General features: G+C 42.1%; 3 protein-coding genes across 5 annotated transcripts in view; all 3 read left to right on the forward strand.

Moving 5' to 3' along the window:
- The window catches only part of FAM227A (family with sequence similarity 227 member A), a 46,982-nt gene extending 45,307 nt beyond the window's left edge, over positions 1 to 1,675 (forward strand). For all 3 annotated transcript variants that reach the window (XM_029955285.1, XM_029955286.1, XM_029955287.1), the window contains one exon: positions 1,423 to 1,675. In XM_029955285.1, coding sequence (XP_029811145.1) covers positions 1,423 to 1,657 — 235 coding nt within the window. In that variant the 3' untranslated portion in view covers positions 1,658 to 1,675. The remainder of the gene's footprint in view (positions 1 to 1,422) is intronic.
- An 8,734-nt stretch (positions 1,676 to 10,409) lies between these two features.
- DMC1 (DNA meiotic recombinase 1) lies at positions 10,410 to 51,580 on the forward strand. Its single transcript, XM_029954448.1, has 14 exons — positions 10,410 to 10,451; positions 11,838 to 11,921; positions 12,676 to 12,720; positions 13,605 to 13,751; positions 16,494 to 16,576; positions 21,437 to 21,489; positions 23,580 to 23,621; positions 24,722 to 24,794; positions 29,511 to 29,602; positions 30,424 to 30,497; positions 30,630 to 30,744; positions 31,096 to 31,156; positions 44,477 to 44,593; positions 51,342 to 51,580. Exons 2-14 carry the CDS (start codon positions 11,871 to 11,873, stop codon positions 51,409 to 51,411), a joined length of 1,023 nt encoding a protein of 340 aa, XP_029810308.1. The 5' UTR covers positions 10,410 to 10,451; positions 11,838 to 11,870; the 3' UTR covers positions 51,412 to 51,580.
- Positions 51,581 to 61,888: 10,308 nt separating this feature from the next.
- Positions 61,889 to 64,902, forward strand: part of DDX17 (DEAD-box helicase 17) — a 29,509-nt gene continuing 26,495 nt past the window's right edge. Inside the window, exon 1 of the mRNA XM_029955411.1 lies at positions 61,889 to 62,071. Within this exon, the coding sequence (XP_029811271.1) occupies positions 61,889 to 62,071 (183 nt within the window). The remainder of the gene's footprint in view (positions 62,072 to 64,902) is intronic.

Below are 64,902 nucleotides of genomic sequence, written 5' to 3' on the forward strand. Positions count from 1 at the left end.
TCCTTTAAAAATTAAATAAAGAAGGGGCGTTTGGGTGGCTCAGTTGGTTAAGCTTCCAACGTCAGCTCAGGTCACGATCTCACAGTTTGTGAGTTCAAGCCCCGCATCGGGCTCTCTGCTGTCAGCACAGAGCCTGCTTCAGATCCTCTGTGCCCCCTCTCTCTCTGCCCTTCCCCTGCTCATGCTCCCTCTCTCAAAACTAAATAATAAACTTATCAAAATCTGTTTTAAAAAAACTAAATAGAGAAGCAGCTCTGGGTTCAGATCATCTGGGTTTTAATCCCAGCTGCCCTTCCTGTTACTAGCCCTGTGACCTTGAGCAATGACTTAACTTCTAACGTCTTGTGTGTCAAGTTTCTTCGCTTGTAAAATGGAGATGATAACAGTATGTGTAGCATAAGGTTGTTATGAGGATTCGGGGTGCCTGGGTGGCTCAGTCGGTTAAGTGTCCGACTCTTAGTTTTGGTTTAGTCATGATCTCCTGGCTTCACGAGTTTCAGCCCCAAGTCAGCCTGCGCCAACAGTGTGGAATCTGTTTGGGATTCTCTGTTTCCCTCTCTCTCTGCCTCTCCCCCACTCGTGCTGTCTTTCTCTCTCAAAATAAATACATAAACTTAAAAAAAATGTGGTTATGAGGATCCAATTGGTTAACATTTATAAAGCACTGAGAACAGTGCCTCATGCAAGGTAACATATAAGTGCCTATTAAATTAACTAACAATGGAAAGCATACTGTAAGTGCTAATTAACTACAGAATAGTTCTGTAAAGCTTGTTACAAAAAATCGCATTCCTCCGGACCCCCTTTCCATTCCAGCAACACATTTTCCACTTTCTTAACTGATTGTTTTGGTACTTGTTATCCTTCTAATGTCTAAATACCGTGGTGCTCTGGCTCCTTGATTTTCAGAGTTAGACATTATCTGTTGGGTTCCTACCAGGAAAGGTAAGGCCTGGGCTCTCTCTCATATGCGCACACTTCCTGTCTCTCATTCTCCCAGTGCGTTTCTGTTGTGATTTGGTTTGGATCACTAATCAGAATTACGCCATCAACACAAGTGCCGTGAGCCTAAGCCACAGAGGGTACTGTGGTATTTTTTGTTGTCTTGTAAAACTTGTTGCTATCCCTGGAGCTAAGTCTCTCTCTTTAATCTGCTTGTTTTCTTGTTTGTTTGTTTGTTTTCATTGTGTACTTATCACAATCTATCTCCAGATTCCTCCTTGGTTATATAAATCTCCCCAGAGGACATTCAGAAACTTCATAGTCTATCAATTTCCCCTTCATTTTCCAGCCTTCTGACCAGTTTCATTCTAGGTAGTTTCACTCTAGGCTGTTGATATAATAATCCTGGGAATTTAGTTCTACATTCTCTTTAGCACATCATGTTTTTTATCTGTTTGTGTCTTTATGATTCATCCACAGGAGGACACGCAAGGAGTCAAAACCAACTCGGAAAAAGGAAGTCAACTTCCTTAACGCCTCACCTTCTAACACACCTGGAGGAATCCTTGTCCAAGAATTGGGAGAACGTTTGGCTGAAGCCTGTGCATGTTACAGGGTTTCATCTAAAACAGAAACAACAAAACAAACAAACAAACAAACAAATAATACTGTAACACATTTAGCCACTCCCAGTCCATGGGGCAAAGAATATTAAAGTTCACTTCTACCCTGAGCCAAAGTCAGGATTTCTTTTTTTTTTTTTAATGTTATTTATTATTGAGAGACAGAGCATGAGTGGGGGAGGAGCAGACACAGAGAGGGAGACACAGAATCCGAAGCAGGCTCCAGGCTCTGAGCTGTCAGCACAGAGCCCGACACGGGGCTCAAACTCATGAACCGCGAGATCATGACCTGAGCCGAAGTCGGTTGCTCAACCAACTAAGCCACCCGGGCGCCCCTGAACTTGTTCTCTTGAATGCAGAAAGGGAATGCCTGCCCAGCAGTAGATCATCAAGTGAGATAATTTATGCAATGTTCCTGGCACGGGGTATTTCACTTGGTAATTGTGACCAGCTACTGTTGTCATTGCTGTTAAAAAGTATACTCTTCTCCTGAGAACCAGGACATTTGGGCACTTGCCACGCACAAGGCAGGAAATGAGATAATCAGAGCTTTCTCATGCCTCCCCTGCCCACTCACCCAAATTACAGTCAGCTCTTTATTTGCAGTTTCTCTAAGGCCCACCTCTCTCCTATTTCTGGGCCTTTTGCCTGTCGCTGCTTTTGTACCTGCCAATCCCTTCTCCCTCTTCCCTATTAAGTCCCACCATCATTCACTGCTGCTCCTGCATCAAGACCCCATGTAGACATCGTCTTCTCCAGGAAGGCTTCCCTGATACACCACCAGCAAAGTTGGCACGTGTACCCCTCCTGTGTGCCTTTCGTGCACCTCCTTTATGGTAGCAGTTACCATAGCAGATGTACCTGCCTGTCTACCTACCTGTCTGACTGGCCCCCATGCAGAAAGAAGGTCTTCTGGTTTTCTGGAACCAGGGAAAACCGCATTGCTATCTCTCAGGACAATCCTTTGCCCAGTTGGAGGCCACGATCATCTCTGCACAGATGACTTCCAGAAATTATTGAGGTCTCATAACCATAAGCCTCTAGGGAAGTTCAAGATGAACAGACCTGGGGCACCTGGGTGGCTTAGTCAGTTAAGCATCCGGCTTTGGCTCAGGTCATGATCTCGCAGTTCGTGGGTTCGAGCCCCGCATCGGGCTCTGTGCGGACAGCTCAGAGCCTGGAGCCTGCTTCAGATTCTGTGTCTCCGTCTCTCTCTGACCCTCCCCTGCTCGCGCTGTCTCTGTCTCTCAAAAATAAATTTAAAAAACATTAAAAAAAAAAAAAGATGAAAAGACCTGTCTCTCTTTTTTATAAATATTAGAAGGAAAAATTATGGTGAGGAATTCTTTGCCCTTTATAAGGGGGAGGGGGTAAGCATTGGAGGGAACTGACATTTAAGAAGCGTTTACTGTAATGAATGAGTGATTGTGTAATACCCCAGTTCTGCCAGTCACGGTGTTGCTGAGGATCCGGTATTCTCAGCGTCGGAGAAAGGGAATTCAGATGGTAACTAGAAGAGATGAAGTCAAAATCCTACAGTCCTGATGTTGAAGTATGAATCGAGGAAGTATATTATGTTTAAAAACAAACCATTGCCTGAGTTGATTGAGGGGAGTGATGGTCAAAGAGGGGAGGGGAGGAAAGATGGACAGGATTACGAAGAAGCCTGAAGAAATTTTGGGGGTGATGGGTGTGTTCACTCTCTTCATGGTGGTGAAGCAGTCACAGGTACGGACCCATTTTAAATATGTGCACTTTCTTGTAGTCCCTTTCACCTCAATGAAGCTATTTAAAACAGAAACAAAAAACCCACTTCGTAACATTACCCACTGAAATGACCTGGAAATAAAAATTGCAGTAGCAGCAACCCAGACTGTGGTCTTGAAATACTGTTTGCACTGAAAAGATCCAGGGATCCTTGAAGAAATGTCTGGTTTCCGGTCTAGGAAAGGGCAATCATGAGATGAACACATAACATCTTGTCACACTAGACAATAAAGAAGCTACCAAAGATGAGAGTCTTTTCAGAAACAGTGAGAAGCCAGCTCAGAGAGGATCTCATTAGCTAAGGGTGGGACAGTTTAAGCATCTGTAATTATAATCATTGCCATGGGCCAGCGCATCAGACACATTTTCACATATAATCGTAATGTTACTTCAGAAAGATCAATGGCTAAGTAGGGACGGGCCTGGTTAGTACTTGGGTGGGAGAAAGATCAATTGGTAACCACTGAAGGATTCTAAAGAACCAATTCATTATTCTGAAAACCAATACATAGAGGGAAAAGTATTAGAATTTATTTTTAAAAAATTTTAATGTTTATTTAGTTTTGAGAAAGAGAGGCAGAACATGAGCAGGGGAGGGGCAGAGAGAGAGGGAGACAGAATCCGAAGCAGGCTCCAGACTCTGAGTTGTCAGCACAGAACCTGAAGTGGGGCTCGAACTCACAAACCCAGAAATCATGACCTGAGCCAAAGTTGGACGCTTAACCAACTGAGGCACCCAGGAGCCCCAAGGATCAGCATTTATCATGCTATTCCCGTACAAACTGTATGACCAGCCAACCAATTGTAGATGGAAAGTCCTTCTTTTAGAAATATTCCACTGAAGGCTAACAGACACATGAAAAGACACTCAACATCACTCATCATCAGGGAAATACAAATCAAAACACAATGCAATACCACCGCACACCTGCCAGAATGGCTAAAATTAACAACTCAGGAAACAACAGATGTTGGCGAGGATGCAGAGAAAGGGGAACCCTTTCGCGCTGCTGATGGGAATGCAAACTGGTGCAGCCACTTTAGAAAACAGTATGGAGGTTCCTCAAAAAATGAGAAATTTTAATTAAAATTTAAAAATTAAACTACCCTATGACCCAGCAATTGCACTACTAGGTATTTATCCAAAGGATATGAAAATGTTGATTCAAAGGGGTACATCCACCCCAATATTTACAGCAGTGGAATCGACAATAGCCTAATTATGGAAAGAGTCCAAATGTCCATTGATGGATAAAGAAGATATATGTATGTATATATCCATACATATATATCCATACAATGGAATATTACTTGGTGATCCAAAACAATGAAATCTTGCCATTTGCAACAACGTGGATGGAACTAAACTATATTCTGCTAAGTGAAATAAGTCAGAGAAAGACAAATATATGATTTGACTCATATGTGGAATTTAAGAAACAAAACAGATGAATATAGGGGAAGGAAAGCAAAAATAAGATAAAAACAGAGAGGGAGGCGAACCATAAAAGACTCTTAAATACAGAGGGTTGCTGGAGGGGTGGGGGGGGATGGGCTAAGAGGATGATGGGCATTAGGGAGGGCACTCGTTGGAAAGAGCACTGGGTGTTATATGTAAATGATTAATCACTAAATTCTACTTCTGAAGTAAATTATTACACTATATGTTAACTAACTTGGATTTAAATTTAAAAAAATATTCCACTTAATTAAAAAAGAGCAATAGAATTAAAATATCACCATTTTGCAACCCCTAACGAATTAATTGACCTAGGTTGATTAACAGCTTGTAACATCTCGAAAAGATAAAAAGCTGTTAAATGCCTCCTAATGATAGACCACCTACAAAATGATTGTTACCAAAAAACCAAACCTCGATCTGGTCTATACATCTAACTACTGTGCTCAGAAATACAGTGGACAGGGAAGCCTGTGACATCAGGGGATGCAATCAGCAAAATCCAGGCTCTGGAAAACTCCATTTTTAAAAATGATTCTGTATTTTGGGGGTCCTGGGTGGCTTGGTCAATTAAGCATCTGACTTCGGCTCAGGTCACGATCTCGTGGTTCTTGAGTTCGAGCCTCATATGGGGCTCTGTGCTGACAGCTCAGAGCCTGGAGCCTGCTTCAGATTCTGTTTCCCTTGCTCTCTGCCCCTCCCCTGCTCACACTTTCTCTCTCTCTCTCTCAAAAATAAACATTAAAAAAATTTTTAATAAAAATGATTCCACTAAAAAAATAAGTCACAAGGGAAAAGAAGGAAATCTATAGAATTACCAAAAAGGAACAAAAGGCATCAATCAGTTGCAACATGTAGAAATTTTTTATCTGAGCTGAAACAACTTTAAACAATATATGACACTAATGAGACAACAATGTTTGCTGCATGTATATTTGATATTAAAAGTTACTATTTTTTAGGTGTGCTAATGGTATTGTGGTTATGTTTTATTTTATTTTAAAAAAATTTTTTTAATGTTTTATTTACTTTTGATACAGAGAGAGATAGAGCATGAGAGGGGAAGGGGCAGAGAGAGAAGGAGACACAGAACTGGAAGCAGGCTCCAGGCTCTGAGCTAGCTGTCAGCACAGAGCCTGACGCGGGGCTCGAACCCACGAACGTGAGATCTGACCTGAGCCGAAGTCGGAGGCTTAACCGACTGAGCCACCCAGGCACCCCGTTGTGGTTATGTTTTAAAAGATACATACTTATCTTTAGAGATACATACTGAAATATTTACAGATGAAATTATATGATATATAAAATTTACTTCAAGATAAGTAGGGATTGAGGCACCTGGGATGGCTCAGTCAGGTAAATGTCCAACTTCGGCTCAGGTCATGACCTCATAGTTGATGAATTTGAGCCTCGCATTTGGGATCTCTGCTGTCAGCATGGGCCCACTTGGGATCCTCGGTCCCCTTCCCTCTCTCTTTCAGGAATAAATAGACATTAAAAATAATAAGATATGAGAGGGAGTAAGTGGATGGAGTTATAAGTGAAATAAGATTGGCCATGTGTTAAAAGTTGTTGAAGCTGGGTGATGGAAATATATTATTTTCCCTTTGTATATATTAGAAATTATCCATAATAAAACAGTTATAGGAATTTACTATGAACTAAATCATTTTTTTGAGATTTTATTTTTAAGTAATTTCTATACCCAATGTGGGGCTCCAACTCACAACACTGAGATCAAGAGTCTCACGCTCTCCCAACTGAACCCATGTGACCCTGAGCTAAACACTTTTAAGCATATTTTCACACATTATTTTATTGTCTTCTCACTCTAGCCGTGTGAGTGAGGCACAATTTTCCCCATCTTCAGGAGGTCTTTCTTGGTGGAAGTCGCCCCCAGCTTTGATGTATACAGTCTTCTCCTAGGTACACATTCTCCTTGCCGCCTCTCTTTCTGTTCACTCCTTCAAGCCATTCTTCACACAGCAGCCCAAATGCTTCAAGTGTATTATTTTTTTAATGTTTTATTTATTTTTGATACAGAGAGAGACAGAGCATGAGAGGGGGAGGGGCAGAGAGAGAAGGAGACACAGAACCGGAAGCAGACTCCAGGCTCTGAGCTAGCTGCCAGCACAGAGCCTGACGCGGGGCTCGAACCCACGAACGTGAGATCTGATCTGAGCCGAAGTCGGAGGCTTAACCGACTGAGCCACCCAGGCGCCCCTCAGGTGTGTTAATTTAATTCTCACAACCCAGTACTATTATCATTGTTGGTTTTCAGATGAGGAAATTGAAGCACAGACGTTAACTTCCCCAAGACTACACTGCTAGTAAATGGCTGAGCTGTCCTATGTTAAGTCTGGCTTAACCATGCTTAAACATGCTCCTATAAATGAAAACAAAATCACATATGAATATACGGGGTCCTCCATATACCGGTTTAGTGTATTGGTTAAGAGCATGGACACGGGGGCCAGGCTTTGAGCCTTGAGCAAGTTCCTTAACCTTGTGATGTCTTGGGGCCCCTGGGTGGCTCAGTCCGTTAAACCTCCGACTTCGGCTCAGGTCAGATCTCACGATCCTGGGTTCGAGCCCCGCGTCAGGCTCTGTGCTGACAGCTAGCTCAGAGCCTGGAGCCTGCTTCCGGTTCTGTGTCTCCTTCTCTCTCTGCCCCTCCCCCTCTCATGCTCGCGCTCTCTCTCTCTCTCTCTCTCTCTCTCTATCAAAAATAAATAAAAACATTAAAACAAACAAACAAAAAAAAACCTTGTGATGTCTCAGTGTCTTCATCTGTCAATAGGGGGAATAATAGTCCCTATCTCATGGTGGCTTTGTGACAAGTGGTTGCATTAATCTGTGGACAGGAGTGAGTGCTAGGAGTGTTGGCCGTTATCAGACATTACCTTTAGCTAAATACTAACCAATCTATAGCCCCCATTAGGGTTTGTATCTTGTTTGTTGTTGAAACCCAACACTTAGCACAGTACAGTGTCTGACAAATAGTAGGGATTCAAGAAACATCTTTTGGATGCAGTATGTTTAAGGGGAGATGTGCCCAGTGAAATTCTTTTTTGGTGCGATGATCTTTCATGTAGTTCTCTGCTAAAGCATTTCTCATATTTGAGCTCTTGAAACGCCAAGAGCATATATTCCACAGGCACCAGTTTGAGGAAACCTAACTGCAGACCGCGGATCATCTGCCTTTATTTGATTACAAGGCAGTTGTCCACACAGGGGCACTAAAGTGTAGTCCTTTAAAATTCAGGTAATCCCACTGCCTGGTTTTTGTTGTTGTTAGAATACCATAAAAATGACACAAATTTTAAAAATTCTGAAAAGAATTTGGGGACTCACTGAGGGACTTGAGACTTTGGGAAAGCTTCTTGACACAATTGCTAATTAGTTACTAATTGATACAAAGGCTCTGGCTTGCCATACTCTGAACCTAAAATAGGAAAGTAGCATTTTGCCATCCAGTATTTTTTTTAATGTAGTCGTTTTTATAAGTCTTTTACGGCTTCTGAGTTTTGTGTTCTATTTAAAAAGAGTTTTCTTATTCTGAGATAATAAAAAAAAGTCTCATTTTCTTCTAGCACTTTTATTATATTCAGATTTAATTTTTTTTTGATCCATCTGGCATTTATCTTGGTATAAGGTGTGAAGTATGGTTCCAATTTTATTTCTCCTCCAGATGGTTACCTAGCTGTTCTAACACCATTCACTGAATTCATCATCTCCCCGCTGATTTGAAATACCACTGTCATCATATTCAAAATTTTTAGATGATATGAAAGGCTATCTTTTTTTCTTGTCCTGATTTGAGTGGAAAAGTCTTAAGCGCACTTTTAAACTGCCCTACGTTTTTGGTTGAAACAATTTGTCTTAAGTTGCACACAACCATCAATATCTATCCAAACATGATTTTTATCCTCATTTCCTGAATTTGTCATTACCAAGCTCATTTCAGTTTCTTTCGTTAAGTGTTCTGCACACAACCTTCAAATATTATGAACATTTCTCTCTCCCAGCTGTCACTACACCAAACCACATATGTTCTATTTCCCTAAATCATCTTGCTGTGCTCTTTGCAGCTCTCCCTTCCACTCGATGTCCTCACCTAACAAGTCGCTCAGAAGTTCCCCAAATTATTTCAGGTGAGGTCGCAGCGTGAAAGCCTATTGTCCCTCTCCAGTTCATCCCCAAATAGGGCATTGATTTCCATTTGCCACCAAGGATAGGCTGCGTTTCTGGAAAATAAGATTCAGGAGAGCTGTGGTAGCTATGTGTTGGCCCTTTAAACAATCCACTCTGGGGGGATGAAATGTCCTACAAAATGCCAACTGCTATTGTGGGGGGAAAAAAAATTTTTTTTCCTATTTATTCCAGCGAGATGATTCAGACGCTGAAGAAAAAAGGTCGCCCTGTACTAGGTCTTGAACTCCAAGAACTGTTTGCACAGCTATTCATCAGAGCCTCCACCTCAACAGATGTTCTTGCGAATGTTTCATGACTCTTGTCAACAGTCAGTCACCATCTAAGGGGAGGAAGAGGACGCCGCCAGAGACGGCTGTGCTGGCAAGAAGGCGGGCCTACGATTTCTATTTAAAAGCTGGACCGAAATATGTCTGGCTGCTGTTGTCTATGTAACATGGCAAGTCAAGTCGCAGAAAACGTCCCCTCCATCCTGAATGGGCCTTGGGGGCCTCACAGACTAGAGAGTGTCGCAGAGGAGAGATTAGGAAGGCAGAGGCATTGGTGAAGACGCCATGTTCGACCTCCCTCCTAACCAAGGGTCCCCAAGAAGATAAGAGTTTTGCTTGGCACCTGTCGCCGCGCGTCAGCCACCTCCGCTGAGCACCCCTCCCCGCCTTGGTTTGCCACCTCATGACCCTTTCCCAGAGGCCTCTCTCCAGCTCAGAACAACCCGCACCTTAGAACCCTTTTTTTTTTTTAATGTTTTATTTATTTTTGAGACAGAGAGAGACAGCGTGAGCAGGGGAGGGTCAGAGAGAGGGAGACACAGAATCCGAAGCAGGCTCCAGGCTCTGAGCTAGCGGTCAGCACAGAGCCTGACGCGGGGCTCGAACCCACGAACCGTGAGATCATGACCTGAGCCGAAGCTGGACGCTCAACCGACTGAGCCACCCAGGCGCCCCTAGAACCCTTTTTCCTGTCAGCAGCCTGTCTTCTCAGCGCCCACCTCAGTGCCCCCTAAATTTCTACGCGTGTCCTCCGTGCCCCCACTTTGGAGGCCTCTCCCTGACTTCGGCATCTCCCTCAGCTCAAGGGAGCCCCTCTCCTCAGCACATTTTCTCCGCCTCAGAAGCTCTCCCTCACCCTAGAGAGCCACCCGGAGAGGCTCCTTTGGTAGTTGCTCGTAGCTCCTCCTCCCTCATGCCTGCCCCGCCCCATTCCCCGCCCACTGTGGGCCTTCCCTCCGCCCCCTCGCTCTCTGCCCCCTGCCTCAGTCCCAGTCTCGTCCGGGGACCCGCCCACCTCGCGCTCCGCCCCGCCTCCCTCCCGGGCCCGCCCCACTGTGGGCCCGCCCCCTCCGTCTCCGCACCGACCCGCCCACGCCGGACCTGCGCCCAAACTGTTGTCGGTTGACGCAGAGCCTCCTGGTCAGCCACGCGCGAGCTGTCTCCGCGTTCGGCTTCCGGGTTAGAATCCCTGAGGACTGGAAGGCCCGGGCGGGGGGCGGAAGGGATTCACCTTGAAAACCTCGGGGAGACTGTGGGTACGAGAGGGGTTTGTGGCAAAAAAAAAAAAAAAAAAGGGTAAGCGTGTGAAGAATCTGAGGGGAAACCCAAGGGTCAGTGTCTTTGGTGGTGCTTGGTGGTCGTCGCTGGGCCCCGGGCTAGTGACTTTGTACGTCCCGTCCCCACCCTGGGAGGTGTCCGGAAAATGCCCGAGGGCAGCGCGGGGTGTGGACCACGCTCCGCTCCCCCGAAATGACGCCAAGACAGTGTCAGGGAGTCCCGCTTTAGCCTCCAGCTCTTCAGCGCATCGTGGCCCCTCGAGAAAGAACTATCTTTTCGTTTTATCGAGGGGACAAGAAACGGACGATTTTGTTTTTCTTCAATGAGGAAAGTCCATGTGAATTTGGGGTAATCGTTTCCATGATTATGTACCCGGGGACAGTATTCCAGAAGATTCCACTTACATTGTGTCCTCTCTGCCTCAGCTATGTTGCTGTCTAGAGGTATGAGGTGACAGCAATCATACGTCCACCTGCGTAGTTCGTTCCCCTTCAGCTGGACCCCACCCGCGACTTTGATTGGAAGCCGGAAGAGGCAATAGACCAAGACAACGGAGTACTTGGACCCCATTGTATTCCAGTCATGCCTTGTAGATCCTGAGATCTTACAAATGCCACAGTGTTAGAGACTCCATTGATCTGCTTATTGGTCCTCATACTATCTTAAGATTGGGTATCCACCATCATTTTAAATCTTAAAAATCATCATGAAACTAGTAAATAGGATAAAACAAAATGTATCCAATGCTTTATGCAAGAAATATGTTGCAAGAGATCCCATTCATAATTAGGAAGCAGGAAGGCATTCATCATGTATGAGAAAAATAAAACCTATTGGTTGAGGGTACACTAAATTCTAGGGGCCCAGGAAGATAGAGGAAGAACGACAGAAGGTCCAAATTCTTAGAGCATCGTTAACACAAACAGAAAGGCTAAGTAGCCGTGTGCAATCCTAATAGCACCCCAAGAAAACCTAAAAGATTTTATCAGACAGTCATGATATCTGTGGTATAGGGAATCAAAAGAAGAGGAAAAAGTTACCAGTTTTGAGGAAAAAGAGAAGGAACAAAGTCCCCCGCCTTTGCATACAGACACCCACAAAAGCAATCATGTCACATGCCCAGCAGAAAGACCGCAGGCCAGCCCAATCGTTCCAAACTAAATGTTTCCCTCATTGCTCCTCTGGTCCTTGGTGACTTTGAAATGAAATCAAGGAGGTCTTTGGCCGCAGACTTTTGTACCGTCTGATCTATGACCACATCTTAAATAATATTCCTTCTTTTGCCAGAACGGATTCTTTTTCTGCTGCTCACCTCTCACTATGAAGGAGGATCAGGTTGTGCTGGAAGAGCCAGGATTCCAAGATGAAGAGGTATATGGCTAGAATGTCGAAACATTGTAGACATTCAGTCATTCCACAAAAATGAAGTTCCTTCTCTGTTAGATATTATTTTTAGCAACCAAGAGTGGAGAGAAAGCATAGTTCTAGGGAGAGGCAATATTACAAATACGTAACAACTTGTCCGGCAAGGGATGCTAAGATTAGCTACTTAGCAGCTAGCAGGAAAGTGTTTTAATACCCAGCAACTGGTATGGCCATCATGCGTGCTGGTACCGAATAGCAGAGGAAGGAGTTCAAGGCCTGATGAGACAAAAAGCTGAAAAGACATATTTTAAAATAGGGTAAATATTGTTCCTCTCCTTTGTGTTAAGTCCTTTCAATGTTGGTGCATCTTTTTTTTTAATTTTTAAAAAATGTTTTGTTTATTCTTAAGGGAGAAAAAGAGCATGAGTGGGTGAAGGGCAGAGCAAGAGAGGGAGACACAGAATCTGAAGCAGTCTCTGAGCTGTCAGCACAGAGCCCGATGCGGGGCTTGAACTCACAAACCGTGAGATAATGACCTAAGCCGAAGTCAGACGCTTAATTGACTGAGCTGGGCAGGCGCCCCTGTTGGTGCATCTTCTAAGCCAACAGCGATGTGTTTGAAAAAAGCATTATTGATCCCACCTCAATCTGTCTAGAGAAGTGAAATTTCAGAATGACTGCTAATACTGAATTAACTCTTGATACAACTGAATATGACGAATCAAAGCTCAATTTTTTTTTTCTGTTCCATCTCCTTCAGGAATCTCTGTTTCAAGACATTGACCTGTTACAAAAACATGGAATTGTAAGTATTTTTTTCAATGCTGCGTGAAATCGTCCAGTTTAGGGTTTCTCAGCTTTGCCCCTATTGGACCTATGGGACTGGGCAGTTCTTTGTTGTGGGGGTTGTCCTGTGCATCATACAGTGTTCCTAGCTCCTGACCACTCACTACATGCCGGTAGCAGCCCTCTAGTTATGACAACCAAAACTGTCACCAGACATTGTCATATGTCCCACGGGGGCAAAATGGACCCCAGCTGAGAAGCCCTGGTCCAACTGGAGGTGTCCAGAGCTATCCACCCCTGTTTTCATCAACGGAAAATTCAGTTCTGTGGCAGGTGATTGGAGAAAATAAATGATGAGGACAGAAATCAGACTTTGAGTAACTAGATGCATTTCAACAGCAGTTCATTGGTAGTACAACTTCTCTGACATTTTCTTTCGAAGCCCTCACATTTCATCTCTTTCAGTTGGATTGAGAAAATAGGAGCAAGAGAGAATCCTGGTCCTTGGGCGATGTAGCTATTTGCATTCCCCAAGGGGAGAGGGAAAAAATTTAATTTTAAAAAGAACATATTCATAATGAAGTTCTCTAGAAGGAAAGAGCCGAACTGAGGGGGCGAACGTGTGATACATTTGCTAGCTTTTCTACCAACAGACTTTTCTTTTGAATTCCTTGTTACATTGCCACGGTCTCACTAACATTCTTGGGAAATCAGGGCACAGCCAGAACATTTGGCAGCATGCTGGGTATGTTCTACTCAGATATTTCCAGAACATTTGGCTACATGGTGGGTGGGTTCCACCTGGCTGCTTGTATATAATTGGCATCGTGGTGGAAGGAGATGGACACAAAGGCACATGACATAGTATTTGCCAATCTGCCGCATCCATTCTTTTATTTACAGAATGTGGCTGACATTAAGAAACTGAAGTCAGTAGGAATCTGCACCGTCAAAGGGATACAAATGACAACAAGAAGAGCGCTGTGCAATGTCAAAGGGCTCTCAGAAGCAAAAGTGGACAAGATTAAAGAGGCAGCCAACAAACTCATTGTAAGCAAACTCAATCCTTTGTTGTTTTAGCTTAGAAGGGCCCTGTGAGGGGCGCCTGGCTCGGTCGCTTAAGTGTCTGATGCTTGATCTCAGTTCCGCTCTTGATCTTAGCTCAGGTCTTCATCTCAGTGTCAAAAGTTCGGGATCAGGTCAGCTGTGAAGCCTACTTAAAAAAAAAAAAAAAAAGGAAGGGCCTGTGACACTGTATAGCCCTTCCCATTAAATGCTGGAAACTTCTGGGGCACCTGAGTGGCTCAGTTGGTTAAGTGTCCGACTTCAGCTCAAGTCGTGGATTTGCATTTTGTGAGTTGGAGCCCCCGTTGTCAGGCTCTGTGCTGACAGCTCAGAGCCTGGAGCCTGCTTCATATTCTTTCTCCCTCTCTCTCTACCCCTCCCATACTCGCAGTCTGTCTCTCTCTTTCTCAAACAGAAATAAAGATTAAAAAAATTTTTTTAAATGCTAGAAACTTCCTGTAGATCACAATCTATTATACTCTTCATGTTAACTTTTTATCACTTCAGTTTCAAAGCAACAAGTAATTTCTGACAGATTGAGACAGGAGTTAAGAGACTTCAATGCTATAAAGGCAGTTATTTTTATTAAAACTTGTTTTTGCTCTCCTTTTATATTAATTTTTTTCCCTTTCTGTTTCTCTGTTTTAACACCTCTTTGTTTCTGCTTAGTCTCCTCTATTTGGTGGGGGCAAAGCACTCAGCACCAAAGAAATTGCTCTCTCCTGGTATAGGCCAGTTGGTAAGAGGGCACTGGGTTAGAGGAAGACTAACAGTGTGGGTTTACGTGGATACCGTTGAGATAAATATGACCCAAAAAACGCTCAGTGAGGCAGATGAGCTAAAGCGAGCTGAACTCGTTCCTTGTAGCCAGCCACCCACAGACCGTGAGAGCCCCATGCAGCTGAGGGGCTCCAGGCAGAAACATATGCCTTTGGCCCAATCTTTTGTGTAGAACTTTTGGGGGCTGACAGAGGCACTTACTCCAGAAACAGGAATGTGCAGGAAGATAGTCACCAAGTCTTGTTTCGGAAGAACAAGGCTCTCCGTGTCTACACGGGTATATAAGGGGCTCATTCCCAGCGAGTCCTAGAAGCTGTCTTCACTGACAGCCATTTGGTCTCTTTCCCTGGGGGCCGTTGAGGCGTTAGAGTGATGATGGTGGCAGTGTGGTCCTGAACTTGGAGAGGACCTAAGTGAACTGCGCTGCACCCAGCTCAGGTGCTCTAACTTCTGAGTGAACTGGGGCGGTATACTCAGGGGTCAATTCCACAGCTGCCCTGGAGCAGTCCCCAGGGTCTGGGAAACCACCACTCCATAGCTCCTAGGCCCTAGTCTTCTTGTGTTTGCAAACCAAACCCCTTATGAAAGGAAAGAACCCCTCTCCTTTTAGGAAGGAGTCCACTGCTGTGGACTGCGGATTCTGTGGACTACCCAGAGTCTGCATCCTTTCTTAACTAAAGCTGTTTATTCTTAGGGATTTGAGAGGTAGAAGGAGAGAGAGAGAGAGAGAGAGAGAGAGAGAGAGAGAGAGAGAGAGAGAGAGGGAAGAAAAATTCATAGTACAGTGGTTCCAGACATTGGTGTGTATCAGAATAACCTGGAATGGCCAATAAAGACATAGGCTTAGACTCATTGAAATAGGATAGGGCCTGGGCTTTTTTACATCCCCCTGAAGTTCTCCAAAGTTTGAGAACCACTGTCATAGTATAAAACATAGAGGAAAATACATCAGACCATGTCCTTAGCGCACATCAGGGCCTATTCTCACTAGTTCTACTGCAGCATCAGCTATTGCTCATTAATTCAGCAGATTAGTAGTATTCCTACCATGTGAAAGATACTGTCTCCTGAATAGTGAAAACTAAAATTTCTGTGCTCCTTGAAATTTGCCAAGCTGGGGGAAAATGATGCCATTCAATGAAATCTGTGGAATCATTTAGTAAAATAGCATTCTGCTTTATGCCATAAATATACTCCATTTAAACTTTCTCTACCCTACTAGAGAGACAGTTTCCTTATCCCAATTTGATCCAAAACAGGAAATTCAAGTATAGTAAGAATAAATAGTTTACTCCAAATCATATACTAGCAAATATTAGAGCCATATTTTGTTTTTCTTAAATTTTTATTTAGTTATTTTGAGAGTTTATTCATTTTGAGAGAGAGAGAGAGAGAGATCAGGGGAGGGGCAGAGAGAGAGAGGGAGAGAGAAAATCCCAAACTAACTCTCAGAATAGTGCCTGATGCAGGGCTTGATCTCACAACTGTGAGATCATACCTGAGCCAAAATCAAGAGTTGAATGCCCAGCTGATGAGCCAACCAGGTGCCTGAGACATATTTTGAACCTAAATAGGGTAGCTCCAGAGTCTGTTCTTTTTTTTTTTTTTTAATTTTTAATTTGAGAGAGAGAGAGTGCTAGTGGGGGTGAGGGGCAGAGAGAGAGAGAGAGAGAGAGAATCTTAAGCAGGTTCCAACACTCAGTGAGGAGCCCCACTCGGGGCTTGATCCACAACCCTGGGATCATGACCTGAGCTGAAATCAAGAGTCAGATGCTCAACCGACTGAGCCACCCAGGGGCCCCCAGAGCCTGTTTTCTTAACTATGGTCTTGTGTTGCCTTCAGAGACAAATGAACTGTAGCTTATATCAAATGATGACTCTGATAATCAAGTGAACCATTTCTGGCAGCGTAGACCCTTTTGAACGTCTCCTTTTGTCTTTCTGTAGGAACCAGGATTCTTGACTGCCTTTGAGTATAGCGAGAAGAGAAAAATGGTTTTCCACATTACCACCGGGAGCCAGGAATTTGAGTGTGTATCTCATATTTTTTACAACTACTAGACACAATCTTTGGAATATTGTATTTCTTGAGTTTGTTAGAAATAGCTTCTTTTTTTGAAGTAGGCTTTTTTCCTCCTGAAAAGCTACTGAAGCAAACAAATTCCAGATGATTTGTAGAAGCAGGATTAAATTTCTTACAAGGAATTCAGGTCCAAATTATTAGTTTTTGAATCAGCTTGTATTTTAAAAAACCACTTTGAAAATCAGTTTAGCTTCTCATTTCCTTTTCTTCTTGTTGATAAAGGAAATTCCATTTCCCTTTTGGTTTTATTTAAAAGTTACACTGATATTTTAGAAGAAATAATCCAGGGTTGTTTTTGTTCTTTAGCATCAGCAGTTTTAACTTCCCCTTTAACTTACTATCTCATGATTCCTGAGATGTAGTCATCATTTTCTTAATGCAAGTTGAGTCGAATGTGTTTTTCCCCCTACCTTACTAGGCAGAATTACTAATTCAAAAATTAGATGAGTGGCCAAGAGTGATTTGAACAAAAGCAGTATTTCCACAAAGTATTCCTCAAAACCCTGGCCTCACAAGATACTCCCAAGAAGAAAGGATTTCATAGTCAAATATTGCATCCAATTGAATGTCTACTAGGCAACTCAGGCTTCACAGATCCAAATCCAATCTTCTGATATCTTCCCTGGATCTATACCTCTGAAAGCCTCCCTCATCTCAGATCTGCCTCTTTTCTGACCCTCAGAACTAAAATCTTGGCGTCATCCTTGGTGCCGTGTATTTTTGCTCTCACACCCTGACTCTTCCTCATTAACAGATCCTGTCTGCTCTGCCTTCAACAAACCACCCAGTTTCTTCAGCAAGTAAATTATGAGGAATCAAAAAAGAGATGAAGTCAGGGAGAAGACCTAGAGATTAAAAGGGATTTAAAAGACCTTTTACCTAATCCCAATATGTGGGTTTTATTTGGTTCCTGATTCAAGCACTCTGTAAAAAATAAGATATGTATGAGATGGTTGGAAAATCTCTTACTAGATAGCTGATATTAAGGAGTTACTACTTTTTTAGGTAATAATGGTACTGTGGTTATGTTAAGAATAAGAGTATTCATCTTATAGAGATCCCTACTGAAATATTTAGGATTAAATGATATGTTGCCTAGTATCTGCTTAAAATAATGTAAAAAGAGAGGGGAGTGGTTGAAGGTTTACATGAAAAAACATTGACCATGAGTTCATAGTTGGTAATAGTTGGAGCTAAGTGATGGGTACATGATGGCTTATTATTATACTGTTTTTGTCTACTTTAGTTTATGTTTGAAACTTTCCATAATAATGTTTATACATTTGTGTGTGTCTGTGTGTCTGTGTGTGTGTGTGTGTGTGTACAGGAAAAAAGAGGAAATATGAATTCTCACTACCTCCTCCACTCTTACCGTACTGGTTTAAACTGCCTGTTAATATCTCCTCTGGAGTATTACAATAACTTCTAACCTCTCTCAGATCATTCAGGAGCCCAAATGATCCCTTTAAAACTTGGGTCAGATCATAACACTTCTCTGCCCAAAACTACTCCAATGACTCCCTATCTCAGAACAAAAGCCAAAATCCTCTCTAATCTCTGATCAAATCTCATCTTTTATTCTTTTTATAGTTTGCAATGCACCAACCACGCTGACTTCTTTGCTATTCCTTGACTATGCCAGAGACTCGCCTGCCTCAGGGCCTTTACACTTACCGTTTTCTCTGCCTGGAACACTTTTTCCTCCTATGTCTACATGGCTTGCTGTCATTGCTGTCAGGTCTTTGCTAAAATGTCCGCTTCTCAATGAGGTCTCTGATCACTTTGTTTAAACATTTAAACTCCATGCCTTCATCCTCTATACTTCTTATCTCCTTTCAGGATCTAATTTTTATCCATACCATTTAATAATATCTGACATACCACATGTTTTAGTTTTGGAAATATTTATTACTATTTATTGTCTGTTCTCCTACAAGGTGGAGAATTTTTGTCTTTTGTTCATTGCTTTACCCCAAGTGTATAAACAATCTCTAGCATAAATTAGGTTCTCAGTAAATATTTATTAAATGACTGAATGAATGAACAAATAGTGAATGAAATAACTTGGTGGAGTATACTATATATTACTGTTTTGGAGATTCACAGTGCACACTAGCCTATTAAAGGATATGAAATCCTACTGTGAAACAGAACACCTCTTTAACCTAGCATTGCCCCAAATTTAAAAAATCGCAGAATCCTTTTTTTCAAGTAACAGCTAAGGAAGAGTCTTTGGTAATTCCTACCCCAAGGGTACTTGGTCAAAATCAGGTTGATCAACATAACTTGACTCAAATAATAACTTGGTATTCTCCAGTTGCTGTATCATATCTTGGTTTAGGCAACATTGGACTAAAGGAATTATTACTGTCATAATGAGTTTTCTGGTATCTTCAGTGTTGAGTTTTGGGCACAGAAAAGATTGCTCAGGAACTAAGTTTTTAAAAATTAATATTTTATTTATTAACATGTTATGCATTTTTCCTTAAGCTACAAGTCCACTTAATAGGTCTAGCAAATTTTAAGGGAGTTTTCATAACATGGTCAGCTATATTGTGTTTGAAACTTTCCTTAAACATTTTAAATTATGTTTGTGAATTTAATATATTATATTTCCTTTAAGGAGTTTATTTGTGTAATTATTAAAATCTTCCAATTACCTGAATGTCTTTGTAAATCTAATAAATTAAACTTATAATATAATGAATCTGCAGCACTTTTAAATGTTCAAATACTATGTATAAACTTAATCAGCTTAGAAACTGCCAGTTTATATCATTTAATCAGAGGCTAAACTGTCCTAATAAAAAGGTCAGATTCTCCTAAACTTTAAAAATTCTCAAACAGAGACATCTGGGTGGCTCAGTTGGTTAAGCTTCCAACTCTTGATCTCAGCTCAGGTCTTGATCTCAGGGTCCTGAGTTCAAGCCCTGCATTGGGCTCCATGCTGGGTATGAAGCCTACTTAAAAAAATAGTAATTACAATAAATAAAAGTTCTCAAATACTAAATATGCAGATTATTCCCAAATTTAATAAGAAAATAGTCATCTGTGGGTGTGAGTTGTGACTCTATTTTTAAATAGCTTTCAAAACACTATTCCTATACTTAATTCTAAATTTTCCTGAGTTTCACAGTGAGCAATTAATGCTATCCAAAATAATTTGGAGTACCCTGTCAGGTAAATTTGGGGTTACCTTTTCACCTGATTAAGATTACATATCAACCAGAAATTTTGTCCTAATATTTTCCAGAGCCACAGTCTTTTAGAATGATTTTTCTCAAGATGAGGAGGGACAGGCAAAGCTCAATTTTCTGGTTTGTAGATTTATAGATCTTCAAGTGCAAGCCTTCCAAGTGGGATGGTCTCTCAACTCATGTTCTTTAGATTCAAGTTATACAAGTAGTACCTAAATTTTTCTTTTTCTCAAATCCATAGTCCTCATTAAATTTGTGGGTAGCTTCTGACATTATTTCAGTTTACACTTAAACTTCTCTCTTTAACTATGTAAATGTAAAGTCTATTGGATTATCTGTATCTATTAATGCTTTGTCTAATCTGTGTTTATGTCCCAAAATTCATACTAGTAGAAACAACACAGGTTTTTTTTTCATGTTTATGTATTTTTGAGAGAGAGAGAGAGAGAGAGAGAGAGAGAGAGAGAGAGAGAGAAAACACAAGCTGGGGAGGGGCAGAAAAAGAGAGAGACACAGAATCTGAAGCAGGCTCCAGGCTCTAAGCTGTCAGCACAGAGCCTGATGCAGGGCTCGAACTCACAAACCTTGAGACCATGACCTGAGCTGAAGTCAGACACCTAACAGACTGAGCCACCCAGGCACCCTGAAACAACAAAGGTTTTTAAAGTGCTCCTTCTGGTCTTTGTACAATTAATATTTGTTGCATTTAATGAATGAATAACATAATGACTTAACGTTAGTTCTTTTCACATCAAGAATATTAAATACACTGAAACACTTTTTTACCAATTAGATGTATGCTGCCAAAATCTGACTGTTTTTCTTCTAACTGCTAGCATTACCTGTAGCACCTTTGAATATTTCCTATCCTGACATGTTCTTCACAGTTTGGTTTGTGTGAAATAAACCAATCATGGTGACAATCAGTGGATTTTTTAAATATCTATTTAACATATATTTCTCCTTAAACACTGAATAGTCCCAAGCACAATATGAACAATTCAGTTAATAACTAAGACCATTCATTCAAGCTTCAATTCAGTACTGAATAATGAGATTTAAGGGGCCCTGGGTGGCTCAGTCTGACTTTGGCTCAGGTCATGATCTCGTGGTTCGTGAGTTCGAGCTCTTGATCCGGACTCACTACTGTCAGCACGGAGCCCTCCTTGGAGCCTGTCTCCCTCTCTCTCTGCCCCTCCCTGCTTGTGCACACTCTCTCTCACTCTTGCTCTGTCTGTCTGTCTCTCTCTCAAAAATAAAATAAACGTTAAAAAAAAGAAAGAAAAAGAATGAGACCTAAAGCCCATATAGACCATTTCCCATTGGTACCCAGAAGTAAGAACAAGAACAGCAGGGCTTATACATTGTTTTGTTGATCTACCCTGGCCACATGCAGCAGAACCTGCGGTCTAAAGAGGAAGAGTGCCATCCATTCTGCCAAGAATTCTTGTTCGTATTAAGGAAGGAAGGGAGGAAGGAAGGAAGGAAGATGATAGATAGCTGATAGAGAGAGAGAGACAGATGATAGATATGAGACATATGATACACTTTCTCCTTTCTTGATATTTCTATTTCTGATCCTTTTACTAATGCTTACTTTCTATTTCTAGTAAGTTGCTAGGAGGTGGAATTGAAAGCATGGCAATCACAGAAGCCTTTGGAGGTCAGTAAAACCTTCGTATTTTGCTATATGAAAAGAAGTACACACTCAGATACATACATATATAATTAAACAATAACCAATAGTAAATTGTGCCTATTTTGAAACTTATGCGAAGTCTCAATTATAATACAGGATCATTCTGGGTGGCAATCAAAACAAATCCCAATGTTAACAGACAGGTCTCGTTGGCATTTGTCCTCTTTCCCTCTGACTTCTGTAGAAGAGTAGACATTTTTTTCTCTCACTCCTTCAAAAGGTGATTGATTACTAGGACCAATTTTATTCCTAGGATATGCATGTTCCATAAATGTAGAGAGTAGATTTTCTCTTCCCTGATCATATCTTCTATTTTGCTTCGAAACAATTCATGTGTAGCTATTTTATATACCATGCCTGGCAATTCCAGTATCTGCAGTCCTTGGGGGAACAAAGTCTGTTTTTTTGTTGTTGATGTTTCTGTCAAATAGAGAAATAAATTTGGGTTTTGTTATTTCTGTTGACGGTCAGTCTTTTGGCTCACTCCCTTGTGTATTTACTGGTATTTGTGAGCTTATTGCCTGATCTTAATCTATGCGAGCTCACTGGACCTAACCTGGTACATGGGGAAGTTTTTCTCTAGAAAACATTTGCTTTTGTTGGGAGGTAGGGCATGCCACCAATCTGAGACTACTTCAGCTTTCCCTCAGAGGGTCTCAGTGCAGTGGGAGAACCCGAGGCTCTCCTTCCTTAGTAGTAGGGTCTTAAACGTTCATTTATATGACGAAAATGAAAAAACTCAGCATTTTTTCCCTATGTAGTGAAAACCCAGTTCTTTCCTACTGTGTATTTTTTCCTGTGAGTCTCCTTTACTGCTCACACAATACACTTCACTTCTACACTTCTGGTCACTAAATATATGGATGTTTCCGTCCACAACAATAAGCAATTTTTAGGTATCTAAGAATTCAACTCAATTTTGACACTCACTACCCAGAGATAGCATCAGAATCCACATGCTTACTAAGGGCTTAGTCCCATAAGAATCCCTTCCCCACCTGTCCCCTGCCTTCAGATGTCATTCACAAGCCCAGCTTATTACCTGCTTCTGACCAACCAGCTCTAGATCCAAGGTTCCTAACATCCCCCTCTCTGGGGTTGATTAATTTGTTAGAGCAGCTCTCAGAACTCAGGAAAACACTTACTTCCATTTACTAGTTTATTAAAGATCAATGAAGGATATGGATGAACGTCGAGAGGGAAGAGATGAGTAGGGAAAGTGAGGGAAGAGATGTGGAGTTTCTGTGTCCTCTCCGGGTGTGCCCGTCTTCCAGCACCTCCACATGTTCACCAACCCAGAAGCACTCTGAACCCCATACTACTGGGGCTTTACGGAGGCTTCCTCAGGCATGATCAATTATTAACTCCATTTCCAGCCCTTCTCCCCTCTCTAGAGAAGGAGAAGGGTGCTGAAAAGTCTAACCTTCTAATCATGGCTTGGTCTTTTTGGTGACCAGTCCCCATCCATCCATCAGAAGCCAACACGAGCCCACCCAGAATCACCTCATTGAAACAAAAGATACTTACAAGGGTTTTAGGAACTCTGTGCCAAGAACTGGAGGGCAGAGATCAATATATACATATATTTTTTCTATTATCTCACAATGATTAACCAAACCTAAGGAAAACTTGGTTTAAATAATTTTTTTTTTCTAAAGGACAATTCTGTGAGAAAATGCCTTTATAATGTTATTTTTACTGGGGTGCTTGGGTGGCTCAGTTGGTTAATCATCCAACACTTGATATCAGCTCAGGTCATGATCTCACTGTCATGAGTTCCAGCCCTGTGTTGGGTTCTGTGTGCTGAGCACGAGGCCTGCTTGGGGTTCTCTCTCTCCCACTCTCTCTTTCCCCCTTTCAAAATAGATAAATGTTTTTTAAAGTTATTTTTACTACTGGTATTCATGTTGCAGAATGCACCCATGACACACTAGTACTTTATATGTAAATTGTGATAATTGGAAAGAAAATCATACTCTGAGGCTGTATCTTATTCTTTATGAAAACATCTAAAACTGAACCATGTGGTTTTTGTTTTTTTCTATATTTCACAGAATTCCGTACTGGAAAAACCCAGCTCTCTCATACCCTCTGTGGTAAGGATGTATAACAACAACAGTAACAATAATTATCATAGCTATCACGTACTAATTTCATTTTGTGCCTGGTACTTTATATAATCTCATGTAATCTGAACAAATTTGCAAGGCAGCTAAAACTCAGAGAAGTTAAGTAAACTACCCATAGTTACACAAATAGTAGAACCAGTCTTTGAATGTGGGATGGTTGAGGTAACATTATATGTGCTGCACTCTGACCCCTTGAATGGAGCCAGGGAGGAAGTGAAAAGGTAGATGAGTGTTGATGGGAAAGAGAGGCCCTCACTGTCTCCATTTTTCCCATTTCATCTTTTCTATTGACGAAAATGTCGCGAAATCAGTTGAGACCTAGAATCTCTAACTTTCCATGGAATGAGTATGGCCTTAGGAGAGACTTAAAAATAAATGTTACTAAAACAAATAAACAAAACACCTCCTTTTGTACAAAGACGTTACTCTGCATGTCTTTGACCTGAGCAGAAGCAGCCTGGCTAAACAGTTAGAAATGGGATTCTGGAATCAAAATACCTGGCCCCAGTCTCGGTTCTACCGTTACTGACTGTGTGACTTTGGGCAAGTTGCTTCACCTGTCTAATTTGCCCATCAGTAAAATAGGAATAATGATAGTGCCAAGTTTAGGGTTGTTTTGAAAAATAAATGAATAATACATCAACCTAATACAAAGAAATTCCTTAACGCCAACTACTACTACCTAGAAAGACAATGCATTTTAAAATTTGATATACGTTAATTGAAAGGTTACTTACATAAGTTATATAGCATAAGTTATATTTGTGATTGTTTCCCACAGGAAGAAAGTAATATTTAAATTCTATTCTTTAGAAGAGAACTAACTTTCATGAATAGAGAGATACTAACATTCTTTGTTGAATTGCTACTATGCTGGTAGAATATTTATGATTTTACCATTGGTTAGTAATACAAGAATAGAACATGCTCTTAGAAACTAAAGGATTATGATTCTTTGCCAGATTGACTAAAGGGTTGCAAACCCTATGTTAATTTATATATTCACTTGTACACAGCTTATTCAGTCCTATTAATTAATATTATTTAATTTTTTAATTGCTTCCTAGTGACAGCTCAACTTCCAGGAACAGGAGGCTACTCAGGAGGAAAGATTATCTTCATTGATACAGAAAATACTTTGTAACCTTTTTATTTAAACAAGTTGCTGGCATAATTAGTGTGATGTAGTAATGCTACTATAAAAGAAAGTCTGTTTGAAATATATTATTTGTATAATCGTCCCCTAAACCAGCAATAATGAGAAAAGCCACAGGGAAAACAGTTGGTAGAGTTTTCAAGTCACTTTTTATTTAAAAAGGTTTCAGTTCTCCAGATGATTTTGATGTAAAATTCGCGAAATGAATATATGAGAGAACATTATATTTTATTCGTTTTTATATCCTCTTGCTTCTCCAAAGATTGTACTTAATAATTTGGAAGAAGATTATTGACTCTCTCAAAGTCATGGTCAAAATAAAAGGAAAGGTAAGAAGAAAACAGAAGCACAGAAGGGAAAAGGGCAGAATCCGGTTGGGTAACAGAAAGAATTGTAGTTTAACTGAAATGTAAGTTGTTTCAGAACTAAGGCTGGAAAGGTGATTTGGGTTTTCGATATGAAGGGCTTTAAAACAATGGGGCACCTGGGGGCCTCAGTCGGTTAAGTGGCCAACATCGGCTCAGGTCATGATCTCACCAATTCGTGAGTTCAAGCCCCACATCAGGCTCTGTGCTGATAGCTGGGAGCCTGGAGCCTGCTTCAGATTCTGTGTCTCCCCTCTCTCTCTGCCCCTTCCCCACTCACATTCTGTCTCTCTCAAAAATAAACATTAAAAAAAATTTTTATTTAAAAAAAAAAACCAGATCAGGGCTGTAAATTAGATACTTTTGCAATATTCCAGGCAAGTAATGAGAGCTTGGTATAGGCTGGAAGCAGTAGGAATAAAAAGAAAAGGACAAGGCGTGTGTGGCTGGCTCAGTCGGTGGAATATGCAACTCTTAATCTTGAGGTCGTAGATTTGAGCCTCACATTGGGTGTAGAGATTACTTAAAAATAAGAATCTTAAAAAAAGGAGGAGGTACAAAAATATTAGGGTGAAAATTGATAGGATTTGATGACTCTTAGGTAGACAGAGGAAAGAGAGGTTTGAACACTACTGCCAGGTGTTTTCTCTAGATGGAAGGAGAGTGACGCTGAAGACAAAATCGGGAAGATCCTGTTTGAGAAGAAAGGTGTGTTTCATGTCACTGTGTTAAATATGTGGAACAGGAGGACATCCGTGGAAATGTTGGATTCCACCCGAGAAGAGGTAGAACATAACTGAGGTGTGCCTCAGCTTAGGAAGAGGGACTGAAAAAGAAGTGCCAGAAAGACAGAGGCAGTAGGAGGAAATCCAGTTGTGGAAGCTGGGCCAGAGAAAAGTTTCGAGAAGAACAGGGCAGTCAGTACTGTTCCACAAAGAGAGAGAGAAGGCGCGAGCTGAGGATCACGGAGGTTTGACATTAGGAATCCAAGAGAGCATTTGCAGTGAAGTAAGGTGATGGACGCTTGTTGTGATTAAACAGTGAGGAATGGAGGCAGTGTTATTAACCAACAAATAGAAGATGAGATACAGCAGTTTGAGGTTATCAGGTTCAGAGGAAATTGTTTTTTGTTTTGGACACACATGGGGCAGGGGTGGGCGGCAGAGAAGAGAGAGACAGAATCACAAGCAGGCTCGACCCCTAGCCCTGATGGGGGGGCTTGATCTCATGACCATGAGATCATGACCTGAGCCAAAATTAAGAGCCGGAAGTGCAACCAACTGAGTCACTCAGGTACCCCAGAGGAAATTGTTGTTGTTTTATATGTTTATTTATTTTGAGAGAGAGAGTGAATGTGGGTAGTTAGGGACAGAGAGAGAGGGAGAGAGAGAATCCCAAGCAGGCTCCTCATTTTCAGTGCAGAGCCCAACTTGGGGCTTGATCCCACGAACCGTGAGATCATGACCCAACCCAAAAGCAAGAGTTGGTGCTTAAACAAACTGAGCCACCCAGGGTGCCCCAGAAATTGTTTTTAAAAAATGGAAAAGACTTGCACAAGTTTGTAAGGCCGTTCAGTGAAGCCCCAGCCTAGCTCTCTAAGCTCATTACTCACTATTACCGTTGTTAGAGGCAAAGAGATCCAGTCTGTTCTAGTCCAATATTATTGTCTCTAAAACCTGAAAACACTGTTCATCTGCGATTAGTTAGATTTTACTGTAGAAGTACTCATTTTCTCTGTTTATTATCGTTTCTTGCGTCTCAAATCTCCTTTCCGTATTTTTGTTGTGTTGAAGTACCTGCTCAAGTCATTCTTTCAGAAAAGTAATCCAAGTGGTAAACTTTGAGCCCTAGCTTGTCTGAAAATGCCTTTATTTTGCTCTCACTCTTAAGTGTTAATTTGGCCAGCCATAAAGAAATTTGTGGGGCATGATTCTTTAAATTTTTTAACATTTATTGATTTGTTTGTTTGTTTTGAGAGAGAGAGACAGAGTGCAAGTGGGGCAGGGGCAGAGAGAGGGAGAGACACAGAATCAGAAGCAGGCTCCAGGCTTTGAACTGTCTGCACAGAGCCAGACGTGGGGCTCAAAATCGCAAACCATGAGACCATGACCTGAGCCGAAAGCTGGACCTGTAACTGACTGAGCCACCCAGGCACCCCTGCAGGCTTTATTTTCATCCTCTTCCTCAGGCATTTGATCCGTCTGTCCCTACCTCACAGTCTTGCTGAATCATATGAATCCTTTAAGGCTGTCCTTTGAAGGCCTGCCTTTTCTAATTTTCTCTCACTACTCAACTTAAAAAACCTGGCCCTTCCTAAGCTGTTATAGATCTTACTATCTAAAATACGCTAGTAGAAGGGAAAAAACCCAGAACCATGTGCGGAGAAGACTTTATTTGGAAAGAGCGGGCCTGAGAGGACTCTGAAGGAGACTCCAAACTTGGGGAAGGGGGTGGGATGCTGTATGGGCTGTGGCAAGAGGAGCGCAGCTGGAGTTCGGCTAGTTTCCGAAACAGTTGATTAAGAATGGTTCTTAAAGAGGGAGGAATTGTTCTTACAGATGAGCAGCCACTGTTTGGGCAATTTGGATTTTATCAAGCATGGAAGAGGGGAACCGTTTGGAGCTAAATCCTATGCAAGAGGGAGTAGGGAGGAACAGCTGCGGCGGGGGGACAAGGACATTCAAGAGCCGCATTGGAATGTTCTCATTCCTTTGGTTTTTCTTACACGTACACTTCCCTTTCTTGATATTTTCTTTTTTAGATGTTTATATTTTGCCTTCTTAATTATGTTTTATGTTTACCTATAATATGGACTGTCTTATAACTCCTTATATCTCCCTTAATGCATTGGTAATTAGTTAAAATGATTATCAATTCTATATGATAATTGATTAACAAATATTTATAGATTGAGTTGAACTTTCTTCAGCATAAACCCACCTTTTACACTCCCAGTCACATAGTAACTGGGTTCTGTAAAAAGTAATGTAGTGAAAAACATTTTTATTATGTCTCCCAATTCTTTGTCTTCTTTGACTTGTCCACCAAAAACGTCCACAGGGTACACTCAGTAGCAATGGAAGATTTTAGTGATTGTCACTAAAGAACATAGGAAAAGAACATATTGCTGCATTAGGAATATGTAGGTTTCCCAAATGGCTGGGAAATCTAAAGACAATCCAATTCAACGTATATGGAACCAGTTGTAAATGTCACAAATAAGATTGTAAATTGTCCTTGCTTTACAGTTAGTTATAGTGTGATTGGAATTATAAAAACACTAAACAAAGTGAAGTGAAATGAGACCATGGATAAGAGCTTAAAAGTGTTTATTACTCCTATGTAGTTCAGATAGTGATATGCGTGTTATTAGCATCTTCCAAAATACCTTTGCTGGTGCACTGAATGTGCCTTCCTATGAATTTACTAATTTCAGAAAGCTAACACAAGTCCTTTAGAAGAAGGTATATTTTAAACCCTAAATAAACCAAAAACCATAGGTTGATAATTTCCTTCTGATCCTTAAAATACTTTTTGATCCTTTGGTTCATGTAGTCAAACTTATCATTTGTTGGCAACTCAAGGTGGTTAATGGTATATTAAATGATTTCACATTAAACAAATAAGGAGATTAAAGACTGAATTAATTCACTTTGAAGTAACTTGAATTATGCTTCAATGATATTATCTTCCTAGGATAGATATATTTTTATAGAACTGAGATCAAAAGAGAGGCACAAATCTTAATTTCTAGTTTTTTCTTTTGTAACTGATTTGCAGCATAATCCTGAGTCATTTGCCTAATCTCTATTGGTCAGTGTCCTCACTTGTAAAATGTAATATAGGCTATAACAAGTAGCTTCCAAAGTTATATAAAGATTAGATTATTTAATATATATTTATTTATTATGGAGAGAGAGTGTGCACACAAGGTGGGGAGACGGACAGAGCGAGAATCTTAAGCAGGTTCCGTGCTTACTCAGCGGGGAGCCCCACATAGGGCTCAAGGGGGCTCCATCCTATTACCCTGTGACCTAAGGCCCTGAAGTTTAACTGACTAAACCACCCAGGCTCCCCTAGATTATTTAATATTTATTCATCACTGCTTCATCATGTCTATTACTGTTATTACTACATAAGGTATTTATTAATTTGGGCACTTATGAAAAAATCTGATAAAGGTTTTAAGTGATTATTAGCATCCTGCCGAATACCTTTACAGGGATGTTGTTTGCCTCTCTGTTAGTGTTCTTACTTGAGATATTATTGTTTGTAGTTGTAGTCTAAACTTTTTTGGAATTGATTTATTGGATCCTTAACCTTGGCCTACTCCAGCCGTCCAGATCGTCTTCGGGACATAGCTGACCGCTTCAATGTGGACCATGATGCGGTCCTGGACAATGTACTCTATGCGCGTGCATATACTAGTAAGAGCCCTATGCTAATTGGTTGTTTAGGCTGTTTTAAGGTTTGCAGCACTGATTTATTTGGGTGATACATATAACATTTTGGCACTGTTCTTTTCATTTTACTTTCCTCCAAATTTATTTAGTCAGTCCACAAGTGTTATCTATCATCTGGCAAGCCCTCAGATACTAAAATGCCCTCAAATGATTTCTTGTTCTTTGTCTTTGAAATGGAGAGTAACATTCTTTTTGGATAATGTAGCATTTGGCATGCATGCTAAGGCAGAATGTGGAATCATATTTAATGAAGCCATAAATAGGGGTGCCTGGGTGACTCAGCTGGTTGAGTGTCTGACTGGACCTCAGCTTATGATTACATGGTTTAAGAGTTCAAGCCCCACATCGGGCTCACTGCTGTCAGTGCAGAGCCTGCGTTAGATCTTCTGTCCCTCTCTCTCTCTCTGCCCCCCTCCAAAACTTGGATAAAGGTTTACTTTTAAAAATCCATAAATAATCAAGACATTTCTTTCTTTGTTGGTTTTTTTTTTAAGTTTTCTCTATTTATTTTGAGAAAGAGAACACCAGCGATAGAGGGGCAGAGAGATAAGGGGAGAGAGAATCCCAAGCAGCCTCTGCACTGTCAGTGTAGAGCTCAACTCGGGGCTCGAACCCAAGAAACTGTGAGATTATGACCAAGAGCCGGACACTTGACCGACTGAGCCACCCAGGTGCCCAAGAAAATCCTTGCAGTCCTCTCTTTTGCCCGACTCCAAAAGCACACATGACCTTAGCCTCTGCTTCTTCTAGCTTTTAGAACATCTTCTCCCTGCATGTCCCACCAGGTGAACACCAGATGGAGCTACTTGATTACGTCGCTGCCAAGTTCCACGAAGAGGCCGGCATCTTCAAGCTGTTGGTACAAGCTTTTCCATACTGCTCCTTCACAAAGCTACTTAGCGTATTATTTTTCTTCTATTGATTCCAATCTAGATTAACTTCTCCCTTCCATTTCCAAATGCACATTTCTTTTTACATGAATCCTGTGTAGATCATTGATTCCATAATGGCCCTTTTTCGAGTGGATTTCAGCGGTCGTGGGGAGTTGGCTGAACGGCAGCAAAAATTGGCCCAGATGTTGTCACGACTCCAAAAAATCTCAGAAGGTAGATTTTTTAAATAAATGGTGCTATCAGAATAGCATCTGTGACTGTTGAGTAGGCTTTGCAAAGAACTCAGAATAATGTCAGAAGGCAGCACATTTTTTAAAAATAAAATTCATGGGACTACAACTCACTTATTAAAACAAAACACTGATTTTAAACCAAATTAAGGCACCCTGAATAAAATAGTAACAATAATAAATTTAAATAAATTAATGTTATAAATGCAAGTATAGGACTGTAATATTATTTACGAAATAAATGTATAGCACAATATTCCTAAACTCTGAAATCTAAACAATAACTTTTATTATTGCCATTCTCTTAGTTTCTCAATTTTATTTATTGATGCAGAATATAATGTGGCTGTGTTCGTGACCAATCAAATGACTGCCGATCCTGGAGCAACTATGACGTAAGCCCCAATATTCTACTTTTATGTTTCAATTAATATCAAAAAGGTTAGAATGAAGAACAGAAAAGAATTCCAAAATGATCAGTTCTGATGTGGGCACAAATATATCACACATCACTTTACTGCACGGTGCATATGACTTCATAGATGCAAATATCACTTGTTACCCAGAATTTCTAGTTCTTGATAGAATAAAGCAATAGTTTAACCATTTTCAGAGGTACTTTGGGCTCCTCTTTTGTCTAGAACTAAAAGGATGTTGGAGGACAATAAGAAAAAGATGAAAATTTATATTCCATCTACATGAATGGCTTCTATTTACTAATAAGCTGTCAGCCCAAAACAAAAAGGGAGGCTCCCCATGGGAGGTACGTGAGCTGCAGTTATAGGAGGTCCTATGAGAGAAGGCTCCTGTTAGAAGAAACAGAACTTCAGTTCACACGAGGCATATTCAGAATCCGGTGAGGTGTCTGTGCACGTCACATACTTATTGATGGCAATGCTTGGCAGATGGCAATGAACAGAAAGGCAAGGAGACCTAAAATAGGATGATGAAAACAGAAGATTCAAAGGAAGATTAGTTGCCACACCATCAAACATTTTGAGCATTATGTATCTGAATAAGCAATCAAAATAACCCCACATTTGTGATGTCAGTCTTTTCAACAAGCTTATATTTAGAAAAAAATTTTAACCAGAGAAAAGTTGTGAGACTAGTACAATGAATACCCATATACCATTCGCCAAGGTTCATCTATTCTTAACATTTGCCAGATTCTCTCTCTCTCTCTCTCTCTCTCTCTCTCTCTCTCTCTCTCTCTCTCTCTCTCTCGTATGTGCCTGTGCGCGCACGTGCATGTGTGTATTTTCTGGTGAACCATTTGAGAGGTTTTCCGCCGGAACCATTGAGAATTATTTACAGATATTGTGACACTTCACCTCTTAATACTTCAGCATATTTTCTGTAAGAACAAGAACATTCTCCTACATAACCACGTTATAACTATCACAGTCAGGAGATGTAACATCGCACACTAGTGTTACCTAATATACATTTGTATTCAAGTGCCTCCTCTTGTCTCAGTGATGTCTGTTATCGCTGTTGGGGTTTTTACAATTTGTGTTTGATTCAGGACTAATGAGGATCACAGACGGCATGGAGCTGTTATGTCTCTTTAGTCTCCTTTAATCAAAGCAGCTCTTCAGCATTTGTTAGGCTTTTATGACAATGACGGTTTTGAAGGGTACAGGCCAGCTGTCTTTCGGAAGGTCTCTCAATTTGGAAGGTGTTTTCCCTCATTATTTAAAACATTAAACACTTTTGGCAGGAAAATTACATAAGCAATAATATGACCTTCTCTGTAGATCATATCAAGAGGCACCCAATGGCAGTTTGTCCCATTATTAGTGATGAGAAGTTTGATCATGTGATTAAGATGGTGTTCACACGATTCCCCCATTGTAAAAGACCTTTCCACCTTTCCTAATGAATACGCAGTTTGTGGGGTGACATTGTGAGATGTGTGTAAATATCATGTTCTGCATAAGGTTTCACCAATTGGTTTTAGCATCTACTGAAGCTTCATGGTTAAATCAGTTACTACTCTGGGGATTGCAATATAGTTTTATTTAAAACTGAGATGGGGAAGGGCGCCTGGGTGGCTCAGTTGGTTAAGTGTCCGGCTTCAGCTTAGGTCATGATCTCACGGTTCGTGAGTTCAAGCCTGCCTAGGGCTCTGCGATGACGGCTTCAGATTCTGTCTCCCTCTCTCTCTCTGACCCTCCCCTGCTCACACTCTCTCTGTCTTTCAAAAATAAATAAAAACATGAAAAAATTTTTTAACTGAGACAGGGAATCTGAGCAGCTCAGTCGGTTAAGCATCTGACTTTGGCTTAGGTTATGATCTTGCTGTTCCCAAGTTTGAACCTCACGTCTCAAACTCTCCAGCTCAGAGCCTGGAGCCCATTTCAGATTCTGTGTCTCCTCCCCGCTGCCCCTCCCCAACTCGTGCTATGTCTCTCTTAAAACTAAATAAACATTTTTAAAAAATTTTAACTGAGGCAATATATCATGTAATAACAGATAAATGTGTCATTGATATATGTACTTGAAGATATTTGATATGCCAATGTAAATTTTGTAAATTGTACTGAAATGTATGTGTCTCTTTTTAGGCATTTTCTTTACTTTTTAATTTTTTAAAAGATTTTATTATTTGTTTGTTTTTATTTTAGAGAGTGAGAGAGCACAGGCAGGAGAGAAGGGCAGAGCAAGAGAGAGAATCTTGGGTCGCCTGGCGGCTCAGTCAGTTAAGCGTCCAACTTTGACTCAGGTCATGATCTCAGGGTTCGTGTGGTCGAGCCCCACATTGGGCTCTGTGCTGACAGCTCAGAGCCTGGAGCCTGCTTCGGATTCTGTGTCTCCCTCTCTCTCTGACCCTCCCCTGCTCGTGCTGTCTCTCTCTGTCTCTCAAAAATAAATAAATGTTTAAAAAAAAAGAGAGAATCTTTTTTTTAACCTTCTTTTTTTTTTTTGAGAGAGAGAGAGAGAGAGAGAGAGAGAGAGAGAGAATCTTAAGCAGGCTCCATGCTCAGCATAGAGCCCAACACAGGGATCTATCTCAAGACCATAAGATCATTTCCTGATCTGAAACCAAGAGTCAGAGGCCTAACCGACTGAGCCACCCAGACACCCCAAGACTTTATTTTTAAGTAATCTCTGCACCCAATGTGGGGCTAGAACTCAAAACCACCCCAAGAGAAAGAGTCACATGCTTCCCCAACTGAGCCAGCATCCCTCTTTAGGCATTTTCTAAACTAACCCTAAGAATATTGCTGCATCTTCTGCAAGTTATATCTCTTACTTTTTGACACTCTTTTATCAGTATTTTCTACTTAATCGCGGGAGATTCCAATGTGAAAAACATTAACTGCATGTACGGTATTAAGCAAGTTAAAAATATTGAGGAGGGAGAAATCAATCATTTATTCACTCAATAAATACTTATTAAAAAATCTGCTGTGTATCAACATTCTGGGAACGCACTAGTGAGCAACAGCCTATGTGCCTGCCTCCATGAAGAAGAAAATAAGTGATGTCCACTTAACTCAGGACCGTGCAGACTTGGCAGGTCGCGCACTGCCTGTAGCCCTGGAGTGGGTAAGGCAATCTTCTCTGTTTTATAGGGTGTCTTTCATACCCAGGACATCAAGTACTTCACAAAGAGTGTAATTTTAAACTGAAGAGAAATGGAAGATTTTTAGGGCTCACTTTAAAAAGAGAAAATGACTCATTGGCTCAGAGGGAGGAAGTGGGTTGCATTCAAATAAAACAGTACAAGTTGAAGAGCAATGTTCTTCCTTCAGGTGTGAGCAGGGAACACTGCAGAGGCTGAACCTGCCGATCTAGAGTTAGAAGGCAAAGGAGATCTGTGGAAATTGGGTCAGATAGGGGTTCTTTTTCTTATATTTGTAGAAAGTTCAAGAAGAGTAAAACCATTTTGAATTGGCTCCAGTAAGACAGTGAAAGGAGAAATAGAGAGGTGACAGAAAGGAAATAATTGAAGGAGCGGGAGAGGGGAGGAGGTTTGTAATGAAGTGAGCCAAGAGCCAGAGAAGGTAACAGAGACTAGTATTTTTGCTGGGTGACTCTGCTTTGAAACATCATCTCCTCCACTGAGCCAAGTTGCGAGCAATCAAACTTCACTATAATTAGTATATTCTAAAGTATATTAAATTATAACAATATAAATTAAATGCACGTCTTCATATAAAGCACATAAATTGCCACAACTCCGTGAAACAGAAAAAAAAAAGTACAAATTTAAACTAAAGGATCTCAAATGGTATTAGAAAACCTCCCATAAAGAAAATCTTTGTTTCTCAGCGTTGAAGAACTCCAAGCTGCAGCTCGCCTGGGACCTGTCAGAGAAATAGCACTCTAATTGGTATGAGTCCCCAAGTATGCTGACAATAATTGAGGCTTATATCCCAGGCTTTATACTTGATGGCACATCGTATTAAAAAGGAACAAAATTATAGAGGCAAGGAGCTGCTGTCTCATACAACGGAGTATTACCTCCCAGACAGGCTTACAGATTCAGATTCTAGAACTAAAATGACCCAGCTGATGAAGGCCTGGAGATAAAAAGTGAAAGTATCAGCCTGCAAAGCTCCGGACCAGGGCAAGTACTAGGAGTAACAAATAAGACCACCTGCTTCGTTTGTGTATTCTGTTTTGCCAAGACAAAAAGCCATCTTAGAACATCGGCAGTCTTATAAATGTGCAGTCAGTTTATTCTCTAGCGGTGTCTGTCACCCAGTGGTTGGACATCATTTGCGTAAATTAAGAGGCAGTATGGTTAAAGAAAAAATAGTAAGCCAAGCTCACAAGCCTGGTGACCTTGAGCAAGTCATTTAAACTATTCGAAATTCAGGGGCACCTGGCTGGCTCAGTCAGAAGAACATTCCACCCTTGATCTTGGGGTTGTGAGTTGTTTGAGCCCTATGATGAGTGTAAAGATTACTTAAATAAAATAAAAACTTAAATGAAGAAATAAATAAATAAAATTAACTATCTGAACTTCATTAAGAGGACTTTTATTTACTGATTGCTTACCAGGTACCAGATGTTTTTATGCATCATCTTAACTAATTCCCATAGCACCCCAGCATACCTCAGGCTCCCTGGGCCCCCCTGTTCTTTCTCTGAAGCAAATCTCAGAATATTGCTACATGTCCCCCTAGCCCAAAACCCAGAATTCCATCTTCAAACTTTGGAGAAAAGTGTAGATTTTTTTTGCATACTTTATGAGAAAATGGTGGGAGTGGGAGGAAGTACTTAACAAAACTTCTTAAACATACCCCTTTTTAAAAACCATCTTTTCTTGGCACCTGGCTGGCTCAGTCAGTGGAGCATGACTCTTGATCTTGGGATTGTGAGTTCGAGCCCCATGTTGGACTATGTAGAGATTACTTTAAAAAATCTTTTAAAGAAAGTTTTTGGGGACGCCTGGGTGGCTCAGTAGGTTAAGCATCTGATTTTGGTTCAGGTCATGGTCTCACAGTTTGTGAGTTTGAGCCCTATATTGGGTGAGCTCGAGCCCTGCTTCAGGATTCTCTCTCTCTCTCTCTCTCTCTCTCTCTTTCTCTCTGCCCCTTGCTCACTCACACTCTCTATCTCTCTCAAAAAAAAAAATAAATCTTTGGGGCACCTGGGTGGCTCAGTTAAGAGTCTGACTCTTAATTTCAGCCCAGGTCATGATCTAAGGGCCGTGAGATCAAGCCCATGGGATTCTCTCTCACTCTGCCCCTCCCCTGCTTGCTCATGCTTTCTCTTTCTCTCTCTCAAAATAAATAAATAAACATTAAAAAAATCTTTTCTCTTTCCCCCAAATTCTTCACTTTTTGCAGTACTCTTCTTTCCCTATCTTCCCTTAATCTCAAAGAATCCTCTTCATTCTTGGGCATGTTCACTCAGCCTTTCTCTCCTCAGGAGACCCCCTTCTCAAAAATTCCATCCAAAAGCTTCCCCTTTAGCAAGTGCAAAGTACCAGGAGTTCCAGCTGTCCCTCAGGGACAGTACCAGCTTGCCCTCGCACAGGCCCCTGAAGGTCCCCACTCCAACCAGTATCTGAGCTCCTATTATTCCCAATTTGTGAAGGAGGAAATGGGGGCTCAGGGTATCTACTTGCCCAATCATACAGTTTAAAACTGGGAGCTGAGGGCGCCTGGGTGGCTCAGTCAGTTAAGCTTCTGACTCGTGATTTCGGCTCAGGTCATGATCTTATAGTTTGTGAGACTGAGCCCTGTGTCAGGCGCTGCACTGTCAGTGTGGAACCTGCTTGGGATTCTCTCTTTCCTCTATCTGCCTCTCCCCCGCGTGTGCATGCTCTCTCTAAATAAATAAATAAAACCCGGAGGCAGAATTTGAACCCAGGTTCAAATCAAATCTTTGATTTTCAAATCTTTGATTTTGAAGGTGATGCTCTTTTAGCCTCACTGCACTGCGCTCCCTATGCTACTCCTAGAAAATGTAACCTGCCCTACCGTCAGCACAATCATGTACTTCATGACCCCCGCGCCCTAGTTTGAAGGTCAGACTGTTCTGGGTCTCACCCTCAACCATGTAATACGCTGTGTCTGTTCAACCAGGTGGGGATAAATGACACCATCTCTCTTGACCCCTATATTCCCACCCCTCTCTCTTCCTCCTACTCATCATACCCTCCCATCCCCCGAGAAAAGGAGGAAAGAAGAGAAGAAAATATGAAAGAAAGGGAAATAAGAATAGGCTAACGGAGGGATGTGGGTGGTTTTCTGAAGCTGTTTTTACTGGGTCAGAAATAGAAGTAAATTAAAGCCTTCGCAAAGGATGCAGAATGCTATACCTTCTCATACTTTACTTCGAGCCTTACTTATAACTATTAGAATACTCAGGAAGTTCAAAGAAACTTTCAGAAAAGTTTCTTGGTCTACATGTCATTGAAAGAGTGACTGTTTTAACTGAATCATTTAATTAAATAATCAAGCTACCATTTATTTAGAATCTCTCAAGTGCCGCGATTAGTGTAAGGGTAGAGCTAATATACGTTAAGGGACCTGGCATGTGGTACATTTTCAATGAGTTATATTAAATATATCTTGAATCCTCATGATAGCCCTAAGAGGTAAAGTCTTTTTGTTCCCATTTTACAGTTAAAGAAACCAAAGTTCATAAAGCTAAGTAACTAGCCCAAGGTAACAGTGATAATGTGTGTTTGAGTCAGGATTAAGAAAGCAGATGATTGTAGCCACTGGGCTAATGCCTTACCTGAACTATTTCATTTTATTCTTACAAATACCCTACCAGTTAGATACCTTTACTACCCCCACTTCCCCCCGCCATTTAAAATGAAGAAGCAGATACTTACAATGCTTAAACAATTTTCCTGAGGTCACATGACTGCGAACTTGAACCGGGGTCTAACTCCAAAGCTCATACACCACACAGTACGTCAGGGCCTTATATGCCTGGGGAGAGGTTGGCAAGCTGTCATTTGAGAAACTTTGCAGAGATGTCTCCATTACCCTGGTGAACTGACCAGAGTTCAGGGCCCCTAGCCTTACAGGCAGAGATTTAATTTGGTGGCCTACTGAGAACCAATCCATTTCTCAGGAGCAGACTCACATTAATCAAGCTCAAGAGACTCCGTGAAAGATCAGAGGACCAGTTTACTGATAGTGAAAAATGTAACCACATTTGAGGTTCTTGTAACCAGTGCATTCTCTCCTTGTAGGCAGTCCTCTACAGAGGTTCAAATTTTAGGGATGCCTGGGTGGCTCAGTCAGTTAAGCGTCCAACTTGGTCATGATCTCAAGGCTGGTGGGTTCAAGCCCCGCGTCGGGCTCTGTGCTGACAGCTTGGAGCCTTCTTCAGATTCTGAGTCTCCCTCTCGACCCTCTCCTGCTCGCACTGTCTCTCAAAAATAAATAAAAAGCGTAAAAATTAAAAAAAAAGAAATTCAAATTTTAATCCAAAGTTATTTACTAAATATGGAATTGAAGCAAAAGGAAATCACTGGATAAGTTAAGAAGGGCATCTGCCACATAGTAAGGATTCAATAAATCTTCGCTGTTATTATTATTACTAATACCCATCGACACCAGTGGAGAGAGAAACCATGAATCCCTTAAACTTACATGAAAAGTTTGTGTATGTACATATGTGCATTTTTTTCTGGGGAAGAGTCTATATCTTTTACTAAATTAACAAAGTGTTATAAGAAAGGCTAAGGACATAAACTCCACACAGAATTCTACATGGAATCCGGAACACCTTGATGAAACAAGTACAATTTGAACTGGCTTGATGCTCCCCCGGAGCTAAGGCTGTCATGGTGTGTTGAGATCTATTCTGATTACGTATAACCTCTTCGGTTATGAATCACTTTTGAGGACATTTTTATTCCCATAATATCTTTTCTATATGTTCCCTTAGCACTTTTGCACACCCTGTAACTTATTTCCCCATTTAATTCATTCCAAATCCTCTCCCTTTGGAGATGACATTCTTAACATTCAGGCTCCTCACCTACAGTGATCAGTAACAAGCAGTAGTACCTGTTCTGTTTTGTGCATAAGGTACCACATTGGTAACGGCAAGCGATAATTTACTAAGAAAAAAACATGGCTATACATCTAAATGTTCCACCTTCCTGTTCTTTAAATTATCTGGGGGCACCTGGGTGGCTCAGTTGGTTAAGCATCTGGCTTCGGCTCAGGTCATGATCTCATAGTTCGGGGGTTCGAGCCCAGTGTTGGGCTCTGTGCTGACAGCTCAGAGCCTGGAGCCTGTTTCGGATTCTGTGTCTCCCTCTTTCTCTGACCCTCCCCTGCTCACACTGTCTCTCTCTGTCTCTCAAAAATAAATAAAAAAACATTAAAAAAATTAAATGAATAAATAATCTGAAATGAGGTGGAATTGGATTACTTCAATTAGAGAGAAGTTCTACCTCCTTTTATATTTACTTTTCTGTTAGGACACCTTTCAAAACTTCCTTGAATTACAACTTCTTTGAAGGTGTATCACAAATGTGTATCCAGAAGGATCCAGACCAGGGAGACCCAAACTGTCTTCCTGTCTGCTCATTCAACAGTATTCATTCCGTGCCTTTTACATTATAGGCACTTTTCTAGACACTGGCATTACAAAGATGAATACAGATTTGGAGTAAAGTAGGGGACTGAGACCCACGGATTAAAAATCCCAATGAAGTGTCCTTTAAAGGAGGAGAAGCTGGTGGTATGGGAGCGCAGACAAGCAGGCTGTGCTCCATTTCAATCAGGCGAGGCTTCCAAGAAGGGCTGACACTTGGTGGGCAAGGGGGTAAATGAACACACACAGTGGGAAAGGGGCTTTTGTTTACAGGGAAGTATGTGTGCAAAGGCTTCAAGGTATGAGAGGACTTAGAATAAGAAAGAAGAAGAGTTTGAGAGGGAAGAAGGAAGGATGAATACAAGCGTAGATGAGTATGAAAATTGCAGAAAGAAGGGGAGGGTGAGGAAGCTTCTTCCCGAGAGCCCTCATTTTTTTTGTTCCAAAGAAGCAACCATTGTTATCCAAGATGAAGGGACAAAAATGGAAAGGGGGGCTTAAATGCTCATATAGGAGAATCACTAGCAGTACTGAGAGACCAGCTGCGAGGAGCAGTAACCACAGCTGTGGAAACTTCTCCCCACCCGTTTAGCTTACTCTCCCGCGTGTCTCCCCTGGGTAGAAATTTCTAATTGGTCTGACGCCTGTGGAAGCACTCATCTTTCTACCATCTAATATTCTTCTTGATATTTTTGTAACTTCCATATCTTATGTTCAAAAACATTTATTTTTATTTTTAAATGTTTATTTATTTTTGAGAGACAGAGTGCGAGTGGGTGAGGGGCAGAGAGAGAGAGAGAGAGAGAGAGAGAATCCGAAACAGGCTCTAGGCTCTGAGTTGCCAGCACAGAGCCCTGATGTGAGGCTCAGACTCACAAACCGTGAGATCATGACCTGAGCCGAAGTCAGACGCTTAACCCACTGAGCCACCCAGACACCCCTCAAAAATATTCTTGAGGACCTCTGTGTAGCTGGTTGCTACAAAGTTAAATACAGTTTTGTCTGCCCTGAAGGAACTTAGTGACAGCTAATAGAAGAGAGATTGAGGGGGAATATAATAGGCGAATAAGAATAGCACGAAGGGCACACAGGAAAAGCACATTAGGGAAGCGGAAGTGTAGTGCTTGCAAGTTCAGAGTGTACAGACCTGTTTGATATCATCAGCGTCTCAAGCAGCCTAACTGTATAGAACATAAGACTCTTGGGGCGCCTGGGTGGCTCAGTTGGTTAAGCCTCCGACTTCGGCTCAGGTCAGATCTCACGTTCGTGGGTTTGAGCCCCGCATCAGGCTCTGTGCTAACAGCTAGCTCAGAACCTGGAGCCTGTTTCCGGTTCTGTGTCTCCTTCTCTCTCTGCGCCTCCCCCTCTCATGCTCTGTCTCTCTCTGTATCAAAAATAAATAAAACAAAACAAAACAAACAAAAAAGACTCTTTTAAGACCTTGAAGAACCACTGATAATGTAGGACGACCCGGACAACTTAATTCCATTAAAATAGAGTGGTGGCATTGATCTGTAAGCACTATACAGACAACCCAACTCCAGCTATTTTATCCAACTGAGATCATTTTCCTGCTTCCTACCCCTTCAGCTGTTTTGTAGAAAGCAATCTAGCCTTCTGACTCCTTTTTTTTTGACATTTTTCTTTATATTCCACTTAATTAACATACTGTGTAATATTAGTTTCAGGATAGAATTTAGTGACTCAACAGTTCATGCAGCACCCAGTGCTCATCACAAGTGGATTCCTTGATCCCCATCACCTATTTAATCCACCCCCCCTTCCCTCTGGTAGTCATCAGTTTGTTCTTTAAATCTTTTTTTTTTTTTTAGGTTACTTATTTTGACAGAGAGAGAGCATGAGCAGGGGAGGGGCAGAGAGAGAGGGGGAGAGAGTGAATCCCAAGCAGGCTCCATGCTGTCAGCACCAAACCCCACATGGGGCTAGAACTAACAAACCAACAAACCGTGAGATCGTGACCTGAGCTGAAATCAAGAGGCAGATGCTTAACTGACTGAGCCACTCCGGTACCGCCATCAGTTTGCTTTCTATAGTTAAGAGTCTGTTTCTTGGTTTACTTCTCTTTTTTTTCCCCATTTGCTCATTTGTTTTGTTTCTCAAATTCCACATATGAGTGATCATATGGTATTTGTCTTTCTCTGACTGACTTATTTTGCTTAGCATAACTAACACTCTCTCGCTCCATCAACTTTTTGCAAATGGCACTACTAGGTATTTACTCAAAGGATACAAAAAACACTAAATCGAAGGAAGCCATGCACCCTGATGTTTACAGCAGCATATTGACAACAGCCAAATTATGGACAGAGCCCAAATGTCCACCAACTGGTGAATGGATAAAGAAGATGTGGTATATAGTTTCCTGACTTATTTTTTTAAGTCTATGTATTTATTTTGAGAGTGACAGAGACAGAGCAAGGGGGGGGAGGGGCAGAGAGAAAAAGGGAGAATCCCAAGCAGCGCAGAGCCCAATACAGGGCTCGAACTCACAAACTGAGATCATGACCTGAGCCAAAACCGAGAGTCAGACACTTAACCAACTGAGCCACCCAGACACTCCAAACCTTCTGACTTCTGCTGTCAGTCTCAACTATCTGGCTGCTGCTTTCCTGATAGTGGTTCACTCCAAAATTAATGAACTGTGTTTGTTCCAACACTGGGCCTGCTGAATCTTTTTTTTTTATAATGTTTTATTTATTTTTGATACAGAGAGAGACAAAGCATGAGAGGGGGAGGGGCAGAGAGAGAAGGAGACACAGAACCGGAAGCAGGCTCCAGGCTCTGAGCTTGCTGTCAGCACAGAGCCTGATGCGGGGCTCAAACCCACGAACGTGAGATCTGACCTGAGCCGAAGTCAGAGGCTTAACCAACTGAGCCACCCAGGCGCCCCTAGGCCTGCTGAATCTTAACCAATCCTCCCATCCCCAGCCAGGAATCTTCTGATCCTCACCCCGGAGCCATTTAATCAAGCAGCAGTTTCTAATGGCGGACTCCTTTCCCAAAGAGCTTCGTATCCCCACCATCCTCCAATCCATTTAACCTCACGCCAGTCATCCTCATGCTTAGAGTAACTAGAATCCTAAGCACCTTCATGGAACAAGCAGAATTTAAACTGACTTGTAACCATATTCTCCCAGAGCTGAGGTTATTATGATGTGTCACAGTTTATTTTGATCAACTATAACCTATTAGTTTATATTCAGATCCCCTTATTAATGATTTCAAAGCCGAGGGGTCTTTTTTTTGCATCAGGTGGGATGATTATGTGGGATTTTTTCCCCCTTCATTCTGTTGATATTGTATATTACACTGAAGATGTTCCTATGTTGAGCCACTCTTCTCTTCCTAAAGTATATCCTACTTGGTCGTGGTGTATAATCCTTTTAATATGCCTCTGGATTTGGTTTGCCAGTGTTTTATTGAGGATTTCTGCACCGTGGTTTTTTTTTTTTAATTTTTTTTAATGTTTTATTTATTCTTGATACAGAGAGAAACAGAGCATGAGAGGGGCAGGGGCAGAGAGAGAAGGAGACACAGAACCGAAAGCAGGCTCCAGGCTCTGAGCAGGCTGTCAGCACAGAGTCTGACGCGGGGCTCGAACCCACGAATGTGAGGTCTGACCTGAGCCGAAGTCGGAGGCTTAACCGACTGAGCCACCCAGGCGCCCCTGCACCGTGGTTTTTGTAACGGGCTCACTATTAGGGTTACTGAGAACCTTTCTCTTCTTGCCAGATGAGTATTAGTCCCTCGTGAGTGTATCTCTCATGATGAGCATCAATAATACTTATAACAACGTTGCAATCATAATATTTTTTTTAATGCATATGATCAGATGTAGTAAAAACTTATCTTTTCTGTATACCATTTTAGAAAAATAAACTTCAGGCTTAAGTAGTAAAGACACAGATATTCCCAAGATTGTTCTCACTGCAAATTCATAATGAGCGCAACGCTGAAGGCTTCCAGCGTACAGTTAATGAATAAGGAGGTTCTCAGTCTGTTCTCATTTACATCATGGCCTCCTAAGGACAAGTGGGTATTTCTTATTCATTAGACTGGAATAGTGCTTGGGACATAGTAGGCCATTAATAAATATTTCTAATAAATGAATGGATAAGTTCAATCTTCGTAGTTTATAAAGAAGAAAAATCACTTACCCCAAGAGTTATCCTAAGACAGCAAATAATGTTTTATTTGTGTTTTGTCCTTTTAGAAAATTAATTAAAATGTAAACAGTTCATCATAGGGCTCTCGAAAGCCTGCAGTGGATGGCAGCCGGGCAGACAGCAGCTCCAAACCCTACCCCGCTCCGTAGTTAACAAATGAGCCTCTGCTTGCTTCCAACACACACCTACCCCATCCCTTGCTGTTCTCCACAGAAAAATTGCCTTGTAATTGCAGGTTTTACTGTATATCATCCATATCATAAACCCTGAAAAGGTGTAAGGGCACCTGCGTGTCTCAGTCCGTTAAGGGTCTGATCAGCTCAGGCCATGCTCTCACAGTTTGTGAGTTCAAGCCCCTCGTCGGCCTTGGCACTGATAGTGCAGAGTCTGCTTGGGATTCTCTCTCTCCCTCTCTCTCTCTGCCACTCCCCCATGTGTGCCCTGTCTCCCAAAATAAATAAACTTTGAAAAATCCTGAAAAGGTGATTATTAATTTAGTTTTCAGGCAGACCCCAAAAAACCCATCGGGGGACACATTCTGGCTCATGCTTCAACAACAAGAATAAGCTTAAGAAAAGGAAGAGGAGAACTGAGAATTGCCAAGATTTATGACAGGTAAATCTTTTTTTTCTTTTTTTTTTTTTTTGTTTACTTTTTGAGAGAGAGAGCAAGCTGGGGAGGGGCAAAGAGAAAAAGAGAAATCCTAAGCAGGCTTCATGCTATTAGTGCAGAGCTGGATGTGAGGCCCAATCTTACAAACCATGTGATCATGACCTGAACTGAAACCAAGAGTCAGGCGCTTAACTGACTGAGCCACCCAGGCACCCAGTATTTTCTCATTTTTAATCAGATGCCTGGCCATATGGCATTACATAAAATTGCCTCTCCTAGGAGGCTCTGATTATGCCACTGGCCGATACTACATGCTTGAATTTTTTTCTCAAAAAGTATTCAATTCATCGTCAAGTCCCTACTATGGACTAGGTTCCAGGGATTCAGAGATTCTGTTGACATATAGACTTGTTCCCTGACTTTCCAAAGCTTACAGTAAACCTAGATAAGGAAAGAATCAATTCCAACCAAATCGTGTCCGTGCAGGGAAAATACAGAGTGTGATAGGGATATATTCTTCTTTCTTCTGCCAGGTTTTGTTACATTTTGTTTTTAAGTTTCGGTTTAAATATCACTTCCTCAGGGAATTTCCCTAACTCTTACAGTCTAGGCTGTACTCTATACTATACTTTATATTCTTTTGCAGAACTTTATTTACTTAATTAAAACTTATAAACAATAAATTTTTACAGAGAGACCCACTACATACCAGCTATTCTAGGTTCTGGGGATAGAACAATGACTAAAACAAAAAGATAAGGCCCTACCCTCATAGAGCTTATATTCCGTTGGTAATGATTTATATAACGTACGTCATCCATGCTAGACAGCACATTTCCCGAGGATAGAGACACGATTGTCTTGCTCACTGCTGTAGTCCCTCCGTGCCTGAGCTGTAATATTTGTGACTGGCTGATTAGCCAACCCTGAGCAACAAGGCAAGGATTTGTAATAACTCGCCCCAACAGGGAAAAAAATCAGCCAAAAGGAAGTCAGATGAGCTCTTTTTTTTTTATTTAGTTTTGAGAGAGGAAGAGAGACAGAGTATGAGAGGGATAGGGACAGGGAGAGAGACACACACAAAATCGGAAGCAGCCTCCAGGCTCTGAGCTGTCAGCACGGAGCCTGATGAGGAGCCTGAAACCACAAACCATGAGATCATGACCTGAGCCGAAGGTGGACGCTTGGCCGACTGAGCCCCCCAGGCGCCCCGTCACATGAGCTCGTAATCTGCTTTTTGCTATGAATCACAGTACTTATTATGAACTGGCACTGAATAAATATTAAATAATCAGTTCTCCCATCTATCTGGTTTTCATTTAGACCATTTTTTCATGACTTGTCCCTAGAAACTACGATGTACCAAGGCTGTGCTTTCTGGAGCTTCAGCAATCGAAATGTTCTTTATTGAATTAAATAGGTAGTAGGGTTGTTCCATCTTTTTATAGATGTAACTTTCTTGGTCTATATCTTAGGCAGATTGCTGTGCTTAGAACTTTCCCTAAACACCTTTCACTCTGAATTGCATCAGCGGGCCACATGCTCCTCTTCCTCACAACAGGGACTGAGTCTGGTTCACTGATGTCCCCAGCACCTAACATGGTACTTGGCACATAGTAGGAACTCAGTAAGTATTTGTCAAATTAACAAATGAGTGAACTCCATCTGTATGTTCAATCATTTGCATGTTTTATCAAATCCTCCCTATTTGCAGAAACAAATAACTCCTGCAGTTCCACAGTCTTGAGAGAATACTAGGGCTCTGCATGCTCAGTAAAGGGTAATCAAAGTTATTGTAGAGGTTAGTAATGTCAAATTTCCATAAATTTGAATAAAAACAGCAAAACTAGATCAGAGCGTCAAAACTTAATTTGCTATGCAGCCTGTCCTCCCTTCTTTCTGGTCCCTAAGGATTTCCCACAAAGAATTCTTGACTTTAAAGAAAACTTTTCCGTTGAGAAGATGATGATGCTCATAGTGGTAACTAATACTTACTGAGCGGCTACTATGCCCCAGGCCTCGCACCAAGTGCCTCAGATCCGTGTATGTCATCGTTTATGACAACAGTCCTACCAGATGGAAGTCGTTGTCCCTATTTGCCACATGAGGAAACAGGTAACCCGTTGGCCCTCTGCAGTCTATTTTATTTTGTTACTGTTTTTTGAAACTTTATTCATTTTGGGAGAGAGCAGAAGCAAGGAAGGGGCAGAGAGAGAAGGAGAGAGAGAGAATCCCAAGCAGGCTCCCAACTGTCAGCACAGAGCCCCGATGCAGGCCCCAAAGCTGTGAACCGTGAGGTCATGACCTGAGCCGAAATCAGGAGTCAGACACTTGACGGACTGAGCCACCCAGGCGCCCCTACAATATATTTCAAACATAGAAGCCAGAGTGATCCTTTGTAAGATTAAGTCAGATCATGTCTGACCTTGGCTTTAAACCCTCCAACGGCTCCCCATTTTAATAAAAGCTCGAGTCTCTACAGCGGTTTCAGAGCACTAGGTGAGTGTCCCTGTCCTGTTGTCCCTGCGCTCCCCCTTCTCACAGCACCGCCACCTCAGCGGGCACTTTGCTGTTGGACATGCCAGCCACACTTCTACTTTAGGGGCCTTGCGCTTAGTGTCATCCCTGCCTAGAATATTCTTTCCCCACATAGCCCTCACTCTGGTTACCAGTCTCTCCTCCTTCAAGTCTTTGATCCAATGTTACCTTCTCCACAATACGGGCCTAGATCTCCCTATTTAAAATTGCAGCTCCTCCCACTTTCCACACTTCTCTCCCTCCCCGCCAGTTCTATTTTTTCTTTCTCTGTAACATTCATCATCTTCTAACATATTATTATTTATTATGTTCATTAGTTATTATCTGTTTTTTTCTTCTCACCAAATACAAGTTCTACAACGGCAGGAATCTTTGTCTATTTGTTTTCAGTTCTAGATCTTAAGCGCCTATAACAAGGATATAGCAGGTGCTCAATAAATATTTTCTTAAAGAGTAAATGAATGGACTCCCCGGAAATCACACAATCAATAAAGGTTGGAACCAGGATTTGAATCTGTGGTGTCTGAATCTAGGGCTGACACTTTTATTTGTCTTTCTTTTCTTTTTAAGTTTATTTTGAGAGAGAGAGAGAGAGAGAGAGAGAGAGAGAGAGAGAGAGAGAGAGAGAACATGCATGAGCAGGGGAAAGGCAGGGGCGGGTGGAGAGAGAATCCCAAGCAGGCTCCATGCTGTCAGCACGGAGCCTGGCATGGGGCTTGAACTCACAAACTGTGAGATTATGAAATCAAGAGTCAGACCCCCAACGGACTGAGCCACCCAGGCACCCCTAGGGCCGAAACTTTTAATCATTACACTATTTTTTAGTTTGCTGAAGATGATCTATCGAGGACAGTCTTAGCTGGTCTACTATAGCTACTTCCAGGGCCTCAACTACTACCTTATACAGATGTATAGAAAAGCATTTCCTGTTCAGAGAAAAGACAAAATTCTCAAGGAATTGGGCAGAAAGGGTTATCAGAAGAATTCCCAGAGGTACAGGAGTGACTGCAAAAAGGGACTCAGTTCTTTCCCTAGGATGTCACTGCAGTCGCTGCTCCCATAAGTAACTATTGATGGCCCCCAGGTATGCATTTCTCTCCCTTTAAAGCTTTTGAGTGAAGAAAACCCCATTTATTTTATTCTACTTAGCATATCTGAGATCAGTGGACAGTAAAAACAAAGAATCTCACTGAATTCAAAGGAAAAACAAATTTTAAATAATTACCAAAAATTGAAAAGGTACCCAAATGGTGAAGTTTCTGAAGTAATTGATTTTTATTCTGTTTCTAGAACAGAATTTAAAGAAACAAAACAAAAAAACACCAGTTCAACTTTGTAGATAGCTTGCTAGGCCTCCCTCTTTCTCACCTCCTTATCTTCCTGCCATTTGTAAGTGGCCAGCTGAGTATCTGCCAACAAAAGGTTCTTTCCTGATTCTGTTCAGGCCTTCCTACCAGCTCTCATTTTAGCGCAGCAAGCCTTATTTATAGCCCATCTGCGGTCCTCAGGGGGGCCCCCTGCTGTTTCCTAAGGGAGGTAACCTGACCACAGCTCGGAGTACACAGCCTCATCTCTACCCCCTCAGAAAACAAAACAGAACCAACAAAATCAAAAAATGAAAACCAACTTTGAGAGGCAGTTTAGTCTAGTGGTTAAGAACTTGAGCTTTGGGGGCATCGGTTAAGCATCTCACTCTTGATTTCAGCTCAGATCATGATCTCACAGTTCATGAGTTTGAGCCCCACATCAGGCTCTGCCGTGAAAGCATAGAGCCTGCTTGGGATTCTCAATTTGTCTCTCTTTTTCTCTGCCCCTCTGCCACTTGTGTTCTCTCTCTCTTTCTCTTTCTGTCTCTCTCTCTCTCTCTCAAAAAAAAAAAAAAGAACATGAGCTTTGGAGTCAAATACCTTAGTCTCTAATCTGGCATCTTCATTTACCAGCAGTATCCCCTTGGGCAAATGACTTCTCTCTGAACTTCAATCTTCTCCTCTGTAAAATGTGGATAATAATTCATACCCAAGGGTTCTCATAAGATTTAAATAAAATAATTAAAGGAGACTTGGAGTAAATTAGTAAATACTTAATAAATGAAAACTACTAATATTACTAAACGGTCACCACAACCTGGATAGAATAACAACACGAAGTAGCAGTAGGCTCTTTGTCTTGTGATCAGTGGTTTTCCAATTTTTATTTCTTGTTTGACCTTTTACGCAAACTTTAGATATTCATTTCCACCTGCTTGCAGAGCTCCGCTGCAGGAGCGTCCCACAGGTACTTTAAGTGGGGCATATCTACACCTAACTCCGTATTCTTCTTATTCTTATCTACAAAACAAGTATCTCTATTCCAGTTGTTTGTTCATGCTGTTCCCTCTCCTTGGAATACCACCCATTTCTGCCTGAAAAGCCTCTTCAGTTATCTGTGAGGCCTTTCCTAATCAACCTAGTTGGGATAATGTCTCCTCTCTTCAGAGTTCTATTATATATATATATATATAGACAGACTTTATGCAATTTACCTTGCTTTGCATATTAATCGTTTGTCATAGTTCACCTATTAGACTTTTTTCTTTGAAAGTGAGCGAGAGAGAGAGAAGCCAGGCTCGTGCTCACCCAAAGCAGGGCTCAAGCTCACTTACCCAGAAGTGGGGCACCTGCTCATGACCTATGAGATCGGAACCTGAGCCAAAGTTGCATGCTTAACCGCCTGAGCCACCCAGGCGCCCCGCACCTGTTAGACTTCTTGAGAGTAAGAAAGAACTCTGTCTCATTTTTGTGAAATCTGTAAAATCTAGTACATAATAAGGTATGATTTTCACAAGTTAAAAAACGTGACATTCTTGCAAATAAATATAAAACATATATCAAAGGCTTGCTTCAACTCCTTACTTGACGAAGAAATTGATTCAAAGGATAATTTAACCGAGATTTACATAGTCAATCAAAAGAATGATGAAATAAATTTGCAAATAGATGGAAAACTGGTTAATATCCTACCAGGTGATAAATTATAACATTTGAAGTTGTCTTTTCTACTGGAGGGAAGTCAGTTGCTTCTCTGCACAATGATTCCAGTGCTATAGCCTGGCAGCATCTGCATTGTCCTCAGACAAGAGTCATCTGCGTTGCTATCCGTTTCCTACAAATTAACCTCGACTCCTACAGCGTTGTAGAATAAATTAAAAGGTAAAATTTTAAAGACCATATAATCACATACAAACATGAAATGTCAAAGATTTTATTTAACTCATTAATTAATGCAGGAAATAATACAATTTTATAACCAGATCAAAGAAAAAATCAAATAAGCATATATATGGAGCCAAATAAGGAATGCTAACATGAACTATAAGTTGATCAAAAGCAGGTCAGTATCCATAGGACAATAATCAATTGCATTCCTCCTCATACAATTTACATTTCTATGGACAAGAATAATTTGTATTACTCTTGGTTACCTACAACTTACCAAGTTGTAAAGTAGCTCAAAGACCATGAAAGGCAGAGTCCTCACAGAACCTGGGGAACCAGGAAGGGTGTGCTGAGCAACCTATGTTTCTTTTCTTTTTTAATTTTGTTTAATGTTCATTTATTGTTGAGAGACAGGGACAGAGCTTGAGTGGAGGAGGGGCAGAGAAAGAGGAAGACACAGAATCCAAAGCCGATTCCAGGCTCTGAGCTCTGAGCTGTCTGCACAGAGCCTGACGCCGGACTCGAACCCACAGACGGGGAGATCCTGACCTCAGCTGAAGTCAGACGCTCGACCAACTGAGCCACCAAGGTGCCCCACCCTATTTTTCCACCAATGGTGCTCAGTAATCTTTCAGTGCACTTCAGAGCCTTTCACAGTTTTCCCCTGCATTCGTTTAATCAGTAGAAACGTGCATATCCCTTTTGAATCCGGCCCCCAGAGGCCTGCGACACCTGCCTGGGAGTAGACTGAAGGAACCCCTAGTTATTCCTTCTGCCTGTTTCCAAGTTTGGGGCGATGTTTCTTGATATTCAGAACCTTGCAAATGGAAGTTGTTCAGTAAGTGTTTGTGAGGGTTGGTAATACTTATAGGTAAATTTCTGTAGTCCACATTTAGCTCTCGCAACTCTGAAATGTCTCTGGAGGCTCAGACTGATAGGAGTGTGATGCCTGTGACATGAATATGGTATTTATAGAAATGGAGCTTTTTATAAACCTCTGTTCCCTTGTATTCTGTTAGCCCAGAGATGCCTGAAAATGAAGCCACCTTCGCAATCACTGCTGGAGGAATTGGGGATGCCAAGGAGTAGGTGGCGAATTGATGCAAATTGCTTCTTAGTGCTTATTAGGAGCTGAAGAAATGGAAAAGCAGTCTAAAATTTGAAGAGTTTGTTTTTTTTCACATGTTATTGTTAAAGGAAAATCAGCAAAACAAATTTAAGTCTTGTATTTACAGTAAAAGTCCCTTATGTGTATTAACTATATATTGTATGTCACTTCAGGAATATATATAAACTCACATATGAGCTCACATATGTGAACACTAGTTAAGAGAAAATACTAATATTTATGAAAAAATGAGAGAGAGCAAATGATTATATAACTACTCACATATGAGTTTATATATAACTCATATGAATAAAACTATTGAAACTCATATGAATAAACCTACTGAAAATGAGAAGGGGTAACTGACCCCCTCACTTTAGGGGTCCAAAGCGAGCCACTGAACAGATGGAAAATCTAAGGGCTTGGAAATATTGCATTCGCCTGCCGGTTCCTCTTGAAAGGTAGCAAGGGTGGATACATTTCCAAAGGAGGGTACCGTTAACGGAAGGGATGTTTACAGGACACCCAAAAAAGTTTTAGTTGTATTAACATCAAACTATATATTCGCCTTTAGCAACAGAAAAGAAATATTAAATTAAATTTTAAGCCATTTGACATTTTGAGAAGCTGAAATTACTTTTAAAAAATGTATTTTTTAAATGTTTTATTTTTTACAAACTTCTTATTGGAAAGATAAAGAGGAAGGTAACTAGGAACTTTACAGTTTGGGGTAATCAATAGTGCATGAGTTTTATATTTTAAGTTTGGGGTAGAGAATTCAAAATATTAAAGAGATACATTAAAGTTAATTTACATGTAAAATTTCTGAATACTAATTTTTAGAAATGCAAAAAAAATACTGTTTTTCTAACTGTGACACAAAAATAAACTCTAGTTTTCAAAATAAATGTATGATTAAAAGTATTTAAAAATTAAAATACTAATAATATTTACCATGACAATATAGACTTCAAAAAGATTTAATCGCTTATGTTGCATCACCTTGTATGAAAATACAAGTATTGAAAGAACCATTTGTTACAAAAGGTATTTATTTGATTGGGGCACCTGGGTGGCTCAGTCGGTTAAGCGTCCGGCTTCACCTCAGGTCATGATCTCACAGTTCGTGGGTTTGAGCCCCGCGTTGGGCTCTGTGCTGACAGCTAGCTCAGAACCTGGAGCCTGCCTCAGATTCTGTGTCTCTCTCTGTCTCTCAAAAATAAATTAAAAAACATTAAAAAAAAGTTTTTTTTAAAGGTATTTGATTATCCATTGTCATTCACTCATCAATGCTTGGAGCTAAAAAATGTACAAAGAAAATAAGATTCCTGTCTTCAAAGAATGTGAACACTAGTTAAGAGAAAATACTAATATTTATGAAAAAATGAGAGAGAGCAAATGATTATATAACTACTCAGTAGTGTGGTCTTGGATTATAAGACTCCAAAAGCGGAAAGGTGAAGCTGGGGGACAGCATGTGCAAAGGCACAGAAGCTGGGATTTGGTGACAGAGACCAGCCTGACAAGCAGAAATTGTTCCGATGGTGTACTGGGAAAGAAGAGCTTTTTTTTTTTTTCCTTTTTCCTTTTTTTAAACCACAGAAGCTGCTTCTCTGAATAAGCAGACACAAAGTCATCTAGGAGCAGATTTTCTGTATTCAGCAAAGTCACTTAAATGGCTTCTTTTGGTATACAAATATAAATGCATACTTTTGTCCTGGGGAAGGGAAGATTTTGTTACTTGATAAAAACTGAGTCACAACTCAAGATTCCGAGGTCTGTGGAGCCCTGGAGGGGAATGGACTAATTATGTAGAAGCCCAGAGCCTTTTGGTAGGAAAAGAAATACAAGTCCCAAGATTTGAGATTCAGAAAAACTTTCTGGGTTACACTGAGTAACCCCCTCACCAGAGAGACTTTACCAAGAGGTGGACAGTGTTTGGAAACCACAAGAGCCTACAGTTCTACGGAGAGGCTGGTGTTAATATGGCACGTAGCTGAAGCTGGGGACCGCTCTGGGCCCGGCGACTCCTGTGTGTCCTGCTCTGAAGAACAGTGGCTGAGAACTGAGGACAGTGATCTAAGAATCTGTGACCTTAGGGCCCAACTTTGGGACAGAACCGCAGATAGTGCGACAGACACCCATGGAATTCTGCTAGGCCAGGGTTCCAGGTGTCGGGGCTTTCAGTCCTCTCTCTCCACCTGACTATAGAAACAGCTCTCCCCCCTTATTCTAAGGGGGACAGAAGAGCTGGAAAAAGAGATTTTATTGCTCAGAACTCATTTGGTTGCAAGCCACGGAAACTCAGAGCAGCAAATGGGAGACAGGAATTCACTGGCTCATAAAACTTGAAAAGTCCAGGAGTAGTGCTGACTTTGGCCACAGATGGAGCCAAGACCTCAACCGGCACCGTCTGGACTTGCTCTCCCTGCCTCCTTTTCCTGTTCTGATTATTTCCGTGCTATTGTTCTCAGACAGGCTCCTCCCCCCGCCCCCCCCCTCCCCCGCACTGGAGCCAAGAAGCTGCTTGCAGCTCTAGGCTTACATCCCACTAAATTAAAAAAAAAAAACAAAAAAACACTAGAAAAAGCCTGCCTTTTCCCCTCCCTTATTCATTCTGTAGAAAACAAAAACAAAAACAAAAAACAAAGACTACCAAATGAGGATAGAGACTACTGATTCGCAGTTTGCTATGGCAAGAGAGTTAGTGACCTCTGTTTGCTTTCGGTAGAGACTCAAAGGCAGGGAGAGGAATGGGAAAGCTTTACAGTAGAAAAAAGGAAAGGCTTAGGAGCACTCTGCTTGGAAGTTGTGGGCATGGGGAAGCTGGAGGATCGGTCTGATGGTGAATGGAAAATGGATAAAGGAAATAACATCGGCATCAGGGAGACAACTGGGAACCAGTTATAACTGAACTGTGAGATGGTAAAGCATGGGACTGGAGGGGGGCAGCGAAATAGACATTTCAGAGTAATGGGGCGCCTGTGTGGCTCAGTTGAGTGTCTGACTCTTGATTTCGGCTCAGGTCTTATGATTCCAGGATGGTGAGAGCAAGCCCCATGTCGGGCTCCTCGCTGAGCATGGAGCCTGCTTAAGATTTTTTCTCTCCCTCTCTCTCTCTCTCTCTCTCTCTCTCCCTCTCCCTCTCCCTCTGCTTCTCTCCCCTGTTCACATGCTCTCTCTCTCTCTCTCAAATAAATAAATTAAAAAAAAAACATTTTAGAAAAACAACAAAATGTAGTTAAGAATTGGTGTGAGATTGAGTAAATACAGGAGTCACAGGGACAAAGTTCTCTAACCTGTGAGAGGAGGTTATGTTTGCATCCCGAACAGGAATGCGGACGTGTCACTTGGAAGGTTATGGATTTGTTCTCTAGGACTGCCAAAACAAAGTACTACAAACTGGGTCGCTTAAACAACAGAATCTTATTGTCTCATGGTTCTGGAAGCTAGAAGTCCAAGGGCTAGGTTGGTTCCTTCTGAGGTCCGTGGGGGAGAATGTGATCCATGCTTCTCCCCTAACTTCTTTCTGGTGGTTTCCTGGAGATCTACAGCAGTCCTTGGCTTGTAGAAGAATCACCTCATCTCTGCCTTCATCTTCACATGACATTCTTACTGTGTGTGTGTTTTTGTGTTCAAATTTCCCCTTTTTATAAGGATATCAGTCATGTTAGATTAGATGCCCACCCTTCTCTAGTATGACCTCAGTTTAACTAACTACATCCATACTGACCTTATCCCGAATAAGGTCACCTTCTGAGGTTAGGACTTCAACACATGAATTTTATTTATTTTATTTTTTTTTAACATTTTATTTTTTGAGACACAGAGACAAAGCATGAGTAGGGAAGGGGCAAAGACGGAGGGAGACACAGGATCCAAAGCAACCTCCAGGTTTTGAGCTGTCAACACAGAGCCCGATGTGGGGCTCAAACCCACAACAGTGAAATCATGACCTGAACCAAAGTCAGGTGCTCAACCAACTGAGCCACCTAGGCGCCCTCCCCAACTCATGAATTTTAAGGGGGACATGAACCCACAGCAGTTAGTAAGAATCAGATACAGTCAATGGTCAACCACTGATGGCTTGTAACCTCCTCAGGAGCTTCCTGGGGGTAATCTGAAGGTCTCTGAGGTGGAAGGCAGGGAAAAACTAAAGAAAGAGGCAGGCCATTCTGTTGGTGGGTGGTCATTTCGTATGAGGCTTGTCTTGGGCAGCAGGAAGATGAACGGACCCTGGCCCCTGCCGGTCAAATATTAAAAGTATTTGTAGAGGCCTTAACTGGGTTCAGTTACGTCTTATACCATGCGGGTGTTCTCAACAGCACATCACTCTCTCAAGGCTATGTTCTTGGCAAAACGGGAAAGACAAGTGAAATCCATACTCCAAGGACAGAGGAGGGAGCAAGGAGCCTCTGATCGCCTGAATCTAGCTCACAGGTCAACAAGCATTCATGTCTGCGCCATGACCTCCCCCAACCAACACCAGGATGCACAAGACACAATCTCTACTCAACACTGGCTACAGTCAGAAACATGCAAGTCAAGATCTGGGGAAACCTAGTATCTATTTAGAGATTGAAGAGGTTCAGGGGCGCCTGGGCCTCAGTCAGTAAAGCATCTGGCCTGATTTTGGCTCAGGTCATGACCTCACAGTCATGAGATTGAGCCCTGCCTTGCGCTTTTCTTGGGTGTGGAGCCTGCTTAAGATTCTCTGTCTCTTTTTCCCTCTGTTCCTCCTCTGTGCACTCTCTCTGTCTCAAAAAATAAAAATAAAAAATAAAATAAAAATGGCCTTAGAAAATGAAGGGGTTGAAATAGAATCTCTCTACTATCTCTTTCTTACTTTCCTGTTCTATCATTCCCTAAAGAGCAAAGAAAAAAATAAAGACCGAAAGCCAGATCAGAGTAAGGTGGCCAAGCCAAAACTAGGGAATACAATAGACAAGGCACCTGAGAAGAGACATCTTTCATGGAGAAAAGAGGGATTGGGACCTTGGAAACCAGGCTGCAGCCAGTCAAGTGCTCTTCACTGGACTCTGGCTTGGATATGATGAATATGTATAATTTTTGGGCTGTACAGTTTCCATTTCTCCATCATAATAACACCCTGGTTTTCTCTCTTTTTTTTTTTAAGTTTTTATTTATGTTTGAGAGAGAGAGTGCACAGGGAGAAGCAGAGAGAGAGGGATAAGGAGAATCCCAAGCAGGCTCCGTGCTGTCAGCACTGAGCGGGACTCAGACTCGTGAACCATGAGATTATGACCTGAGTCAAAACCGAGAGTTGGACGCTTAACGACTGAGCCACACAGGCACCTCATCCTGGTTTTCTTTTAAAGAGTTACCTCTCCCCTAAAAAAAATTTATTTTAAACAAAAGGGGAGGGCACCTGGGTGACTAATTCAATTAAGTATCCAACTCTTGGTTTCAGCTCAGGTCATGATCTCATGGTTCGTAAGTCCAAGCCCCATGTCAGGCTCTGAGCTGACAGTGTGGAGCCTGCTTGGGATTCTCTGTCTCCCTCTCTCCACTCCTACCCCATTCACTCTCTCTCTCAAAATAAATAAGCTTAAAAAATTTTGCGGGGGGGGGCTCCTGGGTGGCTCAGTCAGTTAAGCATCCGATGTCGGCCCAGGTCATGATCTCACAGTCTGTGGGTTCGAGCCCCACGTCAGGCTCTGCGCTGACGGCTCAGAGCCTGGAGCCTGCTTCAGATTCTGTGTCTCCCTCTCTCTCTGCCCATCCCCTGCTCACTCTCTGCCTCTCTCGAAAAAAAATAAATAAATAAAAATAAAGACATAAAAGAAATCTTTAAAAAAAAATTTTTTTTAAGTTACCTCTCCCCAATTCATATAGTCTCTCCTGAGACATTGGACACTGAGTGACAGTTACAAGGATTAAAACATGGGTCAGAAGCTATTCATTCGTGCAGTGACAGCAGGGCGGCAGGGCCAGCGGCAGGGCCAGCGACCTGGCAGTCTGTTCCTGCTGCTAGACTGCAGGCTCCTGAAGCCTAAACTGCGGTGTTGCTCAGACTCCTGTCCATCCCCAGGGCAGTTTTCCAGCCTCCTGCCAATTCGGTGACTTCTAATGTCCTTCTGACAAATCTTCCTTTGCTTCAGTTAGCCAGAGTTGAACTCTATTACTTGCAATCTAGAATTCCAACCAAGGCACAGAGAAAGTGACTCCCAAATGCTGCTGCCGGGGAGTGGGGACAAAGGAGGGGCTTCCTCAGCCCTCAGACGAGCGACTCCTCATTATTCATACTCTTCATATACTCTTCCACACCGGTCTTTAATATTTTGAGAGGAAAGTTGGGATTTTAGTTGGCTGAATATAAAAGAAAAACTGAAAATAGCAGTGTCTTAAACAAAATCAAGGTTTTTCTTTCTCTCGTTGACAAATCTGAAGCCAGGCAGCCCAGAGATGCTACGGCAGCTCTACTTTGTCCTCGGGACCCCTGCTTTGTCTTTCGGCTTGACCATCCTAGCTCGTGGCTCCCATCCTCAAGGTCACCTTATGGCCTAACAGAGTGCTTGGAACATCAGAGAAACCAAGCTGGGGGTAGAAAGATAAAGGCAGAAGGGGGAAAAAAAGAAAGGTTTCTTCCAGCTGAGTCAGCCCCTGGCAAGCAGCCTTCCCACACAGTACTTCTGCTCGTGTGTGGCTTGCACTCAGTCACACGGCCTACAAAGAAGTAGAGAACTAGTCTTTTGTTCTAGATGGCTGGCGATATGCTCACCTAGAATTTAGAGTTCTGTAATTAAGGGGGAAGGGAAGAGGGGCGCCCGGGTGGCTCAGTCGGTTAAGTGTCCGGCTTCAGCTCGGGTCATGCTGTAACAGTTCATGGGTTCAAGCCCCACGTTGCACTCTGTGCTGACAGCACAGCTCAGAGCCTGGAGCCTGCTTCAGATTCTGTGTCTCCCTCTCTCTCTCTCTGACCCTCCCCTGCTCTCTCTGTCTCTCAAAAATAAATTTAAACAAAATTTTTTTAAAAAGGGGGAAGGGGGGGCACCTGGGTGGCTCAGTCGGTTAAGGCTCTGACTTCGGCTCAGGTCATGATCTCATATTCATGGGTTCGAGCCCCACATCAGGCTCTGTGCTGAGGCACCTGCTTCCGATTCTGTGTCTCCCTCTCTCTCTGCCCCTCCCTGCTCATGCTCTGTCTCTCTCTGTCTCAAAAATAAGTAAATCATTTAAAAAATTTAAAAAGAATAAATAAAAAAGGGGGAAGGGGAGAACGGTTGTTGGGTAAGTAAACTAGCAGTCTCGACCACAAAATCTTTCACTTCCTCAGCAAAGACACACTGATCATTGGTCTGTTACATGCAGGGCGTTTCAGGTGTTTTCTACTTGTACGGGTAGAGCTGGTTGCGGAGTGTGTCAGTTAGAATGCCTTCAGCTGCGGGGAGCACTTGGCTGGCTCAGGGGGTGGAGCATGTGACTTGAGCTCAGGGTCATGCATCCGAGCCCCACATTGTGTGTAGAGAAAAGAGGGTGCCTTCAGCTGCACGTAGCAGAAAACCCAGCTCAAAGGAACTTAAGCAATGAGGAAATAGGCCATTTCATATAAGAAAAAGTTCAGAAGTTGAGCTTATCAACTAGTAAGTTCATTAACATCATTAATATTAATAGCAACTATATAATGTCATCAAGGGCCCAAGCTCTTCCTGTTTCTTCACTTTCCCATCCTCAATGCTGGTTCGTTCTCCAGAAGCTCCTCTCAAAGTCAAAAGATGGCTACAGCAGTTGTACCTTCACATCCAAGCATGACAACGTCGAGATGAAGTGGCAAGGAAGCAGCCCGCTTGCATTGCTGCGTCCAGCTCGTGGGTTGGTTGGCGGGTCTAAGGCGGCCTTGCCCGTACGTCTGGGGTCCTGGCAGGGATGGATGGATGAAAGGGTACTTCTCTCTGTCATCATTCAGTCATCTAGCCTGAGCTTTTACATGGTAGCCGGTCTGAGAGGGCTAATGCTTCTCAAGCCTCTCCTTGTCTCTGCTTGCTAATGTCCCATTGGCCGGAGCAAGTCACGCACCACGCCCAGAGTCATAGAGGGAGGGGACTGCCCGGGGGCTTGACTGCCAGGAGCTGTGGTTCCCTGGAAGTCATCAGGATCACAGGCTTCTACAGGGTACTCTGTTGGGCCTTTGCAGGTGGGGAGAATTCATCTTCAAGAGCCTACAATATGGTCAGAAACACGAAACACAAGCTTTTAGAAAGTTAAATTGCAACGCAGGATTTAAATATTTAAATAACACTTTTAAGACTACGTAAGTCTGAAGGTAGGCTCAGAGAAAAGGGTTTTGACCTGGGAAGGCTGGTTGGAATGTTCCCAAGAGGTCTCAGATAGCGGTGAACGTCCCATGCTTCAGGGGCAGGCCCTTCAAAGGCTCCCTCGTCAATGTGTTTAGTGCCCCAGCATTGATTAAATCCTAAAGAAATGGTTCAGTCTGACCAAGCAACATACACTGCCAGGGAGAGTATACCAGCATGCCCGTGATATTGAAGAATGGACTTATTGGCAAGAGGACCAGATGTGAAGATTGACCTGAACTACACATTGCCTCAGTGAGCAAGTTCAAGTTGAGTTAAAGTTGCTTGATGAAAATGGAATCAGAATAAGGTTGCTTGGGTATACATCTTAAATTCTTATGTTTTGTTTTTGTTTTTATTTTTGAAAGGGAGAAAGAGACAGTGTGAGCAGGGGAGGGGAAGAGAGAGAGGGAAACACTGAATCTGAAACAGGCTCCAGGCTCTGAGCTGTCAGCACAGAGCCTGACGTGGGGCTTGAACCCATGAACCGTGAGATCATGATCTGAGCCGAAGCTGGATGCTTAACTGACTGAGCCCCCTAGGGCCCCAACATCTTAAATTCTTAATGGGCTCTGATGGCCCACTGCATTTATCCTCATTCATTCATTCATATGTATATTTTAAATGCGTAAATGGAGTACTTAAGACAAAAATGTACAAAAAATAATGCAGTCAATGAATTATTTGCGAAATGAAACATTACCAATATAACTGGAAGACCCCTGAATATGCTCTCTGATTGAATTTCTTTCCTCCCCCAGAGAATTATTCATTTTTATGAATTTACTTTCAAATACTCCTACATTTCTTTCGTCTTACATCACACATATGTGCCTCCCTAAGTTACAAAGCATCCTGCCTTGTATCCCACCAATATTGAAACACTAGTCAGTCACCAAGTACAACGGATACAGTAATGATTAATCAAGACAGTCCCTGACGCGTGAACTCACAGGGAAAGTCACCCAAATAACTGCAAATGTGGTTAACAGCTTCAAAGCAAAAGTCCAGGGGCCTGTGAGAGTACTCCCTGAGGGCTCTGCCTGGTCTGGGGTGAAGCCGCCCAGGTCCGGGGCAGATACGAAGCCCTGCCGCGCAGCCTGGACATTCACATTGTCCTGACAAGCCCCCTCTACCTTGGGCAGCTCTTGGATGCCTGCTCTGCCAACCTTCCCTCCCCCCCACCCCCCTTCCTCAAGTAGTTTCCCTCCTTGTTGGCAGAGACCAAAGAGCCCGTCCTGAACACTACAATCCGGATTCAGTTCACAAGGGCTGCCAGGGGGTCGCCTCCCTCCTTTCCCACTGTAAGAACTGGTCTTCGCAGCAATTCCAGTCGGTGGAGGAGGTGAAGCCACGTGAATCTACTCGCACCGACTTACTCTGAGCAGGAGTCTGTTAGGGGGAACAGTGGGGCTGCAGTCCCCCCTGAATTCTCAAATTCAGAGTTATATACGTATAGAAAAGCAAAAGCCTCCCCTTTGATTCAATCCGAAGCACCCGCAGATCAGTCAGGTAGGGATGTGCGTGTGTGCGCGCGCATGCGTGCGCGTGTGCTTAGGCCTGGTGGCCTTTATAAAACAGTCCTTCCTAAGAGATAACCCTGATGCTAACTGGGTTTTCCTCCAGCTGTGTGCAAACTGTATTTTGTCTCCGTGATCAAAATTATTCAAACACCAGAGATTTCTTTCTCATTATATAAAACCTTAGAGACACCAGTTGGTGTTTAACTGACCCATCGATGTGTTCACTGTTTTTGTCTTTGTGGTCTGATTTTTGGTGCCAGCCCGTTTTTCTTCACATTATTGTCTATGTATTTCCAAAGTACAATTGTATTTCTAAAGTAGATTTCTAAATGTACAATAAAAGTACATAATTCTATACTCTCAGGTCAATTCTCCTTTTCATTCTGCTCCTCGGCAGGATGTTGCCAACTTTCCCCTCAGATTCTCTCCTCAGCTCTGGACCTGATCAGCATCCTTCTATCTGTCTGGAGAACACAGTGGAATCTGTTGAAACTCATGAACTCACTCCTCTAACTCCTGCTCAGCTGCTTTAGCATAAACCTACTCCCTCCCCTCCAGCGTGTGGAGCTGACTTTTCCTCTCTGTGATTGTCAAAAGTAAGCCAAGATTGCCGATCACTGATGCTCCAGGTTGGTGTCGCCAGCAAAGATGAGGCCCTGCTGCAGTTCTGGAGACTGTCCGGGCCTCCCGAGCACCAGCGCGGCCAGTCACACAGCTCTGGCAGCGCTGATCTTGAACGCTTTTGGGGCCCAGCTGTGACGTGGCAGATGGTGTTGGCCACAGTGATCCAGAAAGTTGCTTGGGTCAGTTTCATGCTTCTCCAGAGCTAACAAGCTCCCGTGGAAATCACCTTGGTCCCTCTGTGCGCTCAGTCCAAGCCAGTGAGAGCTGTTTTCCTCTTGCTAGCACACGATGAGGAGTAATGTCAGCCATACCGGGACTTCCAACTGCTGAAAACCCTGGGATTGGCTGTAACCTTTGCGACAGTGGACATAGATGTGTGGGGACAGGGGCTGTAGGAGTGAGCAGCACCAGAGAATTCGGGGAGCCAGGGATCGAAAGAAGATTACATCCCTGAGCCTTGCAATCTAGTGGAACATCTCAGAATTTTCTCTGGACTGAGAACCAGTTACGTCGTATGTGGCCGTGAAGACACGGACAGTCTCTGTTCTCAACCAGTATCCTTCTGGAAGAGGAACTCGGCACTCCAGGCATCTCAACGGCACCTCTGTGAAACAAACACCCTCTACTGAGCACTCGAGAGCATGTTCAATGTTGTCCAAGGTCAAGCCATTGCCTTACCGCCTCCTCTCTCACTTCCCCCAAGCAAACTTTTTTACTTTCTCTGGCTTCTCGGATTTTGCACTGCCAGACACATCACTCAACACTGTCTTTAAATTCATTTATATTCAGCAAAACAAAGAGCCTTCCGCTACTAGGATCCCTTGACTTAGAAGGCTGCTAGGGAATTATAACAACTTTTCCTGTCACAAAAGAAAAAAAAAAAAAAAGGTTTCTTGTCCCCACCCTAATTAGAAAGGTACATTTGCTGAGGGAAAGGGCAGGGTGGATGTATCATCCTGGGCATTCCGAAAGATAAGTGCTAAGCATTTGAGTGTAGTATTCATCACACCTTATTAATTATAATTAATTATAATACCCCCTTTCTCGTTTAGAGTCTTTAAGGAGAAGTAACACTGTTAATCTCTAGGCTTGTGAGTCATTCTCTTAATTCTTGACTATGTCACCCCTAGTGAGCTGACTGCATAGTCTCAACTCTCCTCTTCCTCGGCCTGCTTGCCTGCTGTGTTGAGGGGAGGAACCCAACAGCTGCCCCCATCATCTTTCAGGAGAACAGAAAAAATATTCTTTCCAGGTGCTGATTAATGCCTTTAAATCCCAGAGGACAGATCACGTCTCTAAGTTTCCAAGCAGGCAGGGGACGGAAGTAGACCCTGAGTTTTTCTATTCGCATGTATAGATAGGGATTAATAAAAATCACAAAAGTTAGCATAAGTAAACATTTTAAACGTGAGTGAAGACTAGAGAATAGAAGTTTGCTGAAGCAGGGAGGTGGTGTGGGTTGGAGCCAGAATTTGGAAGGCCTTCAACCTCAGACTATGGAAGGAAAACTGGGTCTTGGGGAGCCGTTGAGGGTTTTTAAGCAAAAGACTTATAGAGAATAGCAAAGTTGAAAAACAGCGACAGTGGAACTCCATTCTTCTGTCTAATACAGAAGCCACAAACACACGCATTCAACTAGAGTCCATAATTAACACCTCTCAGCCTAAATTTCTGCCTAGCAACACTGAGCTGGACAGTGACGCACCCATTGTAGGTGGGGCATGGCTACGTGGTCTGGGGTCACCTCTTTAGATTAGCCGTCTTCAAATGGTACCTCTAAAGAAGTTCTGAAAACAGAACATACGTTGATGCCTAAACTTTTTCATTGTAGATTTAAATTGTTTTAAAGGATGAAATTTGTGATACAGTGAAGTATTGACATTTTATTTTATCTCTTCCCCGAAGCAGTTGACATTAACAAAATTTTTTTAATCTATTTTTGAGAGAGAGCACGCGCACATGAGTGAGGAAGGCACAGAGAGAATTCATGAACCATGAGTCATGATCTGAGTCGAAATCAAGAGTTGGATGCTTAACCAACTGAGCCACAGGCACCCCAAATATTGGCATTTTAAAATGAAACTGTCACATCACTCTTTTAAATGTATCCCAGTGTAATTTAAATACCATAGCAGTTTGATACCCAACATCTTCCTTTAAAAATACATGAATAGGAGGGGCACCTGGCTGGCTACAAGTTGGTAGAGCATTAGACTCTTGATCTTCAGGTTGTTGGTTCGAGCCTCACATTGGGTGTAAAGATTACTTAAAAATTAAAGAAATCTTTAAAAAAATTTTTAAAATGTTTATTTATTTTTGAGAGACAGAGACAGAACATGGCGGGGGGCGGGGGGAGAGCAGAGAGAGAGGGAGACACAGAATCCGAAGCAGGCTCCAGGCTCTGAGCTGTCAGCGCAGAGTCTGGCACAGGGCTTGAACTCATGAACTGTGAGATCATGACCTGAGCTGAAGCTGGGTGCTTAACCGACTGAGCCACCTAGGCGCCCCAAAAGTTAAAAAAGCCTTTTTATTTATTTATATTTACTTTTTTATAATAGTTTATTGTCAAATTGGTTTCCATATAACACCCAGTGCTTCTCCCCACAAGTGCCCCCCGCTCCATGACCATCACCCCCTCCCTTCTCCCTCCCCCTTCAGCCCTCAGTTAGTTTTCAGTATTCAATAGTCTCTCATGATTTGTGTTCCTCTCTCTCCCCAGTTTCTTTCCCCCTTCCCCTCCCTATGGTCTTCTGTTAGGTTTCTCCTGTTAGACCTATGAGTGCTAACATATGGTATCTGTCCTTCTCTGCCTGACTTATTTCACTTAGCATAACACCCTCAAGGTCCATCCACTTTGCTACAAATGGCCAGATTTCATTCTTTCTCATTGCCATGTAATACTCCATCGTGTATATAAACCACATCTTCTTGATCCACTCATCAGGTGATGGACATTTAGGCTCTTTCCATGATTTGGCTATTGTTCACATTGCTGCTATGAACATTGGGG

This window comes from Suricata suricatta, chromosome 10, assembly GCF_006229205.1.
Source record: "Suricata suricatta isolate VVHF042 chromosome 10, meerkat_22Aug2017_6uvM2_HiC, whole genome shotgun sequence".
In the NCBI taxonomy this organism is placed as follows: Eukaryota; Metazoa; Chordata; class Mammalia; order Carnivora; family Herpestidae; genus Suricata; species Suricata suricatta.

Excerpts from the sequence above, each read along its gene's own strand:
- DMC1 (XM_029954448.1), top strand. The coding sequence starts at position 11,871 with ATGAAGGAGGATCAGGTTGTGCTGGAAGAGCCAGGATTCCAAGATGAA. Across the intron at positions 11,922-12,675 it reads CAGGATTCCAAGATGAAGAG|GAATCTCTGTTTCAAGACAT; the intron begins GTATATGGCTAG and ends CATCTCCTTCAG. Across the intron at positions 30,498-30,629 it reads CCGGCATCTTCAAGCTGTTG|ATCATTGATTCCATAATGGC; the intron begins GTACAAGCTTTT and ends AATCCTGTGTAG.